The sequence below is a fragment of the Rhinatrema bivittatum genome, chromosome 6 (genome assembly GCF_901001135.1).
Source record: "Rhinatrema bivittatum chromosome 6, aRhiBiv1.1, whole genome shotgun sequence".
Taxonomy (NCBI): domain Eukaryota; kingdom Metazoa; phylum Chordata; class Amphibia; order Gymnophiona; family Rhinatrematidae; genus Rhinatrema; species Rhinatrema bivittatum.
This window is the reverse complement of record NC_042620.1, coordinates 73,338,539-73,410,627: the sequence shown is the minus strand read 5'-3', so window position 1 is coordinate 73,410,627 and position 72,089 is coordinate 73,338,539. Positions and strand designations below refer to the sequence as shown.

Below are 72,089 nucleotides of genomic sequence, written 5' to 3'. Positions count from 1 at the left end.
TATAAATAGTAAGCTGACCCATGTGTCTAATAATGAGTCTCTCTCTCTTTCATGATTTTGTAGACCTCTATCATATCCCCCCTCAGTGGTGTCTTCTCCAAACTGAACAGATCTAACTTCCTTATCCTTTCCTTATAGAGCAGCTGATCCATGCTCCTTATCATTTTGGTTGCCCTTCTCTGCACTTTCTCCAGTGTATCTATATCTTTTATTGAGATGCGGCGACCAGAATTGTACACAGTATTCAAGGTGCGGTCTCACCATCCAGTGATACAGAGGTATTATGACATTTTCTGTTTTATTCACCATTCCCTTCCTAATAATTCCTAACATTCTGTTTGCTTTTTTGACTGCTGCAGCACACTGAGCTGGCGATTTCAATGCATTATCCACTATGATGCCTTGATCTTTTTCCTAGGTGGTAGCTCCTAATATGAAACATAACATTGTGTGACTACAGCATGGGTTATTTTTCCCTATATGCTATACCTTGCATTTGTCCACATTAAATTTCATCTGCCATTTGGATTCCCAATCTTCCAGTCTCGCAAGGTCCTTCTGCAATTTATCACAATTCGCTTGTGATTTAACTACTCTGAATAATTTTGTATCATCGGCAAATTTAATTACCTCACTCACCTTATTCCTTTCCAGATCATTTATAAATATATTGAAAATCACCTGTCCAAGCACAGATCCCTGAGGCACTCCACTGTTTACCCTTTTCCACTGAGAAAATTGACCATTTAATCCTACTCTCTGTTTCCTGTTTTTTAACCAGTTTGTAATCCATGAAAGGACATCACCTCCTAACCCATGACTTTTTAGTTTTCTTAGAAGCCTCTCATAAGAGACTTTGCCAAACACCTTCTGAAAACCCAAATACACTACATCTACTGGTTCACTTTTATCCACATGTTTATTAACTCCTTCAAAAAAATGAAGCAGATTTGTGAGGCAAGACTTCCCTTGGGTAAATTAATGCTGACTGTGTTCCATTAAACCATGTCTTTCTATATGCTCTGTGATTTTGATCTTTAGAATAGTTTCCACTATTTTTCCCGGCATTGAAGTCAGTCTCACTGGTCTATAGTTTCTCGGATCGCCCCTGGAACCTTTTTTTAAATATTGGGACATTGGCCACTCTCCAGCCTTCAGGTATAATGGATGATTTGAATGATAGGTTACAAATTTGAACTAATAGACCTGAAATTTCATTTTTTAGTTCCTTCAGAACCCTGGGATGCATACCATCCGGTCCAGGTGATTTGCTATGCTTTAATTTATCATTCTGACCTACTACATCTTCCAGGTTCACAGTGATTTGGTTCAGTTCATCTGACTCATCACCCTTGAAAATCATCTCCGGAACCAGTATCTCCCCAACATCCTTATTAGTAAACACAGACGCAAAGAATTAATTTAGTCTTTCTGCAATGGCCTTATCTTCCCTAAGAGCCCCTTTAACCCCTCGATCATCTAACAGTCCAACCGACATCCTTACAGGTTTCTTGCTTTGGATATATTTTTTAAAGTTTTTATTAATGTTTTACACTTAACTTGACAATGTTTTACACTTAACTTGACAATGCTTAGGCTTTTTCCTATTTTCTTCAGATGGATCCTTCTTCAAATTTTTGAAGGATTTTTTTTTGGGCTAAAATAGCCTTTCACCTCACCTTTTAACCATGACAGTAATCGTTTTGTGTTAAGCCATTATAGCAAAATAATGAATGACCCTGAATGTCACACTATTGAATATAGCTGGCTATCTTAAAGTTATTTACCTAGAGTGAATTGGAGCTCATAGACAGTCCACCCAGCTTTTTGTTTCTTTCGACATCAACAAACTGGGGATTGCCATTGCCAAACACATTTTATCCAGTTGGTTGTCAGATTGCATCTCCTGTTATGCCCGCATCAGTATCCATTTAAGATCAGTATCCATGGAGGAGATCTGAAAAACAGTGACATGGAGCTCTTTACACACATTATTCACATCACACCACTGTTGGACAGGGACTCCAGATGCGACAGTAGGTTCAGCAAGACAGTCCTGTGGAATTTCTTTGAGGTGTAGAACCAAATTCCATCCCTCCTAGTTTTTGTTACAGACTGCATTTAAAAAAAAAAAGAAGAAATGCATATGAAGAAGAAAAAAAGCCTGCTGCCACCCAAAATAGTTGTTGTTGTGCCCATTAGCACTGTTTTGGTCTCCCCTTTTTTCGTTCAAAGCAGTCTGTAGGTAGGGATTCCCCACTTGTGAGGACTGTCATCCTGTTTGTCCTCAGAGAAAGCAGAGTTGCTTACCAGTAATAGGTGTATCCGCCCAGTCTCCCTTTGTAGTTAGCTTCTCCAAGTTGCAGCTAAAAAAGTAGACTAAGGGGCCCCTACATGGACTCGTGGTATCATGCCAACCTGCACCTGCCCAGAACTGACTTGAAAGTTCTGAGCTGGGCTCCTTAAGAAGATGTCACCTACTTGTGAGGACCGCAATCCCGCATGTCCTTGGAGAAAATTAATAAACAGCTGATTGGTCTTTTTTCCTTTCATGCTGTAGTAATTTAATTACTACTGACCCCTCCCTTCTGCCTTTCACTGCAGCATGGATGTTCCACACATACCTGGGAACTTTTGATGTCCCGTCACCCTGAGATTGCTGTGGATTAGTAGGGGTGGGAAGGATGGTTTAGAAATGTTCTCCTCTCTCTTACATGCATGCTCTCACACATACACATGCTTTCAGTCTCTCACACACATGCTTTCTCATTCACATGCTCCCTCTCACACCCTCACAAATGCTCATATCCACGCATACAATCTCTCTCTCTCACACACACACAAATGCTCCCTCTCTTTCACACATGCTCTCACATAAATGCTCCCTCTCTCATACACATATCCTTTCACACATATGCTCCCTATATCATATACATATGCACCCTCTCTCATATACACATGCTCACACACATAAACAATCCCTCTCTCTTATACACATATGCTCTCAAAGACACATGCTCCCTCTATTATACACATATGCTCACACACAAATGCTCCGTCTTTCATACACACAACTCTCGTACACAGATAGTCCCTCTTTCTCAAAAACACATGATCTCTCTCTCATTCACACACACACACATACAAGCTCCCTCTCTCATTCACATAGGCTCTCTCTCAAACACATATGCTTATTAGGGATGTGAATCGTTTTAGGACGATTAAAATTATCGTCCGATAATTTTAATATCGTCTTAAACCGTTATGGAACACAATACAATACAGATTCTAACGATTTATCGTTATAAATCATTAGAATCGTGAGCCGGCACACTAAAACCCCCTAAAACCCACCCCCGACCCTTTAAATTAAATCCCCCACCCTCCCGAACCCCCCCCCCAAATAACTTAAATAACCTGCGGGTCCAGCGGCGGTCCGGAACGGCAGCGGTCCGGAACGGGCTCCTGCTCTGAATCTTGTCGTCTTCAGCCGGCGCCATTTTCCAAAATGGCGCCGAAAAATGGCGGCGGCCATAGACGAAAAAGATTGGACGGCAGGAGGTCCTTCCGGACCCCCGCTGGACTTTTGGCAAGTCTCGTGGGGGTCAGGAGGCCCCCCACAAGCTGGCCAAAAGTTCCTGGAGGTCCAGCTGGCCAAAAGTTCCTGGAGGTCCAGCGCCGGCAGGAGATCGACTGCAGGAGGTCGTTCAGCGAGGGTTCCGGCGCCTCGCTGAACGACCTCCTGCAGTCGATCTCCTGCCGGCGCCATTTTCCGTACGAAAACGATTCGCGGCGGGAAATCGCTCCCTGACCCCCGCTGGACCTCCAGGAACTTTTGGCCAGCTTGTGGGGGGCCTCCTGACCCCCACGAGACTTGCCAAAAGTCCAGCGGGGGTCCGGAAGGACCTCCTGCCGTCCAATCTTTTTCGTCTATGGCCGCCGCCATTTTTCGGCGCCATTTTGGAAAATGGCGCCGGCTGAAGACGACAAGATTCAGAGCAGGAGCCCGTTCCGGACCGCTGCCGTTCCGGACCGCCGCTGGACCCGCAGGTTATTTAAGTTATTTGGGGGGGGGGGTTCGGGAGGGTGGGGGATTTAATTTAAAGGGTCGGGGGTGGGTTTTAGGGGGTTTTAATGTGCCGGTTTTTCGATTTTTCGATTTTTTGATTTTTCACGATTTTTAACGATTTTTCACGATATTTTACCCCCCCAAACGGCAACAATACGATTCCCTCCCCCTCCCAGCCGAAATCGATCGTTAAGACGATCGAGGACACGATCCACATCCCTAATGCTTATACACCCTCTCTGTCACCAGGCCTCTTGTTATCTTTTTCCTGGAGTCTGCAGGGGAGAGAGGGTCCTGTGGTTTACTCCTTTCTCAGGCTGTCGATAGCCCCACAACCTCCATCACACTTTGGCCATGAGCGATATGAGATTTGTTGCTGGCCCATAGCCTCCTTCATTCTTCAGCTGCCGGTGAGATGGGATACATACACACACATACATTTACAAACCCCATCACATATATGCCCGCCTCCTCACATACACATATGCATACACACATAGAAGCATCCCCCCACGGTCAATCACTACCTCTCCCCACCCCAAACCCACCAGTGGCAGCAAACTCCTCCTAAGGATACCTGCAGCAAATGGGAGGACTCCTTCCAGCCAATAGCAACATCTTCATCATCATCATCTTCTGCTGCTGAATTGGAGGCATCCTCTCTCATTCATGCCAGTACAGTCAGGAGAAAAGAAAGAGGCATAGCATTGGTCCATGGGGGCAGGAAGAAGAAAGGAGGCCTCCAATTGGTCATTAGGCAGGGAAAAGGAAGGAGGCATCCAATTTGCCCAAGTTGGGCAATCAGATACCTTCTGGTCTGGCTGCTTCAGTAGCACAGCAGTAGCAAGGCACCTGGAGATTATAGGTGTTGTCCTAGAGACCTGGCAATTCGATCTGCGTCAAATCCAGAAAGTAACCATGTATGGTTCCACATCATATTCAATGCTAGCCTGGGCTGTATTATTTATAATCATATTTTCTGTTCGCCAATGTTTATAAATCTTTGTGAGTAAATTGTTTACAAAAAAACTTCTAACATGCCAACTTCTTTCTTATTCAAGCAAAAAAAGCATATAATGCAAGGTGTGTAAGTACTTCAACCGTGTTGTCAACCAATGCATATTAAACTATCTCTCAAATCTGAAAATTTTCCAAAGTTCAGGCCTCTTTACTTCAAGATAAGATTTATTACTACTTGAAGGATTAATAATTTGGAGAATTCTGTGAGAGCTGCAAATTTGTGTGTAGTCAACTTTCCTGTTGTTCCTATGATCTCTCTTTCAGTATTATTTAAATCATATATGTGGGAGGTCTTGGGCATCTCTAATGAATTTTCTCCATCTCTATTGTGAAAGCATATTATCTCCCTACAAGGGTTAATTCTATTACTGCTGACCCAAATCATTTAAGGTCATCAGAACCAGTGGACTTGGACATTTCTGCTTTTTTGGAATCAACTGTAGTGGATGAAAGATCATAGGGACACTCTGTGAGTGTCTTTTGCTTGGATTATTGAACATGACTTGGTTCTTAAACTTTATTTTCATGCAGCTCAATTGCCTTTCATGGCATTTAAAGTGTGGATATTTCTGGATTTCTTCAGGATGATCCAAGTGAGAAGCAAAAAATTCTTGATTATGCGCAATGAAGTAATTGATTTGTGTGCACGTTTTCTAGCTCAGTTTCCTTGTAAATGCTTAATTTATTTTGCTTTGGAAAAATATGGATTTTTTTTTAGCTTTCTCAGCTCTGTGCTTTCTTAGATTCTAAGATACCTAATTCTGTAGATCCTAATACAGTCTCCTGAATGGGATTACTGTGAGTTGAGGTTAAAACTAAATATTAAGGTTGACATGGACATCTACTGGTTATAGTTTTCATTGTCTATTATTTTCTTTATTACACTCCCTTGTTTCTGGTCCCCCACCCCTCCTTTTATATTGGTGCTGATGTGGCCTGTATTGTCAATCTGATTTTCTGATTTTGTAACAATTTCTATTTACTATTTTCATTGCATGCATGGCTTATATTTCTTTACAAGTTATGCTTGTATGTAATATTTTAAAATATAAAGAGTTGAAAAAAAACTATCCCTCAAATGAGTTTTTGAGATATATTCCATTTATATTCCATATATTCAGAGTAGTTAAATCACAAGCAGACTGTGATACATTACAGGAGGACCTTGCAAGACTGGAAGATTGGGCATCCAAATGGCAGATGAAATTTAATGTGGACAAGTGCAAGGTGTTGCATATAGGGAAAAATAACCCTTGCTTTAGTTACACAATGTTAGGTTGCATATTAGGAGCTACCACCCAGGAAAAAGATCTAGGCATCATAGTGGATAATACTTTAAAATCGTTGGCTCAGTGTGCTGCAGCAGTCAAAAAAGCAAACAGAATGTTAGGAATTATTAGGAAGGGAATGGTTAATAAAACAGAAAATGTCATAATGCCTCTATATCGCTCCATGGTGAGACCACACCTTGAATACTGTGCACAATTCTGGTCGCCGCATCTCAAAAAAGATATAGTTGCGATGGAGAAGGTACAGAGAAGGTCCAAGAAAACAAAGAGATAGGCGATCTATGATAGCCATCAGGAAAACAAAGAAGAATAGATGCCTCGATCTTTTTCAATGTTTATTAAAATAGAGATGTGTTCTTAAAATGCCCGACTCAGGCCGAGTTTCGAGGCTAGACAGCCACTGCCTCAGGGGCTTGAACACTTCAATTTCAAAGATGAAACTCAGCGAATTTGGTTTCATTCAGTGAACAACAAATGTCTGACCAACTTTCCAAAATTGCACACTGCACACAGTCTCAGTATGTTCAATCCCCTATGAGGAAAGGCTGAAGAGGTTAGGGCTGTTCAGCTTGGAGAAGAGACGGCTGAGGGGGGATATGATAGAGGTCTTTAAGATCATGAGAGGTCTTGAACGAGTAGATGTGACTCGGTTATTTACACTTTCGAATAATAGAAGGACTAGGGGGCATTCCATGAAGTTAGCAAGTAGCACATTTAAGACTAATCGGAGAAAATTCTTTTTCACTCAATGCACAATAAAGCTCTGGAATTTGTTGCCAGAGGATGTGGCTAGTGCAGTTAGTGTAGCTGGGTTCAAAAAAGGTTTGGATAAGTTCTTGGAGGAGAAGTCCATTAATGGCTATTAATCAATTTTACTTAGGGAATAGCCACTGCTATTAATTGTATCAGTTCACCAACTCGAGCGTACAAGGGAATCCTTGTGCGGTGGTAATCTTGTACGGAGGTATTTGATGAGGATAACCGATTTGCAGTTATCCTTTCTTCTACCTCCGTCTATTATTCTTTTTATTAGGGTCAAAAATTATTTTTTAAGTGCTCTTTCGTGTGTTTTTTCTTAAAAACACACGAAAGAGCACTTAAAAAACACACGAAAGAGCACTTAAAAAATAATTTTTGACCCTAATAAAAAGAATAAAAAGAATAATAGACGGAGGTAGAAGAAAGGATAACTGCAAATCGGTTATCCTCATCAAATACCTCCGTACAAGATTACCACCGCACAAGGATTCCCTTGTACGCTCGAGTTGGTGAATTGTTGAAAAGGGAAAGAGGTTGGTTAGTGACTAATTAATTGTATCAGTAGCATGGGATCTTCTTAGTGTTCGGGTAATTGCCAGGTTCTTGTGGCCTGGTTTTGGCCTCTGTTGGAAACAGGATGCTGGGCTTGATGGACCCTTGGTCTGACCCAGCATGGCAATTTCTTATGTTCTTATGATGCTGATGGCTCTCAAATTCCATTTGAATGTATTTTAGACTCATTTGAGAAATTCAGTGAGTACTGTCTTCTATATTCACTAAAATTAACAACATATGATTCTTAAATAAAGCTTCTCTACAGATCAGAAGCATTCTTGACATTTTTTCAGTCAGCAAATGGGAGTACAACCAATTCAGAAGATTCTGACTAAATCTTGAAAAGCAGAAGTACCCTGTCTTGAATAAAAATGTAAATGCTTCAGTAATTCTGAATCTCCAACTGCAGTGCTGCGCAATCTAATTTCTAAGTGCTTGTGGGAATTTAAGGTATCTTTAAATTAAAGCAAGCTGAAAAGCAGCCAAGCAGCATTCCAGTGCAAGACATACTAGAAAAATAAATGTCAGTGATTGTATACAAGATGGATGGAAACTAAATGACAATACCTAGAAAGAGATGCATATCACAAACTTATGAAGTGACAAGATCCTATCAGTGAAATCCAGGATCCTGCTGCCTTGGCACTATTTCAAGTGGTCAGCGATCCTGAATTTGAGTTGCAGGGTCTCAACATTTCTTTTAATTTACAAAGCATCACAGTCCTGCTGTACCCTGTACAAGTTCATCCTTTTTAATGGACTGTGGTTGAACTATATACATACATTTCAAAGGGTCCTGAAAAATACCTTTTGAAAATTGATCACAATTGGGGAGAGGGTGTGGTGCTCACACTGGATCCCAGTGGGGGGGGGGGGGGGGGTCCACTTTTTTTTATTATTAAGTCAGACATAGCACAAATGTAGAAAGCAACGTGGAGAAGGATAGTATCCATACTATACTTTTGCATACAGCATTTACATATTTTTCAACATATTACACATAGCATGATAGCATACTTAATCTAAATCTAATATCCTGTATATATCCCCAGATCATAATCAAATGTAGTTGGATACTGTGCTATCTTGCTGTCAATACAGCTTCCAGATATTGTTATATTTTCCCATCTTCCTTTTAAAAACTTGATTTTCAGAGCAACTGTTTTACGTGTGACATTCTGAAAATCAGTCAGGGGTTAGTGCGCAAAAAAGTATGCATATAACCCAAATTCACATGTACTTTTGTGTGCATTGAGAAGCATTTTGAGGGGCAGAATTGCAACAGAAACTGATCCCCTAACAGTTCACTTCAATTCACACTGTTTAAAGAATCGGTATGAAATGTATGCATAAAACAAACAACGGTACTATAAATAAACTAAAAGAGATGAACAAAACACAAATCAAGACGTATTTAGGCAAACATAAGACCAAACAAAATTACAGCTTTCTGTGTTTGTCCTCTAATTAACACAATTAAAAGTAATATCTGCATGTAATCCACTTTGAAGGGCCTGAGAAAATAGAATATAAATCAAGTAAGAAAATACATAAATATAACATAATGAATTAAGTAATTCAGCTCTAGTGACATACAAATTTGCATATATCTAATTCAGCTCTCAAAAGCAAAAGTGGAAGGTTTCCTTGACTTCCTCTCTGTAGGCTTTTAACTATGCAGAGAGCGCCAGCTGCTGACCTGTTCCTCGACGAGCATTTAATAATCTGAAGTTACAACAACAACAGAAAATGCAATCATTACAATTCCGAGACATTCCAAAAGTCCCATACCGATGCTCAGACTGTGAGAATACAGAAATTACAGCAGTAAATTTTTTTTTTTTCAGAAAAAAACCCAACTGATTAACTAATACGTGAACTGAACAAGAACTCTTTGTTTTTCTGTCTCTATCTCTTATTGGGGTTTTCTTTGTTTTTAGAGAAAAAACAAAAGGGGGTTTCATAAAGAGCCCGTATAGATACGATACATGCCCAGAAATTTTTTTATTTTACTTTTATGCTTTGAGGGCTATCTCCCTTTTGCCTCCAAGGGTGTGTTTATAATCTGCTGACTTGAGATGCCACGGAGCAAAGAATTGACTCAGCATTCTGGGAAACCAAAGAGCTTAGAATTTCTTCCCCAGAACACTACAGCAAAATACCATGGATCTGACTCTATTCCATATATCAATTCCAGTGGCAGGACTGTAAGAAAATCCACTGAGAGACCCCAAAATGTGAGGGCACAAAAAAAAAAAAATTTAACTGAAAAATATATTTTAAAAAAAATGCCTCTTTTCCAGGTATTCCCGGGATCTCTCTACAGGTGGGTTTTCCCATAAACACAAAATGGAAGAACAGGAACCCCTTTAGTACATCTAGCCTAGTGTTACCTTTGCCATTATATTAAATGCAAAGGGGTGTCAATAAGAATGCAGGGATTTCGTTAATCTATTTTTACTTACTTACACACCTTGAACGCATTCAATTATACTCAGCAAAAAAACAGAACTGAAAACGAGACCAGCATTCCCTTCTGAGCAACTGGGGTCATGCTGCTGCCACCTAGTGAAGAAAACTTGAATAGTCTGACAGTATCTCAGTATACAGTACCCAAACGTAAAATATGACAGTGCTAGATCTTACTAGTCCTGACCACCTTCAAAGCCACACTAAGGGCAGTCCCACATGTCCATCAGCTACTATGATAACTGAAAGTTAGCCACAAATGTCTAGGGGCTTTACATCTAATAAAGTGGAAGCTTTGCAGTATTTGTACCCAGCATGGTGAATACGTTCTAATCAATCATCGCCATATGCCATGAGCCCACACTTGACACTGCAACTTAACCTGCTCCTTGGAAGATGTGTCACCCTTTCTGTTTATTTTTAAGGAAAATGTGAAGGTTCAGGAGACTATGCATAAGGTGGGGGAAGCTAATGAAAGTATTGTAGTTACATTAGGGGTTTGGGCTATTGGGTTGGTCTGTTGACCTCTGGGATGGGATGGGACCTCAGTGGAGAAATTGTTGGATTTTATTTCCATGTTGCACCTGATTTACCCCTCATTTGTTATTGGAGGATTTTAATATAAGAGTAGACTGTAAAAATCAGAGGGGACAGTTAAGGAATTTTTGAGTGCCATATAGACTTTAGGTCTCTTTCAGTTGATAAAGCAGCTGTGATGGCTACACCTTTGATTTGTTATTGGTGCCTTTGGATTTCGGTCCAGATAACTTAGTGAAAGATATTAAATTGGAACAGGTGGTCTGGTCATATCACTTTCTGATGTCCTTTAAATTTTACAGTGGGATTAAAACTATTGATGGTGAGGGTAAAAGAATTTCTAGCCCTGGGGGAATTCTGCGCATAGCAGTCTCAGCTAGACTGCCACCGAGACTGCTATGCTAGCATGCTCACCTACCGGAAGAGGAAGCATCACTGGAAGCTTGCGGAGGCATCGCGGCATGGGCAAGGTTCACACGGAGGCATCGCGACACGGGCGAGGTTCACGTAGGTAGCAGAGGCAGCGCAGCTTGGGCGAGGTTAGCAAGCTCCACTGTGCAAAGGCCAGGACCATACAATTGGTGAGCGAGGAGAGGGAGAGAGAAAGAGAAGGGGAGAGAGAGAGGAATGGAGAGAGAGCGAGGGGGAGGGTGGAGAGGGAGAGAAGGGGGCAGGGAAGGGAGAAAGATGGGGGAGGGGGAGAGAGAAGGGAAGAGTGAAGAGGAAGAGTGTTTCTAGTGGGGGCTTGAGGTGTGAGGGAAAAGCAGGTGAATGGTGACGGGGCAGAGGTCAAGAGCAGGTGAATGGGGACAGGGGCAGAGGTCGTGGGGATTCATATTTCCATTTGTTCTGGGCCAGAGGTCTGCAGCCTTTGACATGTGTGCTCTGGCACTGGACAGCTGAGCGGACTCTGACTTCAGCTGCAGAGGTTGCGTTTAACCAAACATCATCTCCTGCTGCATGAGATGTTTTGCTGCTGCATATGAGGCTTGGAGCTAGCTTCCTGATTCAGTAGCAGTGGAGATCATTGTCTGCTCAGCTGTCCAGTGCCCTGCCTGCTATGCCATGGGTTGCTGTCCCTGGCCTAGAGTAGCTGAAGATGTGAACTCTCCTTTGACCTCTGCTTCTGTACCTGTTTACCTCCTCTCACGCCACCCCCACCGTGGTGAAAGCGAGAAAGGACCCAGGGGCTGCCAGCAGACCTCATCCAGCTGGTGGCTGAAAAAGAGGCCCAGGCCCAGGCTCTGAGAGTGTATGTGTGAGCCCGTGTGTTTGTTGTAAGCCGGTGTGGGAAAATCCACTGGCATGATGCTGCAATACCACCTATAGAATCTTAAAAGCACAATGAAATCTCACAAGTTTTAAGAACTGTTCTGGGACTGGATATGACAGGGCAGCAATACTTTAATATGACAGTAACATTATCAAGCAGATTTTCCCGATGATTAAAACTCTCGATTTTATTGACGCAAACGACATAAGAGAACATTCGGAAGGGATTGTACCCACCCACAAGAGCTTTGGTAACTCTGTATTTTTGGATTTGCATTAAAGACATCATAACCTCAGATCGGCTTGGAAGTTCCTCCCAATAGTTTGTTCTGAACATTGGGATTGCTATACATACAAACTCCTTTCCAACAAGTTACTGACACATATCCCCTGAAGAAGCCCATGAGGTGAAAGAAAGAGAATTTGTCTTTGTTGGGATGCATACTATCAGCTTGGGATGCAAATCATCAGCCTCGATATTTGTTAGCTACCTTGGGATACATGCTGCTCATTTGTTATACACATTGTTACACTGGTTCACAAGTGATACATTGTTTGATAAATTATAATTGAAACATTGTGTTCTTCAATAATTAAATGCATAATTTACCTCACTGCCAAGACTTCATCGCCAGTCAACCAAACACCATCTTCACCAATGAAGTTAGAGATCTAGGTATCACCCTTGACTCCGAACTCAACATGAAAAAACACATCAACCTAACAATCAAAGGGGGCTTTTACAAACTCCACATCCTCAAAAAACTCAAACCACTAATATTCCACCATGACTACCACACAGTACTACAGTCCCTCATTCTCTCCAAGCTAGACTACTGTAACTCCCTCCTCCTCGGACTACCTGTCTCCTCCACAAAACCCCTCCAGCTGCTGCAAAACGCAGCAGCCAGATCTCTCACAAACACCAAACGTTCATTACACATCACTCCCATTCTAAAAGAACTCCACTGGCTCCCCATAACGCACAGGTCACAATACAAAATCCTCACCCTCCTTCACAAAACCATCAACAACGAAAAAAGCAACTGGTCTAAAGACCCTCCCCAACCCCACGATTGCCAGAGAAACCTATGGTCCCAAAACACAGGCCTGCTTGCCATCCCCCACACAAAACTAGCGCGCCTTACCTCCACCAGACAACGTACCTTTTCAGTAGCTGGCCCCACCCTCTGAAACAAGCTACTCTCCCAACTCAGACTGGAACCTTCCACCCAATCGTTCAAAAAACAATTGAAGACATGGCTATTCCACAAAGCCTACCAACACACAGGCTAATCCCCACTCATCCCACCCCCCCCCCCCCACCCCTTCTGCCTTCTCTGCCATTCTCTCTGCCCCCCCCCCCCACCCCCAATCTCTCCATGTATCATCATTAAGACTCCTTAATCTCAAGTTAAAACTTGGTTACACGCTACACTGTGCATACCATAACTGTCACATGCTATATTATACATATTGTATATATAGTATCTTTTAAGAGGCCCCCTAGCCCATTTCTAATTCTGAACTTTGCAACATCCTATCCTTCATTTATAATGTTATTTTTGTTCTATGTTTACCCATTAATGTTTAATGTTACAATGTATAAATAGTAAGACACCCCTGTCTTACAACTGTTATAATGTGAACTGATGTGATGTACTCCAACGAATGTCGGCATATAAAAGCAAATAAATAAATAAGTAAATAAATAAATAAATAAATAATTTAGATTATTTTGTAATCTGTGCAATATATGAATTGTTTGTGATATACTAGACAGATTGTTGTTATTGTGTGTGTGTGTATAAATGCATATAAATTATGTTCTTACTGCTGCTTGTGTAAGATGATAATATGTCTGTTACATGTGATTTCATTGTACTTTGATCATTAAACTTATTGGATTATTTTACTTTTTTTTTTGTATATTGATTAAAGATAGACACAACATGATGGTTATGATTCCTTCATGCCACAGATGTTTTGTTACCCCCCATGATACAGAACTTTCTTTAGGGAAAACTGGTGCTTAGTAGCCAGGATGTTAAAGATAGGTAATAAAAGTCTATTTCTGAGGAGCATACATTTTGACTTTTCCCTGACTTAGGATCGCAAGGAAGGTGGGAGGGCAGCTGGCAGTGTCTTGTAGCAGACAGACCCCTGCATCCCCCCTCCCCCCAACCTGCCTGCAATATGATAGAGGTCTACAAAATCATGAAAGGACTTGAATGGGTAAATGTGAAATGGTTATTTACTCTTTCAGATAATCCAAGGATTAGTGGGCAGTGGGCACTCCAAACAAATCAGAGAAAATTATTTTTCACTCAACACACAATTAAGCTCTGGCATCCACTGCCAGAGGATGTCGTTAAAGCAGCTATTTTAACTGGATTTAAAAAAGGGTATGAAACTGCTATGAATCAATGGGAAATAGCCACTGCTTGTTGTTGGCTTTAGAGCATGGGATGTATTTAATGTTTGGGTACTTGCCAGGTACTTGTGACTTGGATTGGCCATTGTTGGAGACAGTGAGCTTGATAGACCCTTGGTCTAACCCAGTATGGCATATCTTATATTCTTAAGAGATAACTTCTTTCTTATTTTAAGCAAGGTTGTTATTTCCTGCCTTGAGTACCCTCTTCTGCCTAGATTTCTCTTTTCAAGAATCATGTCGTAAGAAAATTGTGCTGGGTTTTCTATGGTCACTGGTCCCTGATATAGCAGATCTTCATTCTGAGTGAATCTGAGCGGTTCCTCCTTTTTGAACCTTACTAAGTTCACTAGTCACCTTGCCCAATCTAGGGCTACTAGGATGACCAACCCCAGGTGATTTGCAATCCACCTCAGAATCTTTCCTATCATCAGCCAAGGTGGAAAAACGCACACACAACAGCATCTCAAAACGTTCAGAAATTTGACAGTTAAAAGTTGGTAATGCTACCCCTAAAGGGTGATCTAGTTGTCATAACAATACATGGAAAAAAACACAATAAACTCATCAGTTTTTAAAGTTTAGATCACTAGAGGGAGCTGTCCTCCTTTATTTTTTTTTAAAGAAGCCCAGGGCAGAGACTGAATCAATCATATGGGGAGAGGGGGAGGGAAAGCACAGTAATTATTCACACAAAGCAGCAAAGAAACTAGCAATGGCATTGCTCCCTCCCTGGCCCTCATACTCCTCACCACCCATTTGCCCCTCACACTCCCCTCTTTGCCCAGCAACTTTCTTTTGTTCCTCCCCCCCCCCCCTCCTTTGCACCCTTCTCTCTTCTTTGTCCCTCACCCTCCATACTTGCCCCCTCATCCCCTCTGCCTCCACCTTCATTTGCTTATTCTACCCCCCACACTATTCCAGTATTCCCACATTCAACCTTTTGCCTTTGCTCTCTTTTCATGGTGTTCAATATCCTCTTTTTCCCCAATCCCCTTTCCATCTACCTCTTGCTACTCTTTCTTTCCCCATTCCCACGGGAAGCTAATCCTCAATCAGGCAAAAAAAAAAAAGCTTCTTCCCTTAATCTTGCCTGTCTCCCCTTTCCAGGCAGTGAGGAAGTCAGAAGCTTTGGGTTGAGGGCCCAAATGCGAGATTCAGAGGTGAAAGCAAAATAGCTGTTTTCTCAAAAGTTGAGAGCAGCACAGTGGAGGTGTGTTGGAAGAGCTCTCCCTCTATACAGCTGTATATTCTGCAGCAAGTCACCTTCATCTGCCCTGCTCTTCCTCAAAAGTTGAGAGCAGCACAGTGGAGGTGTGTTGGAAGAGCTCTCCCTCTATACAGCTGTATATTCTGCAGCAAGTCACCTTCATCTGCCCTGCTCTTCCTATCACCTCTGATTGGCTGCTGCCACCAATGAGTCATCACTCTGCAACTGCATGCACCTTCCTCTTTCTTCTCTGTTCTGCATCTGCCCTACTGTTCCAATAAGCTCTGATTGGTTGCTGCTGCCGATGACATCATCACCCTGCAGCTGCTAGCTGGGCTGCCCAAGGCAAAGAAAAAGGCAACAGCAACAGAGAGGATTGTTAGGACTCAGATATCCAATCACCCAGCTCAAAACTTGCCCAACATGCACAAAAATATTTTTCATGCACAACAGGAAAATAGAAGTCAAATTCAGCTACTGTTTTTCCCTTCAGAGGACCAAATAAACTAATATAAATGGTATTTTCAATAATCATTTTACTTCTGATGTATTAAAACAGACTTGTAGTGTATTTACTAGGGATGTGAATCGTTTTTTGACGATTTAAAATATCGTCCGATATATTTTAAATCGTCAAAAAATCGTTAGGGCCACGATACAATACCAATTCCCCCGATTTATCGTTAAAAAATCGTAAATCGGGGGAAGGGGGAGGGCAGGAAAACCGGCACACTAAAACCCCCTAAAACCCACCCCCGACCCTTTAAATTAAATCCCCCACCCCCAATGCTTTAAATTACCTGGGGATCCGGCGGTGGTCCAGAACGGCGGCGGTCCGGAACGGCCCCCTCAATAGAATCGTGTTGTCTTCAGCCGGCGCCATTTTTCAAAATGGCCGCCGCAAAATGGCGGTGGCCATAGACAAAAACGATTCGACGGAGGAGGTCGTTCCGGACCCCCGCTGGACTTTTGGCAAGTCTTGTGGGGGTCAGGAGGCCCCCCCAAGCTGGCCAAAAGTTTCCTGGGAGTCCAGCGGGGTTCCGGGAGCGATTTCTTGCCGCGAATCGTTTTCGTACGGAAAATGGCGCCGGCAGGAGATCGACTGCAGGAGGTCGTTCAGCGGGGGTTCCAGACCGCCGCTGAACGACCTCCTGCACTCGATCTCCTGCCGGCGCCATTTTCCGTACGAAAACGATTTGCGGCAAGAAATCGCTCCCGGAACCCCGCTGGACTCCCAGGAAACTTTTGGCCAGCTTGGGGGGGCCTCCTGACCCCCACAAGACTTGCCAAAAGTCCAGCGGGGGTCCGGAACGACCTCCTCCGTCGAATCGTTTTTGTCTATGGCCGCCGCCATTTTGCGGCGGCCATTTTGAAAAATGGCGCCGGCTGAAGACAACACGATTCTATTGAGGGGGCCGTTCTGGACCGCCGCCGTTCTGGACCACCGCCGGATCCCCAGGTAATTTAAAGCATTGGGGGGGGGGGGGGTTCGGGAGGGTGGGGGATTTAATTTAAAGGGTCGGGTGGGTTTTAGGGGGGTTTAGTGTGCCGGCTCACGATTTTAACGATTTTTCACGATAGTTTACACACCCAAACGGCAACAATACGATTCCCTCCCCCTCCCAGCCGAAATCGATCGTTAAGACGATCGAGGACATGATTCACATCTCTGTATTTACAGTATGCCAATAGATGGATATACAAAAGTGTATAAATACAATAAAGAAATATTGAAAGCCCTCCCTCAACATATTTTATACAGAAGGACATTCTGGCATTATTCAATCCAACTGGGAATAGTTCTGACTGAAAACATAATTGTGAACCTTGCTACAGTAATGTACCCCCTCGGCAACTACATTTTTTACCAAAGTTTTGAGAGAAGACAGGGGTGAGAAAATAGGGAAGAAGGGAAAGAAAGCAAGGGCAAGAGAGACAGGGAAGTAGGGTAAGAGAAAGCAGTAATAAGTAATATGGATTATACATCCCCAGCATAACACCTCCACCACTATCCCTTCCCAATCTTCTTTCTGCCTGCTCAAAGTGCCCAACAGTCTCCCCATCTCTCCCTCTCCCACCATCTATGCTCCTCCAGGCCCGATGCTATCAGGTGTGCATACCATGCAATTGCACAGGATGGCACACGTGAAGGCAGCAGCAGATTGTAGAGTTGGCATCGGCCCAGCACGGGGCCTACAAGCAGTATTTGAAACCTTCAGCCTGGTGGGTCCGATCACAGTGATCAGCCAGCAAGGGAAGATAAATTTGGGTGCTGGGCTGAAGCACCAGGAGCTGAAGTCATCTTCTGAAGAGGCACGCGAAGGCCAACAGATTTAAGCTGCTCCCAAAGTGAGGCAAATGCAGACCCCAGCAGCATTATTTTTTTCCTGGTTCCACACTGCTGCTGCTGACTCACTGCCTTTGCTCTGCCAATAGTGAAGGTGAGAGCAGCTGGGATGGGCTGTAGGCAGGAACAGCAACACTGTGTGAGCAAGATGACTTGAGTTCCTACAGTTGCAAGGTTGGGGGGGGGGGGGGGGGGTGGTGCAGGAGACGGCTGAGGCAAAATCTGGCTATTTGGTAGTGCTGGTGTTTTTTCTGCTAGTGTATAGCTCCTGTGGTGCCCAGTAGATTACAGATTGTTCTTGCAGGACCTACTTCCAGAACAAAAGGAGCCATACATTAGATGGGTCAGACTTCTTATTGCTGTATGAATCCTGTGACAAAACCAGGAGAGGCAGCATCCAAATAGAAACCAGGAGGCAGTGAACCGGTAGAACCCATCCCCATAGTGCATGTGTGTATGTGAGAAAGAGAGTGTATATGTGAATGAGTGGCAGAGAGCTTGTGAGGAAGAGAGTGTGAGTGAATGTCCATGAGTTAGAGAGGGGCAAGCTTGTGAAGGAAAATGTGAAGATGAGGGAGACAGAAGGAGCAATCTTATGAGGGAAAGCATGTGAGTGAGGAAAAGACAAAGAACAAATCGCAGGTTTTTGTAGGCAAGCAAAATTGTGAGCTTTGAGAAAAGACACTTATGGCCTAACAACCCTCATGCTCTCCATAGTCCCCTCTCACAGTGCCTATTATCTTGTGAGGTTTTGGAGCTTTTTTGTGAAATTATGACCATACCTGGGAAATCTCTGGATTTAGCCCAGGGACTTCAGAAATTTAGACAAATTACCATGTCTCTGTGCAGGACCATTAAATCTCCGGTTGTGCTATTTATTTTGCCGCACCACTCTGTTTCCTCTCGCTGCACTTCTGGCCCATGTCACAGTGAAGCAGGGCATGTGTGATAAATGATTTCAGCAACAGCAGACACCAGAGGTGAAGAGGCCACAAGGGACTAGGCAGGCGTCATACGCAAGGACCTCCAAAGGAGGTATAGAGCATTCATGAAGCACAAACCAGAAGGAAGTGAGCAAAAGAGAACTGTGAAAGGGAGAACATGACTCTATATGTATTTACCACTGTAAGAGGGGCACTTTCAACTCAAAGTGGGTTGAGCAAGGGGGCGGTTTCCATTGGTTTGCCTATGGTGCTACAGACCTTGCACTGGCCCTGTGCACGAGGATTGCGGGGGCCCATGGTAAAGAATGCCTGTTATAGTTTGTTGGGGGCAGGAAGAAAGAAAGTATATTGTGTCCCTGTACCTGCTCTCCTCCCTGCTCATCTTGAGAAACCTCAGTGTGAGCAGAACTCAAAAGTTCCCAGGTATGATTATGACCCATAAATGCTAACATTTAATGCTCAATTTTTGAAACCTATAGGCTTGGGAAAATTAAAAACGAGAAATCAAACCAATGCATAATTTATTTTATTTATTTATTTATTTATTTAAGGATTTTTATATACCGGGGCACGTTAAAAACATCACCCCGGTTCACAATGTAACGTAACATAGCAACAAGCTTTACAATAATTTAAAGAAAGGCAAACAGTAAGAAAACTAATTCAACTTGAGACCACCTGTCTCAAGTTGAATTAGTTTTCTTACTGTTTGCCTTTCTTTAAATTATTATCTTAAGGAGAGTAAAGAGGTTTTTAACTATTAACAGGGTGACAGGATATGAGCAGTGAGTGAAAGGTAGAGGGACGATGGGGAGGGTGAGTGGGGAGGGGAGGAAGGGGAACAGGGATGTTGGAGGAGGCGGGGATGGGGGGGGGGTGTCTGGGGTTGTTAAGTTCGATAGAGGCGTGTCAGTCGGGAGGGGCGTGGGGTCGGGTATGTATCTTTTGGGAGATGGTTGTATTCAAGAAGGGGAGGGGGGCTTCTATTATTCAGATTTAGACTTGTCGCTGGTATCATTTCTACTATATTTTCTCTATGCAGAACCTCCTAATCGGTGTTAGTTATGTTTAGTGGTGCTGCTGGCTAGCAGATATTAGTGATGCCAGCACAAGTACAAGCTGGAGAGAAACTACTTACCTTCCACATCTGAATTTAATTTAAATCTATAATTTGTTTTAGGAGCAGAGTGCAGTAAGAACTGTACCTCTCTACGACAAGATGCCTCTTCTCCTTCCGAGCTCTGCAAGCTACGCAACAATCGCCTTTTGCTGTTCCTGCAACCTCTAATTGGCTGTTGTCGGAGAGTCAGGACACTACGAATTGCGGGCTAGGCTGCTCGGCTGCCTGTTGCAAAGAAAAAAAGATACTAGAGATCCTGCTAGCATTCAGTCGCCCATATACTCAGCTCAAAACTAGCTCAACCTGCACAAAAAAATATTTTGCCGTACAACAGGGGAAAAGTAGCCTAACTGGGCGGGGCACAGCCCAAGCTGGAAACAGTAGATAGTGTTCCTAGTCTTCCCGTTGTACAGTAAAAATATTTTTATGCGGGTTGGGCTATTTTTGGGATGGATGAATAAGTAGCTGGGTCCCAGCCATCCTCTTTAGTGCTGGCGCCTTTTGTTCTTTGCCTCGGGCAGCCCAGCCTGCAGTCGCAGAATGATGACCTCAACGGCAACTGCACATCCGAGGTAACAGGAACTGTATGGCAAACAGAAGACTGTTGCTGTAGAACAGGGAAGAGGAAAGTACGTACAGTCGCAAAGTGATGACTCATCGGCAGTACTAGCCAATCATAGATGACAGGAACAATAGGGCTTATGCAGATGACTTGCTGCAGAAGTTGCAACGCTGTCGCATAATGATGACAAAATGAGTCGCAGAGCAGGCGCAAAAGGAAGCGGCCGCTGTTACGAAGGAAGGTGCATACTGTTGTATTAGTTAGGGTAGCTTGTCTTCTTCTGTCCGCGGGAAACTGAAACAGCTTGCCTGACAACTCTCACCCCCTCAACCTGTTGCTGCCGCCCCTGAATTCCTTCCCTCGTTCTGAGGTTGCTGACCGCCCAACTGCACGTAGCTGAAGCTCTCTAATCAGGCCTCTTGAGGGGAACCACTTGAAGACCACCGCAGGAGGCAAGAGGCGAGATTGGGGGAGATTGTTTTTGCCTGGTGTGTGAGGATTATCCTCCTGGGGAGGGTGGAGCTAGTACCACTGTAGAATGATTGGGGGAGAAAAAGAGAAGAATTTCAGCACCATGCAGAAAATAGAAGAGGCAGAGAGAAAATGTGAGGTGGGGCGGTATGATACTGGTCCTGTGTAGAGAGTAGAAGAGGCAGAGGGGATGACAGCAGTGTGATAGTGGTGCTGTGAAGAGAGTAGACGATGGGGGGAGTCTCATACAGATTCAAATAACTTTATTGGCATAACAATTTTATGTGTGTTGCCAAAGTAATATATATAATGATTAAAATAAAAGGGTAGGAAAAGAAGGGGAAAAATTACAGAATAATAATAAGTAAACATACAGGTTATGGAAAGTACAGCATCGGAGACCTGTCTCAGGGTTTGGTGCTAGTTTTGGTAGAGAGTGGAAGTGGGGATAGTGTGATACTAATGTGTGTAGTGGGAGAGGCAGAAGAAGAATGTGGGGTGAAATGGTTGGGAGCACTATGCAAGAAAAAGAAGAGAACTAGGAAGGGATATTTATTTATTAAAAAAAAACTTCCAAGCCCCTCTATTGCCAGTTTTAGGCGAGTAACATACCATTCATAAAAAATTACTTCAACAAGCACATCTATATGGAAAATGCAGAAAAAAACAGTGGTGGGGGGATGTGTTATGTTGGGGATGGTGAGCCCCTGTTGCTTTTTTTAAATGCTTGTCTCACCCTCCTTTCCTGTCTTGTCTCTCTGACAAAGCTATGGCAAAAAGAAACAAAAACTTTGATGTTGCGGGAGTAGGTTGCTATTTCAAGATACACATTTAACTTTTCAAAGTAAAATCTGTTTCCAATTGGACTAATGTCCAATTGTGAGGCAGTTCTTTATTGCATGTATGCTGTTTTGTATATTCACTTGTTGCCATATTGTAAACATGCTACAAGTTTGTATAGTACATCAGCAATTAAATAATTATTGAAAATGCTATTTGTTGGCTTTCATTTGGTCTTCTGAAGCCTGGGCTACTTTTGGACTTGGATCTTCCCCTTCTCCAGCTACTTGGGCTACAATTTGTCTTACTCTGGGCTAAAAACCCTCTTTTAAAATCGAGCAGCACTGCTTGACCCTTTCCTGCAGGCGCTAGAGAGTGATAGATGCTGGGAAATGTTAGCTGCATCTGATTGAACAGAAAGAAATATATTTTGTGAAGAACATACTTTTTCAGCTTTAGGATAGCCCAATAGGATGTGGCTGTTGCTGAGTGGAGAAATGGCCAGTAAGCTGCTTGGCTGACAGCTTTCTGTTCTGGGATTTATTTTATTTTTATTTATTTAAAAACTTTTCTATACCGTCGTTAAGTTAGACAACCATCACAACGGTTTATAGCAAGGCACGATAATGAAAATGTGAGTGGTATAGATTATAAATTAATCATGAAACAATTCATTTCAATAAACTATGTGTGTAAATTAAGCTTGTATGTTGGGAACATATTAGGCGGATTGAATTTAACATTACTCAGGTGTCAACATTTGAATTTAACATTAATCAGGTGTCAACATTTTATTTTATGTACAAATCCTCTGCAGGGCCATCATATCATCACAGGAATCAGTTTGCCTATCACCTCACTGCATGTGTGAACCCAAAGTTCCATTTTCTGTAGGAAAAATAGGACTACAAGCCCCTGCATATGTCAGGGCAAAACTTGGTTATGATGGTTATGGTTATGATGACCCAGAGCCATCTGATAACCTTATTTCCTTTGACCGTTAAGAATTCTGCACATTGTTAATAGATAATTTTAGAAAAGTATGGGAACTAAAAGCAAGAGTTGCAGTTAATAGAATTTCATATGATTGAAATAGTGTTGTCCTCAGATACAATAGCAGCATATACTAATAATAAATTTGATGTCTTTTCTGTTTCAGGCGAAGGGATTTTAAAAGAAAAGTTTCAGAGAATGGCCAGTGTGAGTAAATTAAACAAACATGCATTTGAACCTAATTTAGTACATTAGCCTATAGACTTTTGCAGTTTCATTGTTAGTGTAATTTACATAATAAGGGCATTTAATGTTGTTAGTCCTTTGATGTGGAGCATCCTTCTAGATTGGCTAAGAAATATAGGTGATATCATGACCTTTCATAAGCAACTTAAAGCCTGTTTGTTCAAAAGTAACAGCATTCATTCAGGCAAAAAACAATTTTAATTGTTAAGATTATTTTGTTTTAAATTTGAATGATTTTAATTTTGTATTGTTTCATTTTCTAATGTTTTATTGCATTATTGTTTTAAATTATGTTGTGATCCACTTAGCATGGATATCCAATAAATGCGGAATCTAAATTGTTTTTATATACACTGTTTATAAGAAATTCCACACACGCACATATTATATATATAAATAAATATTTCAACTTTGTTGCAAAGTAGTTTATTCCTTGTTTCAACTAATGTACCTGCCTGATGGTGCGAACCTGTAATAGAAATTGGCTCTGAGAAAACTCATGAGTTGGTACATATCTCCTTAAAATCAGTATGTTTTCTCACAGGCAACCAATGAAGATCAAGCAGTAACGGGGACACATGATCCCATCTGTGACTGCCATTAATTAATCAAGCGGCTGAATTTTGCAGCATTTGTAAAGGCCGCAAAGTAGCAGCAGGCAATCCAATATAGAGTGCATTACAATAGTCTAGAATGGTGATTATAAAAGCTTGAATAATTGTCCAAAAATCAATTTTATCCAAAACAAACCTTAAATATCTCCACAGCCGCGGTTTATAAAATTCCATCTGTAATACATGATGTAATTGGGGGCGAAGAGTTAATTGAGAATCAAGAAAAAAATCCAGGATACAAACTACTGTTTGAAAAGTGAGATCTTTATTCATAATGGTAAATTCAGTGTTTTTTTGTTTTTTAAGAATTGAGAATCTTTTGAAAAGCAGATAAGTTCGGACTTATCGATTAGTTAATTTTAAATTATTTATGATCATTTCATATTATAAAAGCATCAATACGATTGATATTAAGTTCATTTTTCTTTAAATGACTAATATTAGGATAATGTGCTTGCATAGATCCACAAAAAAGCGAAACTTGTAATGAGAGACATTTTTTGCTCTGAGACTTCTACTTGGTTCGTGATATCAAGCCTGGTATATATAAAGAAATGAAATATTGTAGTAGCATTACTAGATTGCATCATTACTACATTTGAATATGCTAACCCATTTTATCAGAATTGCATCTTTTCTAGATCTGTTTTGCCTGGAACTATATAAACTGTAAGCAGGGAGACTGATACTTTAACTGATGTTATTTTTCAGCCTGCTCTCGGTGGCAGGTTAACACAGGATAACAGCTTAAAAGAAGCTATGTGGGCTTGGACCACAAGAGTATTAATTTATTTCTATTTGATTTCCCACTTAAAGCCTCAAGATCTCAAAATGGACTACAATAAAAGCAAACATTATTTAAAACAAAACCCAAACTCCCCCTTCTCACATTGGGGCAGATTTTTAAAATTACGCATGCGGGGGTACATTTTTGTGTGCTGCCTGGTGCACACAAATGTACACCCGATTTTATAACATGCGCGCGCTGTCGTGTACATGTTATAAAATCCTGGGTCGGCGCATGCAAGGGGGTGCACCTTGTGCGCGCCGAGCCCTAGGGGAGGCCCGATGGCTTTCCCCGTTCCCTCCAAGGCCGCTCCGAAATCGGAGCGGCCTTGGAGGGAACTTTTTTTTTGTTCCCCCCCCCCCCCCCCCCCACCTTGTTTTGTTGAGTTAGGCCTCTGGCAGGCGTAACTTGCGCCGGCACGGCAGGCCCCAACACAGGCCGCTGTGTCGGGGCACTCGGCCACGCCCCTGGACCGCGGCCCCACCCATGCCCCTCTCATTTTTTCAAGCCCCGGGACAATAGCGCATCCCAGGGCTTGCGCACGCCGCTGAGCCTATGCAAAATAGGCTCGGCGCGCACGGGGGGGGGGTTAAGGGTTCCGCACGTAACCCTTTTAAAATCCGCCCATAGTGTACCCATCTAAATACAAATAGGCGTCTTCCAAATCAAATTTAAACAAATCTCTCCCCTATATCCCCAATCTTGTCTCCCACTCTTAACCAACTCACCCCCCAACCAAATCAGTTATAACTTTGTTAATAACTCTGTCAGCCCTATAATGAAACCACATAACTTGTCCATCCCTTCTAACCCCCTTTCTCAAACCCTCATCAGCCTCATCTAACCTATTATCAACCAGTTTGCATAACAGAAAAATCCAGACAGAGAAGGAAATGCCTGCAAGAAAGAACACAAACCATAGTGGTAGGACAGAGTCACATCAGGAGCCCAGAAGAAAGAAGGTTCTCCTTGGTGAAAAGGATGCGAGAAAGAGAAGTGCACAGTTGAAAAGGGGACCAAAGAGATACAGTTTTAAAACCAAAGGAACAACCTTGCACTAGCAACTGGACTGGCATAGTATTGTTGAGGGAGCATTCCATGGTATATGCACCCTGTGTGCAGTTATAAGGCATGTAATATTTACAGTCCAGTCATTAAATTAACTAAACATATCATGCTTTGTAGTCATAATTTTGGTAATTTATTAAAAAAATTATATATAGTAACAGAATTGAAAACGAGTAGTAGGAATATTAAACATTTCTATTAAATTTAATACACCCATTAATTTCAATAAAATTACTACAAAACGTGATTTGAAAACATAGTAAATGACAGCCGTCAGTGAGTTAACTCAGCAGATTGGATAGGTCGTCTTCTCTGGTTTTCTTCCAAAAAATCTTTTTATAATTGTATAGTTCATGTGTGTGGCATAACTCAGACTATAGCACTGTAGTGTTGAGTATTAATATTGATTTTCAGCAGTGCAAAAGAGACTGTCTAAATTTGAATAACATTTCAGGAAAAAAAAAACACCTCACCTAGCAGTAGCCAGTGTCTGGGGGTGGGACAGCTCCAATTCAAAACCAGATACTGTTGTGGCCCCGGTCGCGGCACTCGCGACCGGGGCCACAACAGTATCTGGTTTTGACCTTACCTTAGCTGCATTAGCCCCTCCTCCCTGGGGGTGCGTGCGCGTGAAAGGCCAGGAGTTAAAGGGCCTTTCCTGCCTTGGGCGCCCCTCCTCCCTTTCTGATGTCAGATGCCCCGCCTCCCTTTCTGAAGTCAGACCCTGGCAAATACTTAAGGCTGGTGCCTGCCTCAGCTTACTGCCTTGCAACAAGTTTGCTTATCATTACAGTGTGCCTCTGGAGTTCCTGCTTGTAATTATTCCAGTTGCCTGCTTCAGTTCCAGCCTTGATCCTGGTTCCTGTTCCAGTTGCCTGCTTCAGTTCCAGCCTTGATCCCGGTTCCTGTTCCTGTTCCTGTTGCCTGCTTCAGTTCCAGTCCTGGTTCGTGTCCGCCTTCAGTGCCAGCCTTGGTCCTGCTCCTGACTTGCCTGCCTTGACCTCGGATCTTCTCATCGGATTCTCCTTTCGCCTAAGTCCCAGCGGCCCGGCTCCTACGGGCTCCTCCTGGGGGAGCGCAGGCTTCCAGGGTGAAGATCCTTCTCTTCAATCCATCCAGTATCTGCCTCCCGGCCTGTTCCGCTAGTTCAGAGACTATTTCCATCTTCTCCGTCAGGCAGGCCTAAGAGTCCACTAAACCGCTTTAACAGATACATAATCTTAAGCACAGCAGGGGAAGGTGCTAACTGTTTAATTCCCTCCCACCCTCCCCCTCTACCCACCCACTCCAGGGTTTGTTCTTCTAATATAGTCTGCCTGGATACATATTTGGAAACTAGACAATTTGGTAATTTGGCAGTTCTTTAGGTATTCTCCATCAAATCAATTGAGCAAAATAAGGACTATCCAATGTAAAAATAGTGGAGCCGTTATCATGAGGCAAATCATCTGGAAACTTTGAGCTTGCCCCATTTGTTCAGAACTCTCTTTCATGAAAAAGGAGTCTGCTCACCTTAAAGCAGAATTAGCTGCAATAAGGAAAGTATCAGCAACCACCAAGAAATCCTCACACACTTTACAGTATTCAGGAATTGTTTCTCCATTACCACAGAAAATTCAAAAGCCCAGAAAAAAGTGGTTTACAGTGGGCTCAGGTAGGATAAGACCTGTGACTCAGACACCCATTCTTCACAAGTGAGCAACCCACGTTCCCCCCCCCCCCCAACAAACACACACACTTACATGGAACATACAGGAACCCAAGAACAAATGGATTGCAGTGGGCTCTGATGGAGTAAGACCTGTGATGTGGGGTCCCATGCTGCCTCAGGTGAGACAAGTACGAAATGCCTATCTAGTTCTTGAAGATATTAGATAGTGAAGAAGTTCTAGCAATGGAGATTGAAGTGGTATCTGAAAAGAAAGAAGAAACTCAATGCACACACAAATTCCATAATATAATCAATAACCATAAGAGAAAGCTCATTGTGCTGGGTGACTCAGTCATTAAAGGCACTAATTTGGGAACTCTTTTCAAGGGAAACACTATAGTTAAAAACTTTCCCGGATCATCGGCCAGTAGAAATGCTATTCAAATAGTCAATGCGATCAAAGAAGAAAGCAGTGACTCTAAAGTTGATATTGTCATCCATCTGGGAACAAATGACCTTGCTAGAACCAACATCCAAGTGGTACAGAGAAATTAGTCACATGGCGAAGACTATTGCCTTTTCAGAAGTGTGTTACCTGTTCATGGAAAGGGAAAAGAGAGGCTAAGCCATATAGATAACTTCATTGCATAGCTCAAAACCTGGAGTAAGGAACAAAGTTCTGGATATATTAGAGGCTGGGGCCAATTATGGAACAATAAAAGGCTCTATGTTAAAGATGGCTTACATCTGTCTGTGGCAGGAAAAAGGATCCTAAGAGATAAATTCAAATCCTATGCCATAAGTTATTTAAACTAGACAACGGGAGTGGCAGAAGGACATAGGAATGTCATCCCCCAAATATAAATACAAAGAAAATGGGTGAAGGTAATTACAAAAGTCAGCTGAATTAGGCACAAAACAAATCCAAGAAAAGCAGTAACCTGAACAAGAGAAGCTGGAAAGTGATGAGCACAAATGCTTGTAGTCTGGGCAATAAAATCCCAGACCTGCAAGCCCTAATAGTGGAGGTGGACTTGGACATTGTTGCTCTTACGGAGACATGGTTCACAGGTTCTCATGATTGGGATACGGCCATACTTGTCTATAACTTGTTAAGGAAGATCAGAGAGAACAGAAAAGGGAGAGGAGTAGCTCTTTATATCAAAAACAATATCCAAGGAACTGAGCTGCAAGGAATATGGGGTAGAGAAGAAACATTATGGGACATCCTAAAAAAAGATGATGGTGCATCCATTTTTACTGGAGTGATTTACAGGTCTCTGGCTCAAACGGAAGAACTAGACAGAGATCTGATTGAAGACATCCAAAAGGTGGGAAAGAAGGGAGAATTGTTGATTGTTGGAGATTTTAATCTGCTGGATGTAGACTGGAGAATCCCTTCTGCGGAATCTAACAGAAGTAGAGAGATAGTGGATGCCCTGGAAGGGGGTCTGTTCAAACAAATTATAATAGAACCCACGAGGGAGAGAATTATATTTGACTTAGTGCTCACCAATGTGGATAATGTCTCTAATATCCAGCACCAGTGATCATCAAAAGGTATGGTTTGATATTGTAAATAGTATATGGAGAAGTCCATGAAGACCCACATTTTGAACTTCAAAAATACGGACTTTGTTGAAATGGGGAAGTACCTAGAGGTAGAACTGGAAGAGTGGGAGAACAACAGTGGGCATAACTAAAAGCAGCAATTACAAAGGCATCTAATCTATATGTTAGAAAAGTAAACAAAAGCAAGAGAAACAAGAAACCTATCTAGTTCTCGAAGGAGGTGGCTGATAAAAGCAAAAAGGGCAGTGTTCAAGAAATATAAAAGATCCCAAAAAAGAGGAACACAAGGAAGGATATCTGTTGAAGCTGAGGGAGACGAAGAAAGTAATCAAGAAAGCAAAAAGTCAGGCAGAAGAAAGGATTGCCAAAGAGGTAAAGAGGTGACAAAACATTTTTCAGATACATCAGAGAAAGGAGAAAAGTCCAAAGTGGTATAGTGAAATTGAAATGTGTGGAGAGAGACGAAGAAAAAGCAGAAATATTAAACAAATATTTCCGTTTAATGTTCACTAAAGAAGACTCTGAAGAAGGACTGTCACTAGTTAACAAGACATTGGAGGGTGGTAGGGTAGACAAAACTGTTTACAGAAGAGAATGTATGGGAAGAGCTAGGAAAACTGAAAATGGGCAAAGCCATGGGCCCTGATGAGGTTCATCCCAGAGTACTGAGGGAGCTCAGAGATGTGCTGGCGGGTCTGCTGCATGACCTGTTGAGTAGATCCCTGGAAACGGGAGTGGTGCCAAGTGATTAGAGAAGAGTGGTGGTGATCCCACTTCACAAGAGTGGGAGCAGAGAGGAGGCTGGATTTCTACAGGCCGGTTAACCTCACCCCAGAGCGGGAAAAGTAATGGAGATTCTGCTGAAGGAAATGGTAGTGAATTATCTACAGTCATGAGGATTGCTGGACCTGAGGCAGCATGGATTCACCAGGGGAAGGTCCTGTCAGACAAATTTGATTGACTTTTTTGATTGGGTGACCAAAGAATTGGCTCGAGGAAGAGTGCTCAATGTGACCTCCTTGGATTTCAGCAAAGCTTTTGATTCGGTCCTGCATAGGAGGCTTGTGAATAAAATGAGAAGCTTGCGAGTGAGTGCCAAAGTGGTGGCATGGATTACAAACAGGTTGACAGAACACAGTGTGTGATGGTAAATGGAACCTTCTCTGAAGAGAGGACAGTGTTAAGTGGAGTGCCGCATTGATTGGTGTTGGGACCTGTCCTGTTCAACATCTTTGTGAGTGACATTGCAGAAGGGATAGAAATTAAAGTTTGTCTTTTTACAGATGATACTAAGATCTGCAACAGAATGGACACGTCGGAAGGAGTAAAGAGAATGAGATATGATTTAAGGAAGCTTGAACGGTGGTCAACGATATGGCAGCTGGGATTCAATGCCAAGAAGCGCAGAGTCATGCATCTGGGGGTGTGGTAATCCTAAAGAGCTATATATGATAGGGGGTGAAGGGTTTTGCACGGAGCAAGAGAGGGACCTTGGGATAATAGTGTCTGTTGATCTGAAGACGGCGAAGCAGTGTGACAAGGCGATAGCTAAAGCCAGAAGAATGCTGGGCTGCATAGAGAGAGGAATAACCAATAAGAAAAAGGAGGTGATAATCTCCTCGTACACATCCTTGGTGAGGCCTCACCTGGAGTTTTGTGTTCCGTTCTGGAGACCAAATCTCAAAAAGAGTAGAGACAGGATGGAGGCAGCCCAGAGAAGGGCAACAAAAATGGTGAGGGTCTTCATCAAATGAGTTATGAGGAGAGGTTGAAGGACCTAAATATGTATACCCTGAAGGAGAGGAGATGCAGGGGAGTTATGATACCTTCAGATACCTGAAAGATTTTAATGATGCACAATCGACAAACCTTTTCCGTTGGAACAAATCAGTAGAACTAGGTGTCACGTACTGAAACTCCAGGGAGGGCGACTGAACCAACATCAAGAAATATTTCTTCACAGAGAGGATGGTGGATGCCTAGTATGCCCTTCCAGAGGAGGTGATAAAGACAAAAACAGTGAAAGATTTCAAAGGGGCATGGGATAAACACTATGGATTCCTAAAGACTAGAGGATGGAAATAAGGAAAAGAGCACATGGGGGGTAACTTGCCGGTGTAGCGGTTACTATTGTTAACCAACAAACCTTCATACTGTTGATGCAACTCATTATTTCAGTCTGCTTTAACGGTAGAGGAGGAAAAGTGGAATTAGTTTTGACAGCAGCCAACAAGGGCATGAATTTTACAGTCTTGGAAAACTAATACCCTCATGCTTAACTTGCTGATGCAGCTGTTACTATCCTTAACCAATAAGCCTTATACTTGTGATGTAACTCCAGCATTGCCCTCTGCTTTAACGGCAAGAGATAACGAGGAATTGGGCAAACCGAGTGAAGTAATCACATTTTCAGATGATACAAAATTGTTCAGAGTAGTTAAATCACAAGCAGATTGTGATAAATTGCAGGAAGACCTTGTGAGACTGGAAAATTGGGCATCAAAATGGCAGATGAAATTTAATGTGGATAAGTGCAAGGTAATGCATATAGGGAAAAATAACCCATGCCATAGTTACACAATGTTAGGTTTCATATTAGGTGATACTACCCAAGAAAGAGATCTAGGCGTCATAGTGGATAACACATTGAAATCGTCGGTTCAGTGTGCTGCGGCAGTCAAAAAAGCAAACAGAATGTTGGGAATTATTAGAAAGGGAATGGTGAATAAAACGGAAAATGTCATAATGCCTCTGTATCGCTCCATGGTGAGACCCCACCTTGAATACTGTGTACAATTCTGGTCGCTGCATCTCAAAAAAGATATAATTGCGATGGAGAAGGTACAGAGAAGGGCTACCAAAATGATAAGGGGAATGGAACAGCTCCCCTATGAGGAAAGACTAAAGAGGTTAGGACTTTTCAGCTTGGAGAAGAGACTGAGGGGGGATAAGATAGAGGTGTTTAAAATCATGAGAGGTCTAGAACGGGTAGATGTGAATCTGTTAATTACTCTTTCGGATAATAGAAAGACTAGGGGACACTCCATGACATTAGCATGTGGCACATTTAAACTAATCGGAGAAAGTTCTTTTTTACTCAACGCACAATTAAACTCTGGAATTTGTTGCCAGAGGATGTGGTTAGTGCAGTTAGTATAGCTGTGTTTAAAAGAGGATTGGATAAGTTCTTGGAGGAGAAGTCCATTACCTGATATTAATTAAGTTCACTTAGAGAATAGCCACTGCTATTACTAGCAACGGTAACATGGAATAGACTTAGTTTTTGGGTACTTGCCAGGTTCTTATGGCCTGGATTGGCCACTGTTGGAAACAGGATGCCGGGCTTGATGGACCCTTGGTCTGACCCAGTATGGCATGTTCTTATTCATAGGCAGGCATTAGTATCTATCAAGTGAGATTTTCTAGTACATGTTAGTTATTGATCTAGTACATAGGGTAAACTGTATGGGTAATTAAAATGATAGTTTTCACATCTTAGTCACTGGGTAGATTTGGGAATCTTTCATTCTCTCATGATTTATTCTTCGTGATTCGATTATTGGCTTTTGACCTTGTCTTGGAGGCTCTGTATATTCTGATATTTTTAAGTTAAATTATATGCGTTTTTGAATAGCCATGTTTTTAATTTGCATTTAAATCTTTTTCTACCTGGTAAAATCTGTAACATGTCAGGCAAAGAATTCCAAAGCTTTGGTCCCACTGTGGAAAACACACAATCTCTTATTTGCATCAGATGTGTGCTCCATATTGTGGGAACAGTCAATAGTCCTTTATTTTGAGATCTTAGTGTTCACTGAGGATTGTAAGGTTGTAATGTCGCTCCTAATAATCTGGTATTATTGTAATGAACGATGATGAATATTATCATCAGTACTTTATACTGGATTGTATTGGCAACCAGTGCAATGACATCAGCGAGGGTATAATGTAATCATATTTCCTAGATCCTAGTAGTAGTCTTGCAGCATTTTGATATAGTTGTATTGGTTTTAGCTGACTTGCTGGAAGACCTAGTAGTAAGGAGTTACAGTAGTCAAGATTTGAGAAGAGTAGAGTTTGTAATACAGTACGGAAATCCTCAAAAGTTAGTAATGGTTTTAACTGATGTAGTATATGCAGCTTGGCGTAACTTGTCTCAATTAATTTGATGTGCATTTTCATTGTGAGGTTCCCGTCTCTGTACTCCTAAATCCCGTACTTGATTTGAGGGATTAATTTGAAAATTACCCAGGTCTAGGGCAGGTGGTTTAACCGATGGGTTTCTAAGCCAAAAGATTTCAGTCTTTTTAGGGTTTAGTGTCAGTTTACGTTGTGATAGTTCTTGTTGTATTGCTTTCATGTGGGTGGAGAGTATCGAAGCTCTATTGTCGAATGATCTGGAGAGTGGGATGTAAAACTGTATGTTGTCAGCATACAAGAAGAAAGTTCTACCTAGGTTCATCAGTAATTTACACAGTGGGAGCATGTAAATGTTGAATAGTGTTGCTGAGAGGGCTGAGCCTTGAGGGACACCTGTGTCACACTGGAAAGTGTCAGATATGTGGTTGCCCAGTTTGACTTGGACTGTTCTGTTAGAAGGAAATGAGGAGAACCAACTGAGAACCCTGTCGTCAATCCCAATGCTTCTCATCTGATGGCATAACATACTTTAGTGGGAGTAAACATTGGTGGAGAGTTAAAATACCTAAATGCAATTTAACTTTAGGTTGTCTGTTGCATCAGTGTGTATCTGGAAGGTCTTAGATGATATCTGAACAGGTTGGATATTCCATTTCAAACAGAAGAGGGTATAAGTTTTTCTAATTTAGTCACCAATTAGTACATGTAGTAGAATCCAAATACTTCATTATTGATTTATTTATGAAATGCAGCTGACTGACCTGTTCAGTTTTTAGATTGACTGAGGAATTAAAATCCTGGCCTTGGTAGTTAAAGGATAGTTACCAATGCCTTCGTCTCCCACCTTATTCAAATATAAGTAGGAAGATCGGAGATCTGTAGTTTGCAAAGTTCAGAAGTCAGTGGAGGCTTCAAGTGAATGACAGCCCCAACTTCCTCCTTCTGCTAGTAGCTGTGACAGTACATTGGTTTTCAAAGTGATCTAATATGGATAATCAAATGCATTAGTGAAAGGAGTCAGATGTTAAAGATGAGAATACATTTATCCATTTTTCTATTTCCTTTTTATGTCTCTTAAAAACAGCTTTAAGATCACTGTGTTATGCATTTGCTTTATAGTATTTGCATATGCTGGAAAATTCATTGGGCAGTGTTTGCTGCCCAATGAATTTTGCTATTCTGTTAAGCCGTGTCATTTTATCAGTATTGTAGATGTTCTAGATAACAGCAAACTTAAATTATCACATGTTCCAATTTTGCTTTTTTTTTTTTTGCAGGTGCTTTGTGGCAGAGGTAGACTGGTTACCTATCTCCCAGGCTTTTATTCCTTAGTCAGGCGAGTTGCGTGTTCTAAGTGTTTTTCCACAGCAGGATCTTCAGGCTCAGATGAACCATATGTTGCAGCCACACCACCAGACATATGTAAGCGGGGATTACCAATCTGATGGTCATATTTAGAATACTGAAAGAGATCGTTATGTGTATACATTGACTCCCATACTTAGGTTTTTTTCTTGGTTCTCATAACGCAGTCGCTAACCTGAGGCTCCTACAGGGGAAACAAATTTGCTAGAGTGGGCCAGAGTCAATGAATCCCAATATTAGACCATCTCATATGCTGAAAAGGAACCAGAGTCAAGGAAGACTAATACGTTTTTATTCTTTTGTTAAAAAAAAAAAAGTACTTTGACTATGCCTTGCCCTCCTTTTTTTTTTTGTAAAGAGAAAGTTAAGACTTTTTGTGGCTGGGGGAGAGGAGCTTTAAACTTTCATAGTAGGGAGCCAAGCTGCCTGCTTTCTTGGGGTTAGAATGGCAACTACGTTCATAACATAACAGTGCAGTTTGCTTATGTAACAGGAGAAACTGAAGCATTTGGGCAATCTGGGGAAAGTAACATCTCAACCAAAACTAGATCCTAGAGTAGGAAAGTTCACTGAAGGTTTTCTCTCTTATAAGCTCTGAATGAGCCATTTAGTAGTGTTCTTCATGAAATAAAGAGGGGGAGATGGGGTTTAATAAAGAGGAGGTTTTTCATGTTTCACTTTGTATATACATATACTTTTTGTTTTGGCAGGGCCAAGGACCGTGTGGCCAGATGAGGTGATGGGACCTTTTGGTCCCCAAGATCAGAGATTCCAGTTGCCTGGTAATGTAGGTTTTGACACCCACGTTAATGGTACTGCTGCTCAGAAGAAAATCCAAGTCTACAAAAACCTGCCTGATCTTCTGACGGAGCCAGCAGCAACTGAAAGGCATGAGTTTGTAATGGCACAATTTGTCAATGAATTTCAGGTATGAAAATCTTTATGGTTTTAAGTATATTTTAATTGATGTGTACAATTTAAGTGCAAGTAAGACTTAAAATATTAGAGAATTTTTAAGCTTGGGAATAAATACTAATTCTTTTTATATGCTTTTTTTTTTTTCTTGGTTTTTAAAATTATTTTGCACAGTCTTACTGTTGAATCATAGTTGTTGACGTGTGTCATGCATTAAATCAGTACTGCTTACTAGACATTTTGTATGGCAATTTTCAAAATCATGCGGGCAGATGCACTAATTCTCAAAGGGAAAGGATGCACATATTTTCCCTTTGTATATTGCCTAAGCATAAAGTACACCTGCTTTTTCTTCAGGTACTTTTCTATCAAAATTAATGTGCATAGTTTTGAAAATACATACCAAACCTTTACAACTCTTACAAATACAAAAACTCTTGAAAATACATACCAAACCTTTACAACTCTTACAAAATGCCGCTGCAGGTATCCTCACCAACTCCAAAAAAAGGGACCACATCACCCCTACACTTATTGAACTTCACTGGCTCCCTATACAATCACGCATACTATACAAAGCCCTCTCCATTATACATAAAAGTCTGACTAATGAAAACCTCAACTGGATCACCCCTCCCCTACTGCCCCGCCCTACAAGGAACCCTCCGTACGCCAACAATCAAAACTATCAAACTTACATCTACCATGAACAGAGCATTCTCAATTGCTGGCCCCATCCTATGGAACTCCCTCCCCACTGATATACGCATTGAAACCTCTACACCTAATTAAAAAAAAAAAACTAAAAACCTGGTTGTTCATAAAAGCCTATCCACATGCTCCCTCTTCCCAATAAAGAAGACCCTACAACAAGAATCCCCCCTGTAGTAGACCGAACAACAGGATACCGTTAAGATTATCCCATGCATTTGACTCTCACCCCCTCCCTGTAACCCACGACCCACCCCCGCGCCTTCCTCTGTATGCCCTCCTTTGTATTATCCCTTCACCTCCTTCTCTCTCCCTCACCTTTCTACCTCCGTTATCCCCTCGACACCCCCCCTGAATCGCTGACTTTCCCTGCTCAACACGGTTGTTACTACCTTTATTATTTTAACTCTGTATAGTTTAGATTATCCTTTGCTAGTAACATGACACCCCCTTCATAATTATTTTCTTTATGATTTACTATTGTTGTCTAAGAACCCCTTTCATACTCCCCATTAGTATATTCACATATATCCACTGTATAGTGGTTGCATTCAGCAATTAAGTTACCCCTTGTATATTGTTGCTTAGAGTAATTAATTACATATATTGTTTGTATATATGTTTTCCACTCTCTGTTATTGTTCTTTGTAAGGGCTATGCCCACAAGTTATTAGTTGTATGTAAACCGATACGATGTGCGAACGGCTATCGGTATATAAGAAACTCCAAATAAAATAAATTAAATAAATAAATAAAATGCAGACCTCTGTGCATTTTTGCTTAGCCCTGCATGAAAATGCGGGTAAAAGTACACGTTTCTTAGCATCTAGACAGATGAGTCCAGAGCCAGTGGGGGTTATGCACCTCTACCAGCAGATTGAGATGAAGCAAAGCTGACATCATAGTATATATACCCCTGCAGTGACATCAGCCCGCTAGTATTCTTTGTCTTTAGCAGATGGTGGACGTGCATCTCCCTACAGGGGATTGCTTTAAAGTTTAGGAGAAAAGAAGAAGGAAATTAATTCGCCCTGATCTCCTGTGGTGATATCCTAAGGTCCCTCCCTCAGTTGAGAACTCCTGAGGTGATTTCCATGGTCCCTCAGATGAGTGCCTTGGTCCTGTAGCTGGCTTTTGAACTGGCATGGACTTAGCTTAAAAAAAAAAACCTAGCTGAAAGGCAAGCGGGTACAGCAAGCTGAGCGCGGTGATGAAGGTATATACCTTCTTCCCACGCAGCCGGAGACCATGCTTGTTCTCAGCCAGGATGGGCTGAGCTCAGGTAAAGTTTTTAAAATTTCTTGAGAAGGAGAGTTGAGTAAGGATTCCTCTCAGTCTCCATGCTCGGTGAGCAATCTGACGGCAGTTCCTGCCTCCAGTGGTATTCGGGGGTTGAGGGGGGGCAGCCTGGTGGGTTGAGCAGCCCTTGCGGCTAGGCCCTGCTCCGAGGCTCGGCTGGTTTGCTGAGTAGTAGGCCACAGCAGAGCATTCGTGTGCTTTTTGTGCGCCCCAACTGTGCAGCCTGTTGTGTGTTATGCTTGTGTGCCTAGTTGAGTGCCTAGCTGGGTGCCTAGTTTGATGCATAGTTAGGAGCATAGGAGCACCTACAAGGGTGCCCATTTGTGCGCGCACACAGCGCACCTTTTTACGAGCTTAGGTACTCACTTGTTTTTATGTGTATTCCCTGAACATCCTGTTGGAGCTTAAGTTGGGTGCTTATTTCGACACAGTGTTCTGTGCCTTATCTGATGGCACCTATAGCGAAGAAACCTATGCACCTTGCCTTTGTGTGGCATGTCATATTCGGGCATCTCTGCCTGGCATTCTTCTAACTTGTGTTAGCACTGTTGGAGGCTCGGGGGAATTACCCCCCTCTGATTTTACTAAGCCCGGTTCTTCCCAGCGTGGTACGGAAATGGAGAAAGAGCTTCCAAAAGGGTCGCCTCATCTTAGGACTCCCCTAACTGGTTCGTCAGCAGGGGAAGGTAGTTCACTGGGCTTAGGACACCTGCCCCTGGGCTTTGCCATGGATCCTTCAGCCTTTTCTTGGCTTGAATTTTTTTCAAGGACTGCAGTCTTTTCTTCATTCGCAGTCCTCAGCTCTGGCCAACCTACCCAATCACAGATAGTGAAATCTCTCATGCCTGGTGCTGCGGGTAAGCGTCTGAATACACCTTGGAGCTGGTTTTCCCAATAGGGATCCAGATGGCACGGATGATGAGACTGATCCTTACTCCCTGGAGGATGGGGAGATTCCTCTGGGATTGGACCCTTATAGAACTATGTTGCGATTCTTTCATAGAGATCTCATTTCCCAGACATTGAAGATACTGGGAGTACCTGGGGCTGAATCCATATCTGAACCAAAGAAAAATCCCATTCTGGTTTCCTTGTGTAATGCCTCATGTTTCTTTCCTATTATGGAGGCTATTCGAGAATTAATTGATCTTGAATGGGGCGCCCCGGAAGCAAATTTTAAAGGAGGATGAGACTTGGATGGACTGTATCCCCTGGATCAGGTTCCGAGAGAGCGATTGCGTTTTCTGAAGGTGGATGGGCTTGTCTGTGCCGATACCAAGCAGACGACTATTCCCGTTGAAGGGGGAGCGGCTTTGAAGGATGCACAAGATAGAAGAATTGAGGCTATCCTTAAGCAGGCCTTTGAAACAATGGCAATGACCTTGCAGATAGCTTCTTGCTGTTCCCTGGTGGCTCACTCTTGTTTGATGCTCTCTCAGGAGGTCGAGAGTCTGGTGTAAATTCCAGGGCAGTGATGGAACCAGCAGCTGTCTTTTTGGCAGATGTGGGCTGCGATTTGGTCCGCACTTCGGACAGACATGTGGCTTCGGTAGCTGCGGCTAGGCGTCGGCTATGGCTGAGAAATTGGTCAGCCGATTCAAGTTCAAAGTCTAACCATACAAAGTTGCTCTTTAAAGGTTCACTCTTCTTTGAGAGTGAGCTGGACAAAATGGCCAATAAGTGAGGTGCGTCCTCGGTTTCTCAACTGCCATAGGATAAGAAACAAGCTCTGCGTTCCTTCAGCTTGCGAGGTCTTACTAGAGTGTTCTGATGTTTTCAGCCCTACAGAGGAGCGGCCTTTCAGAGGACTTGACCTTTGGGTAGATCTCAGTCCTTTCATCCCAGGCAGCCCAGACGGGGAGCAGGCTTGGGTAGTAGAGCACCCCGAGCCTCCCAATGAAGGTGTGACAACCTACTTCCGGGAACAAGAGAGAGGTTGCCTCTCTCTCTCTTTTTTTTATTGGAGGTGGGTCGAGATCACTACAGATCAGTGGGTTCTGAAAGTGATATGAAATGGCTATGCACTGGAGTTCCGCAGCATTTCTTGGGGCGTGTTCATATGTCTCCCTGCAACTCACCGCAGAAGAGACAGGCATTAGAGTGTACATTGTCCAGACTCCTCAGCCTGCAGGCTTTGGTTCCAGTTCCCACGTCTTAAGAAAATATGGGCCGATATTCCATTTATTTCATTGTGCCCAAGAAGGAAGGCTCGTTTCATTCCATTCTGGATCTCAGATGTGTCAACTGTCATTTGCGTGTGATTCATTTTCACATGGAAACCTTGCACTCGGTGATAATGGCAGTACAGTCCGGGAGTTCCTGATGTCTCTTGATTTGTCCGAGGCATAACTGCATATTCCCATCCGACTAGAGCATCAACCATTTCTGCGTTTCATGGTTTTGGGGCATCATTATCAGTTTCGAGCACTTCATTTTGGTTTGGCCACAGTGCCCAGAACTTTTTCCAAGGTCATGGTAGTGGCTGCGGAGTTTAGAAAGGATGGGATCCTGGTACATCCATACTTGGTCAACTGGCTGATTCAGGTCAAGAGTCTGGAAGAGAGCCTCCAGGTCTCGCAAAAGGTGATCTTCTTGTTGCAGGAGTTGGGTCTGGTTGTAAACATGGCCAAGAGTAATGTCCAACTATCTCAGTCACTAGCATATCTCAGTGTTCAGTTCGACAAGGAACAGGGCAGGGTGCTCCTGCCGGAGAGCCGTATTCAGAAACTGATAGCACAGGTATATCTATTGACGAATACAATACGCCCGGCAGTGTGGTCCTATCTATAGGTGCTTGGCTTAATGACCGCGACCCTGGAGGTGGTGCCAGGGTGGGGGTGTATATGTGACCTCTTCAGTGCACTCTGCTGTCTCAGAGCTGACAACATCAAGACTATTCGATTCAGCTCCACCTGCCGATGGAAATTTGCACTCAACTGCAGTGGTGGTTAAAAGCGGATCATCTAAGGAAGGGGGGTTCCCTAAGTTCACCGAACTGGCTAGTACTCACGACAGATGCGAGCCTCCAAGGCTGGGGAGCTCACTGTCAAGAGCTGACAGCACAGGGATTCTGGAGTGCAGAAGATTCTCTCTGGAACATCAATGGACTGGAAGCCCGAGCGGTCCGGTTGGTATACTTGCAGCTCAGTGGCAGGTTGCGGGATCAAGTGATACGGATAATGTCGGACAATGCAATGACAGTAGCCTTCATCAATCAGCAGGGAGGAACCTAGAGCCAGCAAGTGTCGTAGGAAATAGACCAACTTATGGAATGGGCAGAACTCATCTTCAGGAGATCTTAGCTTCGCACATTGCAGGAAAAGGCAATGTAAGAGCAGACTTCCTCAGCAGACAGAGTCTGGACCCAGGAGAATGGGAATTGTCAGACGAGGCGTTTCAGCTAATAGTGGTTTGCTGGGGTTTGCCATTTCTGGACCTGCTGGTGACTTTTTGCAATGCAAAAGTTCCTCGATTTTTCAGTCGCAGGAGAGATCCAAACACATTGGGCATCGAAGCACTTGAACAGGAATGGCCGGAGGACAAACTGCTGTATTCCTTTCCCCCATGGCCCATGTTGGGCAGAATGGTTCAGAAGATTGAGCGTCACAGAGGGATAGTGCTTCTGGTGGTACCAGACTGGCCCAGGAGACGATGGTATGTGGATCTGTGAAGACTCCTGGTAGACCCCCCTCCCCCCCCCCTCCGGTTTCCAACACACAGGGATCCGTTGCGGCAGGGGCCTATTCTTTACAAAGATCCGACTCAATTTTGTCTTAACGGTATGGCCCTTGAGAGGACTCACTTTCTGGATATTCTACTGCGATCATTCTAGCTCGTAGCAAGGTGGCAACGTTCTCCACTTCCTTAGCCTTTGTGATGGTTTGGCGAGTGTATGAGATTTGGTATGAAGATCGAGGGGTTCTTCCTAGTTTCCTTCAGATCCCACTCGTTTTGGAATTTTTGCAGAATGGTTTGAATAAAGGATTGGCCCTTAATTCGTGTCAGGGGTCATGTGAATGGTGAACCCTTTTCAGCTCGTCCAGATGTGGCCCATTTCTTAAAAGGAGTGAAACATCTTTGTCCTCCCTTGCAGTTATCGGTGCCCTTGTGAAGTCTCAATCTGGTTTTGCATTTCTTAGCGGGCCCTACGTTTCGACTGATGCGTAAACTTTCTTTGTGGTTACTGACCTTGAAAATGGTGTTTCTTGTGGCAATTTGTTCTGCGTGTAGAATATCTGAGCTACAGGCCTTGTCTTGCTGGGAGCCGTTTCTTCAAGTGACATAGCTGTGTACTGTTCCTTCCTTTTTGCCAAAAGTGGTCTCGGATTTTCACTTGAATCGGTCCATTTCCCTGCCATCTCTGGATAGAGTGAGAGATGCGGAGGAATATCGCCTGTTGCAATCTTTGGATGTTAAGAGACATATTATGAGGTATCTAAAGGTTTCTAAACTTCTCAGGAAGACGGATCGCCTGTTTGTCCTCCACAGTGGAGGCAAACAGGCCAAGCTGGCTTTGTGGGATTAAGGAGGTAGTCACAGCCGCATATGTGGATGCTGAGCAGCCGTTGCCTAGTCAGGTTAGGGCTCATTCCACTAGGGCTTGGGTAGTGTCATGGGTGGCAGTAAGATTATCTCCTGTCATTTGCTGAGCTATGACATGGTCCTCCTTACACACCTTTTCCAGGTATTATTGTCTGGATGTACAGGCCCAGGAGGACTCGGCCTTTGCACGTGCGGTGTTGACTGGAAAGCGGGCAGCCTCCTGCCCTTTTCAGGATTAGCTTGGATACATCACATTGGTTCTGGATTCATCCCGCCCTTGGCTGCCAAATAATTATGCTATGGTCCTCCTGCATGGCTACGTTTTCCAGGGATTACTGGTAAGTGTTAATTCAGTCCCTAGACTAGTTTAAATATGTTCTTTGTCTGAGTTCAGTGTTTCCTGTTGACTGAGTACTGGAATGGTTGTTTATTATTAATCAAGTTTTTGTTACTGTCCACAGTTGGCTTTTGTAGAGAATACTGGCAGGTTGACGTCGCTGCAGGGGTATATGTCCTGTGATGTCAGCTTTGCTCCATCTCCATCTGCTGGTAGAGGTGCATAACCCCACTGGTTCTGGATTCATCTGTCTATTCTAAAGAAAAGGAAATTATCAGGTAAGTAGTATTTTCTCATTGTGGAATAATGCATATACTCTTGCCCTGTTACAGGGTGGGTAGTTTTTTATCTGTATATAATGTACTTAGGAGTAAATGATGTCAGTCTGTCTGCAGCAGAGGACCGGAAAGCCTATTTGCATACTTCTCCTTTGCACCAAGCAATCCTCATGCCCACCAGCCATCCAGCTATCTACCTTCCTAGTAATCGAATTATTAACTGCAGTGGCCCTCCTAACCCTTCCTTCCTGGGCACGTGCCTCTGGAGACATATCCTCGGTGCGAGAGGATACTACATCACCTTGAGCGCAGGTCATAAGCTACAGAATTGATTCTTACCTCACCAAGGTGATGCTCTCCAAGGCAGCATAGTTATAAGTATATTAATTGTAGTCTCTGGAGGATCACTGACATACAAATATAAAATAAACCAATAGATTATAAGTACTTTTAAATTAGTTTGAACAGCCCTAGTCCCTTAGAAATTGTACATGATTAATTAGCTGAACACAATTAGGATGTTGGTAATTGGGCGGAATATAAATTGCTGTATGAATGAATAAATAAATGCAGGCAATAGTCCAGCAGTGGAAGGGGGGGGAGGGCTATCCATTCTTTTGCACTATGTGCCACATGTATTACCTACCAGCTGGTGAACAATTGTATATGTGTGCACTCGCTGCAAAGAGTTCCTAGCCCTTAGAGAAGGAGTCTGATATCTAGAGGCTAGAGTGGCTGGGACTCAGGCTGTGCTGTGTCTGGAGGGAGGGATCAGCCTGGGGGCAGGCTGTGCTGAGGTGGAGGGAAGAGCTTGGTGTAAGGAGACTAGCTGTTCTGAGGCTGCTGGGGCCGGGCAGGCAGTGTTGGGTTGGAGAGGGGAAGACAATAAATAGCCTCTGGGGAATTTCCATGGGTGGCTGTGCTAGGGCTGAGGGGGAGGAGGTAGGCTGTATTGGGGCTCAGAGTGGGAGGGTTGGCTGTACTGGGGGGAGGGGGGGGAGGTAATTCATAGGGGACTCCGGTGAATTTCCTCAGGTGTCAGATAGTTTGTGACACCTGAGGAAATTTCTCTCTTGAAGAGTAAGTTTCTTAAAAATGTGCATAAAGAAAGATCTGAACTTGTTCAGTTATTTGAGTAGTGTTAGAATATGATGCCTTAAAATATTTTAGTGAAATCTGGTTTTTCAAACAGCATATAAAATCTAAAGTAATGCTTTGATATACCCTTGGAACCGGATCTCTCAGGTTTTTCTTCCGTAGTGCTCCTATGGGGAAAACCCTTCATCACTCATCGGTCCCTTGGTGAAGTGTGCAGGGTCTGCTGCATTCGGACAGCATAGGGGCGAGGAGAAAGTATCAGGCACTGTAAGGTGCAAGATTCAGTTAAAGTGCTCACAACAAATGCTTTCGGTCTCCTGCAGCTCATTAGTCCATTCTGTGAGACATTTGCATAAATATGCATGTAGTTTGTATTTCTCAATCACAGCCATATTACGTTGCAAGTGTTTTGTTTTTGTTTTAACAAAATGTCTTATAACTTATTTGGTATGCATCTTATTAATTTTTCTCGATTTTTCCTTCCTTTCATTTCCATTTCTTTTCTTTCTTATGCCTCTCACCCTTTCAACCCTTCCCAGAATCTCTTCTGCACCCTCCTGCAGTTTTTCTTCTCCCATCGTTCTCCTTTCCATGCACTTGTTTCCTTTCTTTCTTCCTTCCATGGCTCTTCCCCCCCCCCCCCCCTTATGTTTGCACTGCCTGCCCTCTCCTCCTCAGCTGAGCTGCACAAGCAGTAGCAGGACTAGAAGAGGCGGCTCTGAAGAAAAACAGGAGCCCGTTAAAACCCACTTCTTTCTTCTATATGTCAGGCCTTCCAGGTGTTGCTGTAGTTATAAAAAGGAATCGGTCCAAACAAATCTTTTATAGACTAACCCTCTTTTTTTTTTTTTTGTTTATAACTCTTTATTCAGTACATTTTTTGGCATACATAGCACACACAGAGCCATTACAAAGTAAGTGATTCGCTTACAGAAATCAGCATAAGATCCTCAGCTTTTCTGCAATTACTTTTTTAATGTTTGTATTAGATATTTTGCCTTATTCTATGTTTCTATATGATATGCTGGTTTTGTTTTCTTTATTTTTCCCAATTTTATTGTTGTATGCTGCTTTGGGCTGGCTTCATTTGGAAAAGTGGTATCAACTAATTGTGGCAAGCCAAGGGTATGTGAAGGCTGGATCAAGTGTGGAAAAGGGGGAAATCTTTTTGACTTTTTCAGAAATTAGAGTTAAGTTCTAAGTATGTGGTATCACAGTCTGTTAGGAGGCTTGAAATAAAACATTGTTAAAGTGGAAAACAGACCTGGACGCCCTGGCTGATGACGCAGGTGATATTGATATTTGCAGGAAGGTGTGTGCCAGTGATCATATTGCCTCTGGATTTTATAACGTTCTAAGGAACAAACACACTCCATATTGTAAGGGCCTTGAAAAGGTTTGGGAGTATGAATTGGGATTTGTTCTAGAAACAATTAAATGGAAATTTTTGGAGGGGAAGGTTGTGAGCTGTTCACTTACAGCATCTATTACTTAATCCTTTTATTTTCTCATTTTCTCATTTAGCTAAAACACATAAGATTGTTTCTTCTGATTTTTTTTTTTATTTGTCTGAAAGAAATGGGTACTACTGTAGAAATATATAACCATTTTGGCAAAGGATTTGAAGTGGCATCACTTTATAAAACTATTTTAAATTGCTGGATGGACTTTATGCTACTGGACAAAACATTTAAGTGAAATTCAGTATCTTAACTTCTAGATGGCTGCAGCAGAAATGTCATAACGTTTGGAACCCAGTATGTAGATATTCTCAAAAGTTGTAGCTCAAATGTCATTTTTGTCTATTTGATTTGTCTATAATGCCTTATGATGCGCCTAAGATGTTACTGTTCTTCTTTACTATTAACAGTTTATTGAATCACATTTTTACCAAAAAAAAAAAAAAAAAGGTTACATCATGAGCTTAAAAATTTACAAGCTTCTGTTTTACAATTTTTTTCCAGGGCAGTGAAGTCTCCCATCAAGAGCAGCATATTAGTTGTGCTGAAACATACTTTGAAAACGCAAAGATAGAATGTGCAATACAGTCTTGTCCGGAACTGTTACGAAAAGGTATCATTTTCAACCCTTAGCAATCTGCAAAATAAGCTGCTGTTAAAATACAAAGGGCCAGATTGAAAGATCTAGCAAAATGACTGCAAGTTAATTTCTGTGCATAATGGTGAAAGAAAATGTGCCCAAAATTTCAATTGCCTGCAGTTTCTGGAAATGAAAGAGTTCTATGGAGAATATTGTATAACGGCACAGTCAGCTGGAGGCGTATCTTGAAGCCAAGAATGGCTGGCTGGTATGCAGGAAAGGCAAGGGTGGCAGGTTTCATCTTGAGCAGAAGACAGTGTTTTCTGGCTGAATCAGTCACCTTTCCCTTGGGTTGATCCATCAGGCTGGCAGGACTTGGACAAAAGGAACTGAACCAGGTCCAGGCAGAAATGCATTTGGAAGGTGAATTCTGGTAACCAGGAAGAGGGGAAGAAGCTATCAGATGAAGCCAAGATTAACCTAGAACCAAGAATAGTGAGGCTAACCCTGGAAGTGAGACTCCAATGATGAGAACCAAGCTTTGACGACCTGCTGATTGAAAGCCTGGATCTAGGTGGCTGCCAGCAGGAAATGTGAGCCATAGAGCTGGGAAGACTAACGGGTAGTTCTCAACTCCTGCCAGCAGGGGCCTCTGTGGGCTTCTGGGACTATCGGGACTTCACAGGGGGGACTGTTTCCCCCAAAGTACTAAATTTTTATGACTTGAGGAAATGTTCCACAGCACATTTTGTGCAAATATCATCTTGCACCATGTTTCTATGAAATCATTATTCCATAAGTTGCAGCAACTAATGTCATCGGCAAATTATGTTATAAGCTAATGAACTTGAAAACTTGGCAGATTCTTAAATCTGGCCCCAAGAATTATGAAATCAATTATTAATTATAATAGCTTTTACATGAGATTATCTCTCTTACACAAAGATTTTATAGGCATACCATAAATAAACGAAGGCAAAATTTTAGTTTTTTTCCCCCAGATGTCAGTGATAGCTCAGTTTTAGGACCTGCGGTGAACAGCCTTGTTAGATTCCTAGCTCAAGACTAGGAGTGCTGAGTTCTCACTGAATAGCACAGCTATCTACTGTCAGCACGGTCCTTGAGGATGCTTGCAATCTACTCCCACAGCCAGTGTTGTATAGGGAAAAGCACAGGGGACAGTGTTGTAGATCGTGCAGAATACCTCCCTGGGAAGGAAACACAGAGACCTTGAATGGGAGGAGAGATCAAAAAGAAGATTCTAGTACATACAAATTTGAAGATAGTTTACATTACATTCTCCTTCCAACTATATAGAATTATATAAATAAGAAATGTTAAGGGGAATAGTAAAAATATTAATTACACCATGAGTTGAATTCAATATAGGGCAACATTGACTCTCAGTATAATTTGATGGTGCTATATAATTAAAATCCTTTGCACATGGTAGAAAGGTGCTAATGTGGTAAATCAGACTGTCATCTATTCAAAGGCAGGATAATTTTGATAAACTGAACCACAGGGAACAGATCAGCCATTGCCCTGGAATTGATCCTGTTGAAACTTACCTGAATCTTATGAAGTTGAGGTGGTCTTTTTAAGATCCATCCTGCTATGCAGCTTCCCTGCCACCAAAGGACCCCATGGAGTTATATCTGCTTTCACTCCAGCCATAGTCTCCATGGGCTCATGAGTCAGCAAGTCTTGGACTATTTAGCCCTGCCTCTTGCAGCACCTGATGCCTTGTCAGCAAGTCTTCTTGGCTCCCGGCTTGGCCCTGTTCTATCTTGTCTTGCTCTTGGCCTCTTGGGCCTTCCAGCTCTGTTTTGCTTAGTCCTGTGGCTTCCGGGCCTTCTGGCTCTGCCTTGCCGTCCTGTGGCCTCTGGGCTTTCTATTACCTGGAACGTTGCATTGTGACCTATTCAGGCCTCCCTTTGCTTAGCAGCCTCTGGTCCTTGGGCCTTCTAGACCGCTGCCTTCGGGCCTCTGTGATCTTTGTTGTGTTCTGTCATGTCTTTTTGTTTACAGTTTATTAAACTTTATGAATCGCCAAATTGTACAGGACTCTAGGTGATTTACAAAAATATAGAATTATATAATATAATGTAGAATTGTATATAATTTTTTAATATAATCCTGTCCCATCTGGGTCTGCCTGGTCTAGTCTTGTCCATGTCTGGACCAGTCCTGCCCTGCCTCAGTGTCCAGTCCTTGTCTCCTGTGGGGGAAGGCAGCTGGTCCAGGGAGAAGATATGCTCTGCCCTGCCTTGAAGTCCTGAGCAGCCCCTGTGGGAGTTCCCCCAACCCTAGCCAGACACCTTTTTATACATATTTTTGGTCCAATAGTTTCCTCTTGCTTCTTCAAGCATCCAGCTCAACGAGTACCAGCATCTGTTGGGCTAGGACACTATAAACCTTCATTCAAATGACTAGGGGGTTTTCTCCTGTTTTGTATTCACCTCCCAATTCAGATGAGCAATCTTGGCAGCAGTCCTCAGAGCACAAACAGCAGCTGCCTCCAGAACCTGGCTAATGTGGACCCTAAGTCTCTAGCCAGTAGGTGTCATCATTGAGTGTTGGCTTAGACTGCTTCTCCCCCAGGGGCTGTGAATGCTATCTCTGCACTGCTTCGAAGCTGGACCCAAAGATTGAACCCTGAGTTTCCACATGGCAGCACAACACTTGCCACAGAGCCACCATGCTGGCTGAAATTGAGGTAATTTTCAACAGGATAACTCTGCGAAGCACTACAAAGTGCATACAGTTGCTTGGTTTTGGCTACCTTGCTTTAAAAAGCTTTACTTTTGATACATAAACCATATAGAACCTGGATTTCATAATAGCCTCCATTTTTTTATGTTTTTTGTCCTAGATTTTGAATCCATGTTTCCTGAGTTGCCTAATAATAATTTAATGATAGTAACCGTAACACAGAAAACCCAAAATGATATGACGGTGTGGAGCGAAGACGTAGAAAATGAGCGAGAGATGCTACTAGAAAAGGCAAGTAGTACAGCAATGAAATTTTGAACTACCACATTTCTATGTCTTTTCATCTGTACAATCAAAATTAGTCGCATTCACTGTAATAAAGAATACATCCAAAGTTAGCATGAGGTGTATGTCTACATCAGGACTTTCAGTTAAATCTGCCATTTGGACTCGTAAGTCCAATAATTGAATAATAAAAATAGATTTAAATCCAAGTTCTTGCTCAGCTTCTATGAGGCACTAGTTTGCAAGTATAATCTCATATGCTCAGAATGGGAGAAAACTTTGTAATTAGCCCGGCCATTGATACATACTCCATGTTAACTGGTTTGTCATGTAATGGGATTGTTCCTGCAGCAGCTGCATATAGTGCGGTTTTTTTTTTGTTTTGGTTTTTGGGTTTTTCGTAAGCCAAATTAGCAAACCAAATTAACCGATCAAGCTGTGTTCTTGCACTGGTACATTCCATCCTGCCCTGATAAGTAAGACTCATAGTAACGTAGTAAATGATAGCAGAAAAAGATCATCCACATTATTATTTAGCTGTCATATACACTTGCTTATTATCAGTTTGTTGTGGAGATTAATCAGGAGGGACTTGCGATGCTCAAACATAGCATGGGACTGAGGAAGAAAATGTTCTGGTACATTTCAGAGGAAAATAGATTTTTATTAATTCCTTCAGATAATTTTACCCTGTACAGCATCACCAAAGGTTTTTGGCTTAACTGACATTTCTGTTAGGTACAGACAGAGATATGCTGTTAGCCAAGGTAAAAGGTATCCATTTCTACACAGCAATCTTCAGGTTTCTTCATTTATTTATTTATTTATTTATTTTTAATTTTTATATACCGATGTTCCTGTAAAGAATACATATCGCACCGGTTTACAAGGAACTGAACAGTCGCCTCCAGGGCGGAAATACTGGTGGCAAGGATGTGCAAAAGTAACATTTTTCATTTCATAGGCTCGCTAAAACCCAGAGACCCCTATGCACTCTAGTACCACATTTCTAGGTCTAAACCCAGCACTTCCTTACACCCTCTTCTGCGGTATCCCAGCACTTCTTTCCTTCTCAGCTCATCCATAGCACACTTCGATCCACTACCCAGACATCACCCAGGACTCCTTCCCTTGCCTTCTTCCCTCCCCAGCTTGAGTCCTGGCCCAGCCCTAGCACACACTGACCTTCCTGCCGTTAGAGTTTCAGAAATATTCAGCAAACTTTACAAACTTGCAAATCTATATGCTAGACGAATGGGAGAATTTGCCTGCAAAAGTGGGAAAATGACAGCATTTATGCAGTGTTTAGATGTCTTTAAGAAAAGAGGAGGGCTTGCACGTGTGTTTAAAAAAAACCAAACAAAACATTTCATTAAACTCCCCAGTGAAAAGATTTGCAGAAATCATTTTTGATCATTTTTTTCCCACAGAGGTGTGTTGTTGCTTTTGTTTAATTTTTTTCATAATGGGTTTCTGATCAATTTCAAAGTTTTTATTTGAGCTGAAACCACCAGCAATCTCATTAGAACAATATTCTGGACTTTCTGGGAATAAACATCAGGTTTGGCCCACCAGATGTCAGTATATACTGCTGATGGCATTCTCCTTTACTATAACACGTGAAATGGGTAAAAATGCACATTTGTATACCTGTTGTTCACTTCACATCTGTATACCAAGAGTAATTTACATCTGTCAGACAGGCACATTTGAGCGAGATTAGAGACCGTAATAGTGGCTGGTCCAGTTTCCTGGAATAATATGACAGAAGACTGAGAATTTAAACAGATTACTGCATTTAAAAAAAACTTCTAAAAGCGTGGTTGTTCCAGTGCAAATTCAGAAACAAATGGTAAAACCTCTAAGAAGGCTTAGAAACAGAGTTAAAGAACACTACCAGCTGTTAATATTGAATAAGGGATACCTGAAATACTGCTTTAGACAGAGTTCAATTTAGACATGAAACATGTATTTTTTTAATTTTTGTATGTACAGTAATTTTATGTTTTTAAACCGCTCTGATATTTTTTGAGTCTGCGGTTTAAAAGTAATTTTAAATAAATCTATATACCTATTATTTAGCATTTACATACCTGCAATAGTTTTTCTCCCAGGACAAGCAGGATGGTAATCCTCACATATGGGTGACATCACTGGACGGAGCCCTATCATGGAAATTTTCTGTGAAAGTTTCTAGAACGTTTGACTGGCACACTGAGCATGCCCAGCGTGCCATGATCCCTGTATCCACAGGGGTCTCCCTTCAGTCTCTTTTTTTCCGCGTTGCAGTTTCTCGCGTTTAGGAGCTCTTGTGAGATTTTCCTCACAACTTTTCCTCACGGAAACACTTGAAGTTTTACTTCATAAATAATTTCCCTACACGGGTCTCCCTTAGTGTACATTTCATCGATGCTCGGTGAGTACTATGCTCTGTTTTCCAGTTGGTTCCTGTACCTCACTATCGGTTCCCCCGGGTTACCAACCAGATTGCGGCCCTCTTTTCTCCCTATGTCTAACACCCTCAGTCCACCCCATGATGCCCGTGAGTGTCCTTGCTGCTATCTTCCATCGGGGCTAGAGGGATTGGAACGTCCACGGTTCCTGTTGCCGCCAGGGCCACTGTCGATGCTATCCATGCCTCCGATGCCGTTGACGCCCCTGTCGAGGCCATGGACTAAAGAAAACGCCCCATACTTCGGGTTCTAAACCAGAGCCCCATGTAATCCTTGGGCGACAAACAATGCCAGGAGCAGTAGAGGCACGGTGACCGTCCGTCACCAATGCCATCCAGGACAGCGCGGGTATCTTCCTCTGTGCTCGAGAATGACCAGGCCGAGCACCGAGGGAAACATCGTCACTGCCACAGTAACCATCCGTTACCATTCTGGACATCGGTGGCAGTTTCCTCGGTGCTGGAGAATGACTGGGATGAGCACAGAGGGAAACATTGTCGCTGGCACCGACGTGGTTCCACATTTAGTGCCGGCACTGATACCACATCGGCATCAATGTCCATTGAGCCATTTGCGAAGCGGGCCTGGGTACATGAGTCTCTATGCTCCTCTGCACCCGAGGCACCGAGGCATTCCCCACCAACACCGGTGCCGGGTACTGAGCCACCACAGATTCATGTGGAAGTGCCAGTAACGCCTAGCCTGTAGCTGCGCTACCTATACCAGCTTCCAGGGAGGTGCTAGACGTCCTCATCCGTCAGGCTATCCGGAATCTACTAACACCAGATCCATCGATATTCACACCGTTGTGGCACCTACCAATGACAGCCTAATTCATCGACACAGACTCATCCTTCTGAGCCTCTACAGACCCCTATACCTAACCCGGTATCCTCGAATGACGATGGGCACTCTAATCCTGCTTCAGCACCAATCCCATCGAGACCTAAATAAAGGACGTGTCTGAAACCATCCCCTTCGACTTGGTCACTAAAAAGGACCAGAAGTTTTCGGGAGGGTCTAAGTCGTAACTTCTCCCAAGAACTATATTGGTGTCACATATTGCTATTTACCAACTATATTTGACAAGGGAACCTCTCTGCCATGCACATGAACTTCGAGCAACATGTGATTGCTTCGTAACGTCCTCCCGTTGCCAGCAACAGGACTCTATGCTAGATGGGAATCTGGCTTACAGCCCCTGATTTACGGCCCGAAGTCCAAGATAAACTAGCTGATCTGCCATGCACCGCAGATAATCTCTTTGTGCACAAGGTCCAACAGACAGTGGCTCAATTGCAAGATCACCGAGAGACCCTGCGACAGCTCTCTATGTTTCTTGCACAGCAAAGAGAGATGCTAGAAGGACCTCTTACCGCTCCCGCGTGAAACCGACTGATATCCAGATTACACCAGCTCTGCCAGCCGGGCAGGCTCCTGGATTTTTCAACCTTGCCAGAGAACAGAACGGTCCATCCCACTGAGGACCAGGGCTCGGGATACCATTCCCCGGACGCAACAAGGCAGAGGATTTTAATCCCGCTATTTCCTACTTTCAAAGAAAACAGGCGACCTCTGCCCATCCTGGACCTCAGAAATCTCAACAAATTTCTTCAGAAAGAAAAGTTCAAAGTGGTGTCTCTCTGCACCAATCTTTTCTTACTACAACAAGGGGTTTGCCTCTATTCTCCGGATTTTCTATATGCTTCATAGTGAGTCAACAACATTTTCAATACCAAGTTCTGCCATTCGAACTAGCTTCGACAACGTGTGTATTTCATCAAATGCCTAGCAGTGACGGCCGCTCATCTACAAAGAACAGCAGCATTCATGCGTTCCTTTCCTGGATGACTGCCCAATAAGGAGTCAATCCAAACAAGCAGCTCTACATTCTCTGACTCACTATAAATCTACTACATTTGGCTGGGAATTCTGATCAGCTACCATAAATCCCATATGAAGCAGATCTGGGCACTACAGTTGCAACAGCCTTCCTGCCCAACAACCATGCAGACATTCTATCAAATTGTCAACATCTTTGCGCACATGCAACATAGTCTCAGCCCACCAGTTCTTCCATTGCTGGGCCACGTGGTTTCCATGATCCACGTCACTCCTATGGCCAGACTAGCCATGAGAAAAAGGATTTTAAGATTTCACTGGCTCTAAGCCATTCAACCGCTTTCGGCCCTGATCTATATCACCGATCCAGTAACCAAATCCTCAGATGATCTTGGCCATGGTCGCATCCAGCTTGGCTTGGAGAGCTCATATCAACACCATCCAGACCCAAAATGCGTCGACGCCACTCCATGAAAAGTCTCACTTCAACTTCCTGGAGCTTTGAGCCATACGTCATGCCCTTTATACCTTCAAACACTGCCTTTCACACAAAACTTTGTGGATACAGACAGACAACATAGTGGCAATGTGGTACTCAAACAAATAGGGACGCACAAGCTTTATCTGCTCTGCCAGGAAACCGCGTAGTTCTGGGCCTGGGCCCTTGCACACTCCATGCATCTCCGAACCACTTATCTAACAGGCATACCAAACATGCTAACAGACCATCTCACTCGATATCTCCATCCCCACAAGTGGTATCTGAATCCATGTGTAGCGAGCAAAATCTTCTAGGGCTGAGGTCAACCAACCATTGACTTCTTGCATTTGAATCGAACCACAGAGTGGACAGATTCTGCTCCTTACACAGGCTCCGAAATGTGTTAGCCATGGACGCCTTTGCTCGCCCCTGCAACAAAGGCCTCCTGTATGTGTTTCTTCCGATACTGCTCATAGCCAAAGCTTGTGTGAAGCTACAGCAGGACGGGTTTTCAATGCTTCTCATAACCCCGTACTGGCCTCGACAAGTATGCTTCCCCATACTTTTTAACCTGTCACTCCAGGAACCAATTTGCTTGCCCACAGGTCAACCTCATAACACAGATTCACTGATATTCTAAAGTAAAAATGTTAGTTTTATGTCAATAAACAGGCTGAATTGGCCATTATATGTGGATGAAATCATCTAGTGGCATCAAACAGATTCATCTCTCCTAGCTAGTAGAGCTTTGAGCTCTACACAGTAACATAGTAATAACGGCAGAAAAGGACCAGATGGCCCATCCAATCTGCCCAGCAAGCTTGATATCTGCCACTCCGTGCAGTTACCCCCAAACCTTATGATAAAGGTAATAGTATTTACAATCAGTCAAAACCAAGCAAGTGTCAAACCCATAAATTATTGTTAGCAACGTTTTTACTGGGTGAGGAGCCTTCTTAATAATTCTGACAATGCTGCTTGATGTTCTTTGCCTTGGGATTTGGCCATAGAAGCCATCCTGTGCTTTTTCTCTTATGTTATGTATCAGTACTGCAAACCATAAAAGTCAGGGTCCATATTGATGGTTGTCTGTATCCACTTCTCCTTCTCTCCCCTGCCTTCCCACCATCAAAGTGAGGAGTGATGTTACAGTTGCGTCAAAAGCATCAAGGCTATTGATTGAGGGTAGTAATCCCCATGCCTTCTGTTAAGGGTAGTAACTGCCACTATGTGCAGGTTACCCTGGTGCATCCTCCTCATTTCCATACTATAGCCTTTAGGGATCCACAGTGTTTATCCCATGCCCCTTTGAATACATTGTTTTCTTCTTCACCACCGCTGAGCATGTGCAGCAGTTCCGGCATGGGCATTGCTTCATGAGTGACATTGCTTCATAAGTGACAGACTCCCTAATTACTAAGTATCCTAATTACCCTAATTATGGTCACTGTATCCAGTACTAATTTTAAAATATCTACAACTGGACAATTATCTTTGAGCTCAAAAATTTACTTTATTTCATATTTATATTTGGCATTGCTTATATTTATATTTATTGCTAAGTTAAATAGTTATACTGCTTATATAATATATTATATTTCTTTACTTATTAATATTTATTACCAGTTAAACTATTATTTCTTTATTTAGCTCTTTGTTAAATTGTCAACCAGTTATACTGTTCCATATGTTCTACTGTTCCATGTAAAGCTCCGCTCTCTGTTGAGCAGTTCTTCGTTTTATGTAAACCGGAGTGATTTGTAGTCCCTACAAGAACTTCGGTATATAAAAATTAAAATAAATAATAAATAAATTAGCCTGTTCAGTCATTTTTTGTCAAAGCACAAGCACAGACATGTACTCTCTCTCTTCATATTTTTTCTCTAAATATCTTGTCTCAGTGAATTTTTAGTCTCAGAAAATTCTTTTTCTCAGTGGCCTCGCTGCTCCTGCAGCCCCACAACAGCATTTTTCAGTGCTACTTAAAAGAAAAAAAAAATTGTCCCCACCTTCTCAGCATGTCGGGCCGGAAGAAAAAAACCACAACGGTGAGTCGATTTAAAAGTTGCATCCATGGCAAGGAAATGTACCTCACTGACTGCCACTGGCTGTGCTATCGATGCCTTCGGCCAGATCACAACCAGAAGAACTGCTATGCCCTTGGACAGACTTCGCCATGCTCTCAATGTTCCAGGGTGCCTCGATTCATAGAGCTGCAGAAATCTCTCTGAAGTCACTACAGAGTCTCATCCTGCAGTGCAGCGTCATCTGCCTCACTGGGAAAAGAGTTGAGCAGGAACTCCTCTAAAGCTCCCCCATCTGCTCAGGCTATAACCATGGAGTCGAGTTCTGCCAGCCACCTTGCGTCGAAGACAAAGCGGCACCATTTAATGGAACCATCTCAGCCTGCATCGAAAAAGCATAAGCACTCAAAGTGCAGAGCATCTGTACCTGTGCCATTGAAGTGACAATCAGTGACGCATGACACACCAAGATGCATGACATGCTCTATGTTCCAACTTTTGCAACATTAGCAGCCCATGCCTCCTCCATGCACCTCAAAGCTTCCACGCTTTGACCCTACAGTGTACAGTGTAAAGACACTTGGTGCAGTCCTGATGCATCCATCGCTTCCACTGATACAACACTGTCATGGTACACAGAATTCCTTAATGTGTCTCGCTAAACCTCTGTCAAAGCATTCTAAGGCATCTAAACATTCTACCCCATCGAAGCTATAAATGCATCTACCTCAACCTTCATTTTATCAGGCTGCTTTACCAACTTAGCTGTACATAGCCGATCCTAGATCTGCAGCCAGAGCCAGAATGTTAACCCCACCTAGACTAGAAGCAAAAGGACTTTGCCTGGAGACTGCAGAACTGGTGTGCTCCATAGTCCTGCCCACCTCCAACAAGATACCCATTCTAATGTTTTCTGATCTCGGACTAGGAATTCCCACTACCTATGCCAGGCCAGAGGAGTGCCAGTCATGACCATCTCGCAGGTTTGGTGAAGTTTCTTTGCCTCTCTGACCAAGGAGACAGAAGGAACATTTCAGCCTCTCCTTTCCACTATTGCTACTGTGATTCCACAGACTGGAGTCCTGAGTTTGCCTTATTTAGGGATTCTTCATTGTCCCACTCTGCTGCAATAGAGTTCAATCAGTCAGAGGTAGTGGACCAGGCAGCAACTCCACAGAGTCAACCTGATGAACCATCCTCTTCCTTACTGAAGTCCTGGATAAGTGATCCTCTAGACCATACCTCACTTCCAGAAGACCTCACCTATTCTAAATTTGTGGAAAAGATTGGATCAACGCTGGGCATCCATGTCCACAAAGCCAAATACACCCAAACTGAACTCCTTGATCTTCTCCTGCCAGAGTGTCCTCAACGTGCTTCAGTTGAGAATGTGAAAAGCTCCCATTTCAGACTAGAAAGCTGAACCGCAAATACAGGGTCCAACAATCATCAGGATTTGGTATTGTTCAACTGCCTCACCAATCTGTGTTCGTCGAGTTTTCTATGAAAAAGTGAAAAAGACACAAATATATTCAGATTCTCCCCCAGGAAAAGCCCACAAAAATATAGACAACTTTGGCAAAATGTTTTTTTGGAGCTCCATGCTTACCATTCACATATCTATCCATATCTTCAGAAGCTGAAGCTGTTTATGGAGCCTTCTGATCAGGGCACATACTAGCACCATCCACTTCTGGATGTAAAAGAGGGCATCCACCACCTCCTCTGGTCTATCCAGGCCCTATGTCAAGCACCTCCATCAGAGCTCGCCATATGGCCTGGTTTCTGGCATACGCCATCTGCAAGGATGTTTACAAGAAACTGACGAGCCTCCTATGCTTAGGGGCACAATCTGGGGGAAAAAGGTCACGGAGACGATCATGTAAGTAAAGGACCAAAATGTGGCAGTACAATCTCTCTCAATGGCTCCCAACCAGTCCTCCATGTCAAGACATCCTTTCTACAAATCCAAGCGGCCCTTCTGATCTTTTCAACAGTGCCTTCTGCCGCTCCTTCCAGCTTAGCATTGGCAACCACTTCTGGCCAGGCCTCAACAAAGAGAAGGCTGTTGACCAATGACCACACAACAAGCCTGGCCTAAACTGGGGCCTAGAGTTTTATCTCTGAGCAGTTCATTCCCCTCTGTTCCAGTAGAGGAAAGAATCCAACATTTCATGGGAGAGTGGCGTCAGATCACCAAGGGCCCCTGGGTCCTCGAAATCAGGTACTAGTTGCATTTCTTCTATCTACCATCCCTTCCACATTATTCAACTCTCCGTCCAGATCTGTCTTATATGCTGCAGCTTTGTCTGGAAGTCCATTTGCTTCTCAACAAGCAATAGAGCCAATCCCCATGTCCTAATATTTACAGGGCTTCTGTTCCCGATATTCCCTCTCCCCAAGAATCGGGAGGATTGCTGCCCATTCTGTACTTGAGACGTCTGAGCAAATACATACTCTGAGAGAAATTCAAAATGAATTCCCTTAGCACCATTCTCCCTTACTTTACAGAAGGATGAATGGATGTGTGCCCTGGATCTCAAAGATGCATATGCCCACATACCCATCCACTTTTCATTTTGGCGTTACCTTTGCTTCCAGGTGGATTCCTCCCATTACCAATACAAAGTCTCCCATTTGGATGTAGTCAGTGCCAAGGATCTTTACAAAATGATTTGCGGTAGTAGAGGTGCATCTGTGTTACCAGGGAATAAGTCTTTCCATACCTGGATGACTGGCTAATCACAGCAAACTCCTGAGATGGAGTGCTCCATTCTCTACAATTTTGCCTTCTACAGTACTTAGGGTTCCTGATCAACTGAAAGGTTGAACCTGGAACCCACTCAGCATCTGAAATTCATAGGGGCTTTAGTGAACTCACTGCAGGAAAGAATATTTCTGTCTTCCAACCAAGTGTACACCATGACATCGCTCATCCACCAGCTCCTATCCTCTCAGCAACCAGAAGGCTCCTTGTGATCATAATATGACAGCGGCCATACATGTGAATCCATGGACCTGCCTTCATATCTGCTATCTCCAGTGGGGTCTGTGTACGTAGTGAGATCAACTAACTCAATTGCTGTCATCTATGGTGAGAATTACAGCAACAATGAAGTGAGAGTTGCAGTGGCAGTAGCATTCCCAAGTTCTCTGGGAAGGAGCACCTCTTCGCTTACTACCCCACAAAGTAGTATTAGCAGATGCCTCCAAGGAAAGGGTGGGGCGCTCACACTGGATCCTTTCAAACCCAAGGCCACCTGGTCACTTCAGGAGAGCCATTTTGAAATCAATCTCCTAGAGTTGAAAACAATAACACACACCCTATTGATGTTTCACACATCTTAAGGGAAAGAACATACTGTATCATACTGACAACTTAGTTGCCATGCTTTATGTTAATAAATGGAGAAATTGGATCTTGGCTTCTCTGCCTAGAAACCCTGAAGATCTGGAATTTGTTGGAAAGGAACTGAGTTGCATTACCGGCCACCTATCTGCCGAGCATCTCCAATACACTGGCAGATCGACTCAGCAGTTTTTCAGCCACGCACGTGTTCTCCACAGCAATCAGTGGCTGACAAACTGTTCAACTTATGAGGTTTACCTATTTGCATCACAACAGATCACAATACTAAATCAGTTTTGCTCAGTTCTGTCAAGCGATCACTTTTCTTTTCTGTCAAGCGACACTTTTCTTCAACTGAGGACAAAGCCTCCTGTACACTTTTCCATTGATACCGCTTATTGATCATTACATTCTATTGGTGCATTTGGAGACCTTTTTAGTCTTGCATCATCTGTTCTAGCTTGGTTTACTTTTTTTTTGGCAGAGCGTATGCAACAAGTAGCGATGGGTCAGTGTTCCACACAGCATGAGGTGGTTTCTGGAATTCCACAGGGCTTCACTGTGTCTTTCACTTTGTTTACCATATATTTACATCCTATTGGAGCTATTTTTAATGCAATAGAGATCTGATGTTATATCTCTGCTGATGATTTACAATTTATTCTGCCATATGTCTCAGGTAATGCGCTGCCTGAACAGAAATTTGTTAAATGTATGGGCTAAATTTAGTCTTAGCTGGGGAAATTTATTTATTTATTTATTTTTAACTTTTATATGCCGAGGTTCCTGTATGAAATACATGTAAATTATCATTGAATGTGAAGAAAACTGTAATTCTGTGTATTAGTCACACATGTGTTGAGGAACCTGAAGAAATTAAATTTGGGGATGTGGTAATTCCCATATTGTTTGAGGCTCAAAATTTGGGGGTTCAGTTAGATACAGGTCTGACTTTGAAGTCACACATTTTTCTGGTGGCAAAGTCTTCATTTTATAAATTGCATTTATTGAGACCTTTAAAATCTTTGACTCCATTTGATTTCAGGACAGTGGTTTAATCTCTTGTCTTGTCTAAATTATATGATTATAATGCTCTTTTTGTATGATTACCTAAGGGGTTGCTCAAAGTGTTATAATTGATTCAAAATGGAGCAGCAAGAGTTATTACTGATACTAAGTACCATGAGCATATACCTCCTGTGCTTAGGTCTCTGTACTGGTTGCCCGTCTTGGATAGAATTAATTTTAAGATATTGACCTTGGTTTTTAGATCTTTGAAAGGTGCATCATTCCATCGGCCAATCTGATTACTACTTATGTGCCAGTTCAAGCTCTTCATTCTGGTAGTCAGTGTCTATCTGCTACACCTGGAGTGAATGTCGTTTCCAGGCAACTAGGAACAGGACCTTCTTGCAGATCAGCCCAGTGTTATGGAATGAGATTTCTTTTGACCTGAGATTACAAGAAGAATATGTTTTTTAGGAAACAATTAAGATTATTATGTTTAAAATTATCCTGTTTGAATGTTGTTTATTGTGCAGATATTTAGTAGTTGTATCATAATTAGTTATTGTTTTACCTGCTTTACTTGTAATGTTTAATTGAATTTTATTTTTTATGACTATTTTATTGTACTTCGCACTGATCAACAAAGTTTGGATGTTGCGAACAATAAGTGCCTTAAATAGATAAATATATAATAAATATTGCCAAAACAGTGCAGATAGTGCTTCATCAAGTGAGAGCCATGGCTTCTTCCATTGCTCATCTTCAAGAAGTACCCCCTTGAAGATATCTGCAAAGTTCAACTTGGTCTTTAGTTTATACCTTTGTCCCATTATTTTCTTGATAACTTCTCAAAGGCTTGGACAAGTAGTTTTGTATAATCTGTTCTCGCTGTAATCCACCCTTCACGGTAGGCTCTGAGTTGCTTGCTAAGTAAACACTCTGCTGCAACCTTCAGCTTGAAACTCCCCACATGTAGTGACTAATTAAGCCTGCTTATTGATGTAAAAAGCAAGTTTGCTTACCGTAAACAGTGTTTTTCATAGATAGCAGGATGAATTAGTCATGGAATACCCACCTTTCAGGAGAGTCACCTACATAGCTAGAAGTACCTCTGATACTGACTGAAGAAGCTCATGAGGCAACACCTGTGTGGGAACTCTTACACATGATCAATAGAGCTCAAAGTTCTACTGGCTAGGAAAGATGAGTTCATTTGGTACCACTGGATGATGAAACCTACATGTAATGGCTAATTCATTCTGCTAGCTACAGAAAACACAGTTTATAGTAAACAAACTTCCTATTCTTATATGCAAAGTATGTACTAAAAATTATTATTATTTTTTTTTTTTAGTTCATTAGTGGCGCCAAAGAAATTTGCTATGCATTACGTTCTGATGGCTATTGGGCAGACTTCATTGATCCATCCTCTGGCTCGGCAGTGAGTGATTTGTGAAGAATGGATAGTAAACATTGATCATTTACAAACACAAAAAGTCACACAGTAACTCACGTAAAAAGCCATGCTGCTTATGTCAGAAAGCACCTATAGGGCTCTTGGGTTTGCATTTTCAGTTTTTTCATGGGAAATCTCTTTGAAGAAGTTGCAGACAAGAGAGTGGATAGGAAAAAGTAAATGTCCATGTCATTTTCATAGCTATGCATCGTGAGCTAATGTTGCTCTATCTAATCGTATTGTAAAGAATTAGAATGAGAGTCAACTTGCAAATAGGAAGAACACCTTTTTATCTGGAATGTTTGGGATCAAGTTCATTCTGGGCAATGGACATTTCCAGATAATGGGATCTCAACTACAGAGCATCACACAGTTCAAACAGCTGATCTGAGACTGTGAACCACACGGGAGGAGAGGTATCAGCACCTGGAGCAGCAGGTTACAGAAGAGCTGTAATACAATTCCTGATAAGATACGCTACTGTATTATAATTCTGAGTTAGGTGCTTATAAGAAAATCTTGTAAAAAGAGACAGTGAGCCCAAGTTTAAATAATTATAAAAGCTGAATGCATATCAACAGCTGAATCTGCAATAATTTCATTTATTTTATATTCAGCATACCTAGAAAAAAGTAACGGCATATTGTGTAGCATGAATTAAAGCATTGGAGGAGGTAGAAGGAAAGGAAAAGTGGGACCCTGGATGAACTTATCAATCTTTTTTCTGAGCAAAGGAGAGCAAAAGGTAGAGTTCTGCAGACTGAGTTGTAAAATGGACTTGGTCTCTTTGCACTATTGATGAACAGTTCTCTTTAGGATTCTTAAAGAAATCTGTTAAGAACTAAATAGTTAGAATGTATATATATTGAAGGGAATAAAACCCTTAAAAACTGGCGTATGCTTCCCTAGGCAATAGTGTATTTTCTTTAAGGCCAAAGTAGGGAAGGAGATGTTAGGGGTTGTTGTTGGGTTTTTGTTTTTTTTTTATTTGAGATTTTATTATTCATTAAGGTGGAATATCTAGTCAAAATGCACTTGGTGCACACTATCTATCTGGACCAGTGTAGGCATCTTCAAGCATGATCATAACATAATATACGCAGATTTAATAATAGGCTGATTTAAAAAATAAAATAAAATCCATCTTAACATAAATATGTTCTATTTAAAAGGATAGTGTTTTAAGTGTGTGTTTTTTTTTTCTTTTCTAGTTTTTTGGACCTTACACAAACAACACGCTCTTTGAAACAGATGAACGGTATCGGCATTTGGGGTTCTGCATTGATGACCTTGGCTGCTGTAAAGTTATTCGTCATAACCTTTGGGGCACACATGTCTTTGTAGGAAGTATCTTCACCAATGCCCCACCAGACAGCCATATAATGAAGAAACTGGGTGAAAACTAGCTGTTTTTCCCAAAGTGCCACCTGGATTTTCTTTATACTTGATTATTTGACTCTAAGTGCGGTCAAGGGACATAGGAGAACTGCCTTCTACTCAAACTGAAAGCTATGAACTGAAATCAGTTATTTTCCATTTTTAGGATTTTTGTATCTTTTTTTAATCGAGTAGCATGGAGAGTTGTTATATTTACTAGTGATGTCATCTGTGGCCTTCATTGTGTCTCATTTATTTATAAACCCTGTTTAGAATGATCCATGGTTCATTGGTTCTTTTATTTGAACTCTATATTGCAGAGATGCATGATATTAAAAACACAAAATGCTACTGTTTAATAGACTTACACAGAATTGATATGTAATGTAGATTCCCAGTGACAGCATTATTAAATATGATTGTCATGTTAATTAGATTGTATATTAAAGTTACATAAAATATTGAAAAGTGGAATATAAAGAGACATTTTATATTCTCCAAGATGTGGTGTACTGTACTCTCAAATGGAGAAAATCAAAAGTAATCCTCTTTGAGATTTTGAGTGTTGCTTAATTTATGGGATTTAAAAATATATCAGAAACACTATGATTACAGGTAACAAGATATACACTCATCTATATTAATGAAATGACAAATAGAAAAAAAAATCATCCCTTGTATATTTCACATCTATCCCTTAAAAATTGGGGATCCAAGAAAGGAAAATCCAGGAGCCAGAATTGCAAAAAAGAAATACAATCTGATTATTTGACATAGAGATACAGTAAATGGCTGCTGAGCTTCCTGTCTCCCCCCGCCCCCCCCCCCCCCCCTTTTCCAATGGTCACCTTGGCTGCTTCAGACTCTACCACAGGCCCAGCTGCTGCAGATGATCTTTTAGAGTCAAGCACATTTTCAACAGAAAGATTATTAGAAATGTTCAAATTTAATCAGATGTTTACAGAGATTTTTTTTTAAATTTCTGTGCCTAAAGCCAATTCTTCCTGACATTTTTTTCCTGCGGGTTTCAGTAAGTCCAGATAAATCAAGAATCATCCAAAAAGAAAATTAACCTGCTCCCAAAAAAAGGGACAATCCTACTGCCATCTTGTTCAGAAACGGAGACCAACAAGGTGGCCTTTCTGATCTCCTCTGTCATAGCCTCTTCCAGAAAGGCCATTAGGACCAGGTTCCTAAAGAAAGTTTGCCATCTGCCTCAGCTTCCTGTTGACCAGTTGGGACATTGTGGGTCGTATCAACTGATGTAATCATTTTAGATGTAAGTTTGAGGATTTGTGTATGATATTTCTTAAACATATCCTTGGGAAGTGTCAAGGAGAATTTGTAGAAGTTTGGGAAATGGAAATTTAAGAATTTAGATGATTTTCCAAGGTTTCTATACTACGATGGACTAGCAGCCGCTCCTGAACTGCGGCAGTGTTTAAAGCTTGTTGATTGTCCATACATTGTAGCAAAATAGTAATCCTAACTCCTGTTTAAGTTCATGTGACTAATTTTGCTTTCAAATGGTTTGTGCCCCTCTATCCTATGACCACCGCCCCTACCTCACTGCATCAGTAATACATCTATTCTGATCAGCTCTGCAGGGATTTGGGTACCAAGCCTCACATCTCTTATTAAACAACTTTAATTTTTAATTAGATTTGTCTTTTGATGGTATATCACAGTGTGGTTTAAGCAGATCCTTAATTAGATTAAGTAGTTAAATCATCCTTGCCATGAAGATACATGACAACTAACTGAGTAGATAGCAGTTCTCCATTAAGTTTTAAAATATGCTTATTTTTACATAAATCATAAAACATATTTATTTTAGTCTTTATGTTGGGATCACCAAGTGACTTTTCATTATCAATTAGTTTACAACAGAAGTCCAGTGGCCACTGCTGTCTGTAGAAAAATAATTTTGGCTATTAATTTTCTAGAGTAGGCAACTATTACAAACTATACCTCAGAAAGACTATAGCTACCTTGTTCATAAGTTAGTGATGTAATTTAACAGTTATCTCAGTGTATCCTGTTGAATGCTAATCATCATTCCCCTTACTGCTTCTAAATGTGTTAAGGTTTCTATAAACAATAACATTTCCAAGTATAGCTTAGCCTTATAATTCAAAGAAAAATACCAGATTGTAGGTTCAGATAGTAAAGCCTTTGGCATAGCTGCCACCTTAAATTGTACTTTAATAGTTTACAAGGTGACATAGAATTTTCATTTGCCTATCAAATTACATAATGTTTTACAAACTCTGCAATTTGGATTCAGGTTGTAATTTCACTCTAAAATAGTTGACTTGAAAGAGCTCAAATATCTCACCCAATCATACATTTCCCAGTGTCGTTGGTGCAAGAGTAGAGAGACAGTTCCAAACTAAGTGTTGTGCACAATATCTTCTATTCAGGTGCTATTAAAAACTGTGAAGAATAAAATAAACAGTTCTTATGTCTTTCAGCAGCTATGAATGCTGTGAGGATAGAGTTGCTAGGATTATTTGCTGTTGTGACTATTTTCTGATCTTTTTTGCCCTAAAGCAAATAGTCAATAAGCAGAATTGCTGTCTGTGTACACCAGTCTGCTAATTTTCCTTTACTGTTCTAAGTGTGAAAATAAACTGGTTGGTTTATGTACAGTAATATAAATTTGTTGGCCAATGTCTTGGTTAACTATGAGAACAAATAATTAAAAGCATCTTTAAATTAAATCTTTTGTTATTTGTATCTCTAGTTTTTCATGTCTTTTACTATTGCTTGTCAAGATCAACTCTAATTCTTTGCTGTGCATGGTTGCCACTGTAGATAGACTATATATATATATATATATATACATGACATGACATGATGAGACCATCATATATTTGGAAGAATGATCTCATACTAAGCTAGTTTGGATTTATATCTTATTAAACCATAAAAATAAAAAGCATGTTTAAAAAACAACTTTTCCTTTATCTGCAGCTTGTTAGTATTTCATTCTGCTTCTAGGACTGAAAATGGGATCTAGATGTAATTCAAGTTTAAAACTAGTAAAAAGACCTGGAGTAACCTGCAGCGAACACCACACTTCAGAAAATTTAACTTACATTATATATCATCCTGCTATACTAGCGTGCAGGTGGGTTATATCCCCCTACCAGCAGATGGAGGTAGAGCACACAGATTTCCACTGTGACATCATCGACGCTACATCTAGTGGTGCAGCTCTATGAGAAATCCAAATACTTTGCCTCAAGCAGATGGTAGGACTTACTGAAGTTGCATCAGGATTTCTGGTAGGACACAGCTAGGGCCAGGCCCCTACTCCAGCCAGGCAAGTAAGCCCATTAGAGTAGGTGGTCCCAGTCCCAGAGGGGGCTTAGGAAAATCCCCTTTCTTGTATTTATAAAAAACAATACAGAAGAGTTTGATTAAGGAGAAACCTGACTTTCTTTGGTCAGAGATACTCCTTTTTGGCTCCTCCCCAGCCCAAGCAGCCTTAAGATTAAAAAAAACAAACAAAAAAGTCACAGAGGAAACGGGAACACTAGTGTAGTGAATCAAGGCTGCACAGGAGCAGAAGGCAGAATGGCTTGTTTTCCCAGTGCATCTGGGAAGTGCCTGAGAGGATATAGGATGCGGCAGAGTGACACTGCAGCCTTTCTGAGCAGTATGCTGAGAGGATGCCTATCACGACATAGACAAGCCTGGCCACAGCTGCTGATGTGGCGCATGCAGCTCCAAGACATCGAGCTCCTCTTCCAGGCTCTTATACGCTGGTTGCCTATAGGTGGGGGAGGTCCTAGGAGAGTCTTTGAAGACCCTGGGACAGCAACCATGGCTCTTGTGCTCCTATTGAAGTTGCCCTTGGCTTTGCCACATTCTGGAGGCCTCAGATCCTGTAGTTTTGGCAGGCGGATCGGCCATTTTAGGCCTTCCTCCTGCTATTTCAGGCTTCCGGCAGCATTGGGCCAGTTCGGCCATTCCTTTTGGGGACATCACTCCCATCCTCCACTATTAGGTCCAGATGCTTCTCAGATTATGGAATTTGGAGGGACATTCTAAGGTTCTGGATGAACTGGCTAAAAGACTTTTTCAGTTTTTATACAAGGCATTTTGTGCCATACAAAAGTCGGAGGGGAAGATCAGGGCATCTCCGGGGACCAGTAAATCACTTTCTGGGGAGCCAGGCCTCAGCAAGCATTCCAGGGAGGATGCGGATATATACTCTCGGGACTTGGAGAAGCTTAACCTTATTTATTTGCTTGCGTCGTTCTCTTTCTTGAAGGCTTGTGTGAAAAGCTAGGTTTTGTGGTGTGTTTTGAAAAGTTTATGATTTCTCTGAAGTCTTATATCAAGGGGCATAGTGTTCCATAATATGGGCCCTGCCAGGGACAGTACACGTTCCCTAACCTAACAGCCCACTTTACCCCACCGGAATGAGGGTAATGCATAATAACCCACCCATTCTTATGATGACCCGTCAACATTGATCGCCTACCTAGATGGACTAAAACTGACCTCCCCGATGGTTATTTGAGCGCTGCAGGATGATGCCATTTTTTCTCTTTCTTCCTTATTCAGCGTGTTCCATATCTGCGTTACAATCTGTTAACTTGGAGAAGTGGCCCTGATGTTTTCTCCTACTTGGAAGATCTTGCCCAATCATGTTCTGCATTATTTTTTTCCTGTGTCTTTCTCACTGACTTTAGATCGATATACAACTGATCACTGGAAGATAAAGTTGATGCCTAATCCATGGTTTTTGTAACATCGCAATTGGTCCTCCTATTCTCATTGTTTGCTTTTTGTTATCATATTGTTATTACCCTATCTCTTGAATCTCCTTATCTCTTTTGTTAATATTGTTCCAGTTTTATGTAACTCTCTCTCCTGTTAATACCGTTCTATGTAAACCGGCATGATGTACCTACGAATGTCGGTAGATAAAAACCTTAAATAAATAAATGATCATTGAGTTATTCCCTTCATTCGCTGAGTGGCAGCTTTTCCAGATAGAGTTTCCTGCATGGTGCCTCTATTTTGGTTCTACAACAATGGATAGCATCATGTGTGGGTCCCCTGAAGAATTCACATAATTAGTTGACTTTTTGTTATTTATTTGGGGTTTTTTAAAATTATTTACTAGATTACTGCATACCGCTCCCTGTTCTTTGTATTTTCCACCTATTGTTTTAATGTAAACTGATATGATGTGCCCACTAATGTCGGTATAAAAAAACTGTTAAATTAAATAAATAAATTATTATATTGCCGGGGTTGGTGACATGATAAATTTTCTTTTCTATTTGTAGTGGTCTTCCACTATGAGTTAGGGGCAGCAGTTTTAGAGTTTTCTTGTTTCTTAATGGAGGACTGAGCAGTCTGTTTCCTTGCCCCACTACCTCCATCAAGCCAATTTTTCCATTTACCTGGGAAATCTATAGCATGTTGCTTTTTTTTGTGTGCTTTTTTTCTCTCTTCCTTCCTTTTTCTTTTAATGTGTGTTCTACCCCCTTCTTTCTATGGAGCTTCTTTTTCATTATCTTATTCTGCATTTCCTGACCACATATATATCTATGTCTTCTCTATATTTATGCTGGATTTCTCGCAGCTGAACTTTGGCTCTCAAGGCTTGTAATGGCTACTGAGTTAAAACTTTTTCACTTAAATGTTAATGGACTAAACCACTGCATCAAACACAAGAAAGTCCTGACCTATTTTAAATCATTACACCCAGATATAGCTTTTTTTTTTTTTTTTTTACAGGAAACCCATTTGTCTTCTGCTGAATCACTTAAATTACAACAGGGTTAGGTAGGTCAGGTCTTTTTTGCTCCTGCAGCTTGTAAAAAAACGAGGGGTGGCCATCTTAGTTCATAAAGCCTCTGCAACTCGTGCAGCAAGAGTCAGCCCCAGATGGACGATGGGTTGCTGCAGTGGTTTCTATACACAATATCTAAATATTTTTGTTGAATATTTATGCTCCTAGTACAGATGTTTCTGATTTTTTTATACTACAATTTCTACTCTATTATGTACACATGCCAATATCCCAATCATTGTGGCGGGTGATTTTTTTTTCTTTAATTTTCTCTTTATTGATTATAATAATAATTTGACAAAAAAACAAACATGTCAATAGATAAGGACATTAGTATTAATATAGAATACAAAGAAAATATTTAGGAAATAAATCAATATAATATCCTAGGTACCATGCAAAAGGGGAGCCAGGATTCTAGAAAGTGTATCCATACATCAAAACAAATTTAGGCAATTAAGAAGAGAGAGCCTCGGCATTTCTACGTTATGATAACTATTTAGTTGGCTATATTTCCTAATAAAGCATAAGAATCTAAAGAATCATAAAGAATCTAAGAATCTAAAGAACTTCAATTAAGCAGGTTCAAAATATATATATATTTGGCATTATTAATTTTCATAATGCATTTACAATGATATCAAATTGTAATCTGAGCTCCTATTTGTCTAGCTTGATGACAAAGAGCTAGAAATTCCTTTGCTGAGTAGATTTTATTAAATCTGAGGAAAATCCACAATTTCTGACCAAATTATGGGATTTGTCTATTACGTAGAAATAATTTGATAGCCATATCTCTAGCATTGGACGTTATTGGTTAAGATAAACTTAACCAATAACGTCCCATGCTTTTCAACTTGTTCTTCTCCCAAAGATTCCAAAAAAGCAGATAAATCGGCAATGGGAGGTACCAAACCCAGTGATTGAGAGTATATGTCAACTCTTTTATCAAAAGATATAAAATACATTTTAGCAAGAGGTGGCAATACATCAGATGAAATTTTCAAGATCTCTTGGAAATATTTTTTAAATTGGTCCCAAGGGGCAACATATGAAACCTGAGGGAAATTCAAAACTCTTAAGTTCAAATATCTCATATCATTTTCAATGGTCTCAAGCCTCTTTGAGTGAACCATATCTCCCTGTATTAATCCAGATTGAACCTTCTGAATTTGAGTCACATTCTGCTCCATATCCTCTTAGTGGCATGTGAAGCAACCAAGTGTTCTGAAGATTGTATTTGATTATTTATATCCACTGTTAAAGAAATTAAAGAAGAAATAGACTTTTCCAAAGTCATTATCACAGACCATACTGAGTCTAATATGATAACAGAGGGTTTAGCCAAGGTAACTTTGGGAACAGAGACAACCATATCTAAGCCGCTAGGATTTACCACACTACCATGGCTATTACCAGATCCTCCTTCCCCTGAGGGAGTTGATGCCATAGCAGGCAAATCACGGTGTTCTGAGTCCCACACCGAAGATTGTTGACCCGATGACTGAGGTAAGGTGGTAAGATTTTCACTTACTTCGTGTCCCGACTTCAACCAGGTTCTTATGGCCTGGATTGGCTACTGTTGGAAACAGGATGCTGGGCTTGATGGACCCTTGGTCTGACCCAGTATGGCATGTTCTTAACCAAGGGATTCGCCCCAGCGAGCTCCAGAGGTAACTGGTCTGTTCCCAAGCATTCCACCTGTCATAATGCCTCTGTATCACTCCATGGTGAGACTGCACCTTGAATACTGTGTACAATTCTGGTTGCCACATCTCAAAAAAGATATAGTTGTGATGGAGAAGGTACAGAGAAGGGCAACCAAAATGATAAATGGGATGGAACAGCTCCCCTAAGAGGAAAGGCTGGAGAGGTTAGGGCTGTTCAGCTTGGAGAAGAGATGGCTGAGAGGGGATATGATAGAGGTCTTTAAGATCATGAGAGGTCTTGAACAAGTAGATGTGAATCGGTTATTTACACTTTTGGATAATAGAAGGACTAGGGGGCATTCCATGAAGTTAGCAAGTAGCACATTTAAGACTAATCGGAGAAAATTATTTTTCACTCAATGCACAATAAAGCTCTGGAATATGTTGCCAGAGTATGTGGTTAGTGCAGTTAGTGTAGCTGGGTTCAAAAAAGGTTTAGATAAGTTCTTGGAGGAGAAGTCCATTAACTGCTATTAATGAAGTTTACTTAGGAAATAGCCACTGCTATTATTTGCATCAGTAGCATGGGATCTTCTTGGTGTTTGGGTAATTGCCAGGTTCTCGTGGCCTCGTTTGGCCTCTGTTGGAAACAGGATGCTGGGCTTGATGGACTCTTGGGCTGACCCAGCATGGCAATTTCTTATATTCTTATGTTCTTATGATCTAATCCAAAGGTCAAGTTGTGGAAGGGGGGGAGGGAGTTATTGGCACTCCAGGACTCAATGTTGTTTGCGAAGCAAGTGACGCCCACATATGCTCCATGCCGGCAGTTCGGCTGGGGTCAGCGATGAAAAAGCCCTCAATTCTCTGCTGAACCGGGCTGACTGGGGAGGAAACTGGGGCTGCCTCCTTCAGTTTACCCTTAAGCTTAGTATGAGACATACTTGCAGAAAGCGACCAAAAAGGAAGGGAAAAAACAAAAAACAAAAAAAACAAAACAAAACACGCAGAGCAGAGCTGATCAAACGCATCTCTCCTTCAGAACGCTATATTGGCTCGGGGTGATTTTAATCAACCTGTTGATTTGGTAATGGTCGTCAGTCTACTAGTCCCACTAGGCCTTCGGCATCTCAATCAGCTGTTACCAATCTATTTCTGCATATCATCTTGTAGACCCCTGGAGGCTTCTGCCCCCCTTTGACAAAGATTATGCCTTTTTTTTTCTTTCCTCATCACTCTTACTCTTGTATTGATTACTTTTTAATTTCCAATGCTTTACTGCACTCTACCTTCTCTTCTATGATTTCTCCTATTCTCATTTCTGATCATGATATGGTCTCTTTATCTATTCATTGGGATCTTCCACTAACTAGTACTCCTAGCTGGAAATTCAATGCGGCTTTGCTAGATGATTCTGCCTTTCAGATTAAAGTAGCAACTTTTATTGAAGAGTTCTTCACTCTCAGCAATACTGATGATGTATCTCAGCAATCTCTCTGGGAAGCATTTAAGGCTACTTTGCAGGATGAAGTTATAAATTACTCCACGCATGTCTGCAAGGTGCTTAGGATACAACTTAAGGACTTGGAAGGTCAGATCTCTAACTTGGAACTGGCTCACATCAATTCCTTGAATAATTCCCTTCTGCAACAATTGTACAAGCAACAAAGCTGGTAAAGCAACAAAGCTGGTAAAGCTATCTTCCTACAAAAATCTAGATAGTATTCAGAACAAAATAAATCTGGGAGATTATTGGCTAATTATTTACTATCATGTAAAGAATGTCAAATGATAGCTGCTTCATAATTACTATTCATCTCTATATATCTCTGAATCTCGCAATGACCCCTTTTTTGTCTAACTTTCTTTCTAACTTGGATCATCCCACTCTCACATCAAGTGGATAGAGAAATGCTAGATAGGCCAATCACCCAAACTGAGGTAAAGTTTGCCATATCCTCACTCCAATCTAGGAAAACACCTGGTTTGGATGGGATATTGATGGAATTTTATAACACCTTTGCTTCTCTGCTTCTTCCCCACCTGGAGTCATACACTTCCATGCAGGTCTCTGGATCTACAACTTCTCATTTTAATGAAGTTAAAATTGTGGTTGTCCCTAAACCAAATACAGATCA

At 42.0% G+C, this 72,089-nt stretch overlaps 1 protein-coding gene across 6 annotated transcripts; it reads left to right on the top strand.

Annotated features, from left to right (window-relative positions):
* Positions 1-20,719: 20,719 nt before the first annotated feature.
* On the top strand, positions 20,720-62,762 carry MMADHC (metabolism of cobalamin associated D). Of its 6 annotated transcripts, none has more exons than XM_029605451.1 (8): positions 20,720-20,828; positions 22,998-23,038; positions 34,187-34,331; positions 34,985-35,202; positions 45,419-45,527; positions 48,370-48,500; positions 61,006-61,092; positions 62,319-62,762. In XM_029605451.1, exons 2-8 carry the CDS (start codon positions 23,030-23,032, stop codon positions 62,511-62,513), a joined length of 894 nt encoding a protein of 297 aa, XP_029461311.1. In that variant the 5' UTR covers positions 20,720-20,828; positions 22,998-23,029; the 3' UTR covers positions 62,514-62,762. The 6 variants fall into 6 exon arrangements, with proteins under 6 accessions (XP_029461311.1, XP_029461313.1, XP_029461309.1 ...); XM_029605449.1 differs by having other exon boundaries at positions 20,744-21,046; XM_029605450.1 differs by having other exon boundaries at positions 20,744-21,075.
* The last annotated feature ends 9,327 nt before the right edge of the window (positions 62,763-72,089 follow it).

Bases quoted from the DNA above. Each gene is read 5' to 3' on its own strand.
- MMADHC (XM_029605451.1), top strand. The intron at 35,203-45,418 runs GTATGAAAATCT...ATTTTTTTCCAG, and splicing joins AATTTGTCAATGAATTTCAG to GGCAGTGAAGTCTCCCATCA. The intron at 61,093-62,318 runs GTGAGTGATTTG...TTTCTTTTCTAG, and splicing joins ATCCATCCTCTGGCTCGGCA to TTTTTTGGACCTTACACAAA.